Here is a 70,899-nt window from a genome sequence, read left to right as displayed (position 1 = left end):
ATAAAATCTACCTCTAAGTGGACCCAAGGGTCACTTGTATGTGTCGAGGTGAGGAGAGCGTCTCTACAGACTCGTGGATGACGACATGGGCTCTGTCCTTGCTGCCTGGCAGGTGAGAAGGGAGCGCCCCAGCCCGCTGTCAGCGAGCCAGACCTGGGTGACGGCAGGCGCAGGGCAGAGCGGTGTCCGTAAGGCGCCCACCGCGGGCCACCCGAAGAGCACGTGCCGTGGTGCTCGCGCCTGAACGCTCACCCTCTGTCTTCCAGGGAGGCTTCTTAGAGACCGTGAGCAGGAGGGCGCTGTGGGCTGGGTTGCTCTTGGTGTTCAGAACAGAAAGCTCTCAAGTAAAACTCACGTATGAATTTGAATCAGTTCCCTTCAGTTTCACTGAGCCTGAGCGAGTTAAGGGTACTTGGTAGGGAAATTAGGAGTCTGAAGTTACCATATACAGACCACTATGTAAAACAACCAGGACCTGCTGTGTAGTGCAGAGAACCACACCGAATGTCCTGTAAGAGTCCATAAGGAGAAAGACTGGAAAAGGACAGATGTAGGTGCGTGTATGACTGGATCACCGTGCTGCACAGCTCACACAACACAGACGGAACTTCAGTAAGCAATGCCATTGGTCCTTAATAAACAAAAACAGGACCTTGTAGGGTCCTTCCATCTAGGTTGGGGACAGTCCGATAAATGCCTTGTCCAGTGTGCACAGTCTTATTCAAACAGACTGCTGTGATAAGCTGCTGTTGTAGCCACGCGTTCCGGGAAACAAACTCACTCAGAAGGACAACGCAGATAGTGGAGCGCAGTTTATTACACCGCAGGCCCCAGGCAGTCTCCTCTTAGCCAAGGACCCCGACCAGTTTTTGTGAAAACCTTATATACTTGAGTGTACTTGCTCAAACCACCTCCCCAAATTCCTTGAAACTAGTCTGGACAAGGTAAAAGAGAGATATGATCAACGTTAACCCATGATTCATGTGTCACAGGACTAGATAAACAGTGCATATTTATTAATAGGCCTGTGGTCATATCCTGATAAACATAATGGAACTTACCACTTTGTTCTCTTACAGAGATCATTAGCATATTCTTTTAGGCAATGGAGGGTCCAAGTCCTGAGGCTCTTTTATCCAGGGGGTCTGGTTTTCCAGTGGTGTGCCATTTCTATAGACGCGGGCTCAAAGTTCAGAGTCCACTGGGAGCGTGACCACACGTGTAGCCTGATGTTCGCAGCCTGGCCTAAGGTGGAGTCCAGCTCTGTCTGTTTCCTCCTTCATGCCCCCCTCTTGATGCTCTTAATTCATATTATGAGCATCACTCCTAGGGATATACTGCACCCTGGCTCTCCAACCGCCAATTTGGGAGAATGGCATCAACCTTCGGGTTACAAAGTTCATAATACATTGTAAAATTCAGGGTCCACAAAGCAGAGCTATCAAGGCAACAATAACAGCGGTAAATATAGTTTTCCACCAATCACCCGTCACCCAAAATAGGACTGAATTCCAGAAAGGGGTGTTTTTGTTTTACCTGGTTTTTCCTGTCATCTAAAGCAGTCGATCCATTGCCAGATAAGTCAGGAAGGCATACACAACATTCAACCCTAATTACAGCACAGGCCCCTCCTTGAGCAGCCGTATGTCCAAAGCCATTCTATTTTGAATTCCCGCTTTTCTCATTTGGATTTGCTCTTCATTTAAGGCTTGGGTGGCTTTTGTTCTATCTAGGAGGGCCTGTTTTGTGAAATTAGTCAAGGGCTCTACTTTAATCATAATATCTGTTGTCCCGATAGAGGGCACGAATGAGGCAGCAATATACTCACACCACTGAAACACAGATCTTGTCCACCTAGCACGTAAATAAGGTAGATTTTCCGGGGCTTGTGGGTTAGGCTTTTGTTCCACTGGCATTTATATCAAATGTAACCCTATGACCCGAGTCTACTCACTGTAGGTCTGGATTACACCCAGAGAGCAGGGAGAGATTATGCTTGTGTCCCAGGAAAGAGTAGACTGGTTTAAAATCTCCTTGGCGGAGCAGTGACAGCCACCAGGGAAGCCCATCCGTCATAGACGGAGGCAGAGCCCCACACACCCAACGGCTGGAGGTACTGTGAAGTCCGCATAGGAATGGGCACGTTATGAGGCCAAGCAGCAGGAGTTAATTATGCGGCTTCATCCTCAAGGGCCTCGTCCAGGATCTTCTTTTCCTTCTTGTTAAGCATGGTCTTAGTCTCTCGAGGGTCAGCGGGGTCCCTCTGTGCAGTCGACTCAGCATCTTCTGGGTCTGCACGGTATGCTCTCTTTACCCTCGTATGACAGATCCAAGGGGCAATACCTGCAACTTTCACTGCAGTAGGGGTAGTTAGAAGAACAGTATTAGGGCCCTTCTACTGAGGGGCTAGTAAATCAAGTTTCCAATCTTTGACCCATACTCAGTCACCAAGCGTAAACTCATGAATCTGTTCCCCAAGGGGGAACGGCACCCTTTCTTGTACAAACTTAGTTACCCGATTTATTACCTTACCCAGTTCCATCTGCTGCAAAATCCTATCCCCCCCTTACCTGAGGCAAATTTGTTGACACCTGTTTTATTATGGGAGGGGGCCTGCCACACACAATTTTGTATGGAGAATAACCTTGGGACTGTGGCGTCATCCTGAGTCTGAGCAGAGCGTCGGAAGCAAGTCCACCCAGGAGCAGTCAGTCTCTATGCTCCACTTGGAGAGTCTCTTTGATGTCCGGTTGGTTCATTCCACCGTCTCAGAACTCTGGGCCTATATGCAGTGTGCAGTTTCCATTTGATGTTTAAAGTTTTGCTTACTTGTTGTACTAAATCAGCTACAAAAGCCGGGCCATTGTCTGGTCCAATGCTGGTAGGAAGTCCAAATCTGGGAACTATTTCCCTGAGCAGGCACCGGGCTACTTCTGATGCTCTTTCAGTCCAGGCAGGAAAAGCTTCTACCCGTCCCGAGAACGTACATACCATGACCAGCAGGTAACGGTGGTGTCGGTGAGGTTTCATTTCAGTGAAGTCCACTCCCAGGTGTTCAAAGGGCAGCGTGCCTTTCAGCTGATACCCGGAGGTTTTTGTCTGAATACTCGAGAGGCAGCATTAACCTGTGAGCAGGCAGCCTGGCCTAGGTGGGTCGCTTGGTGTGTTTGGCTTACCAGATTGTGTGCCAGCTCCTCTGGTACCAATAATTTGCCACTTGGCAATTCCCACCATCTCTTTTCAGTCTTGATGGCCCTTCCACTTTGGCTAACCTGACAGCCCTTGTCCTTGTTTTATCAGGCTGGTGCCATCAGTATATAGGACCCAACTAGGGTCTGGACCCTTGTGTCCTTCTTTAAAACGAACCCCAGCTACCTTTCCTCCTCCTTGCAGGTCTGTGCCTTCTTCTTCGACACCCGGGAACCTGCTTCCTTCAGCAGCTGGAGCAGTGCTTTTTCCCTTCCCAGCATTTTTCCTTGGTCTCGGCGGCCAGCAGCAGGTCATCCACGTATTGTAGGAGCCAACATCTATACTCTTCCGGATGGAATGAGTCCAGGTCAGAAGTCAAGGCTTCCCCAAAGATGGCTGGGGAGTTCTTAAACCCTTGTGGGGGATTCCAGGTGAGCTATTGTTTGGTGCCCCCGACTGGATCTTCCCATTCAAAGGCAAAGATGGGCTGTGACGCTGGGGCGAGGCATACGCAGAAGGCGGCATCCTTGGGATCTAGGCGAGTATAAACTTTAGTCCTTGGCGGGAAGAGGCTAAGTAAGGTGTAGGGGCTTGGAACAGTGGGGTGTAAAGTCACAGTAGCCTGGTTGACTAGCCTGAGATCCTGTATAGGCCTATAATCCTATCCTTCTTCCTTTTTGACTGGCAGGATCGGCGTATTCCAAGCTGAGTGGCACTCTATTAGAATGCCCACTTGTTTCAATCTGTTGATGTGGGGCAATATGCCGGCCCAGGCCTCTATCGATAGCGGGTACTGGCGCTTTCTAACCGGGATGGTGCCTGGTTTGAGTTCTATTATCACTGGGGCTTGATGTTTAGCCAGCCTGGGGGGAGGGGGGTTGTCTTCCGCCCAGACCTCAGGGAATAACTGAGTTAGCTCTCTCTCATGCTCTTCCAGCCCACCCGGTTCTTCCTTCGGAGGCTCATGCAACCTCCACTCATCTTGGGGTGGTATTGAGAGAGCAAATAAGTCACAGTGTCCATCTGGAAGGTGGGCCTCTCCTCAGGGGAGAAAGTCACTTGTGCTCCTAGTTTGGAGAGCAAGTCTCTTCCCAACAGGGGTACTGGGCACTCAGGAATGTAGAGGAATTCATGAATCACTTGGTGCCCCCCCATCTGACATTTTCTGGGCTGGCAAAACGGTTTAATCATCTCTTCTCCCGATACCCCAGTTACAGCAGTAGTCTTTCTGGACAGTGGTGCCGCAGGTTTTGTTACTACCGACAGGTCTGCTCCTGTATCCACCATGAAGTCAGTGTTCTGGTCCCCCACGTTTAAGGTTACCATGGGCTCTCGGGGACCTGGTATCTGAGCCCCAGCAGCCCTATTTAATTTCCAAGTCAGCAAGCCCCACAACTGCGGGAGCTTCCTCTTCCTTCCTTGCCTTAGGGCATTCATTCTTCCAGTGGCCAAAAGCTTGGCACCGGGCACACTGGTTTGGCTGTAACGGGGCCAGGGCCTCCATTGGGACCGGATGAAGGACTGTCCTGTCCCTGGGGCAGACGAGGTTTTCCGGAGGGTCCAAGATAGACTTTCCCAGAGTAGCAGCTAACATTGCAAATCTCGTCTGTTCTCTTTCATTCCCTCCGGCTCTCTGGCAGAGCCGCAGAGCGCAGTCTCTGCTTAATTCGAACATCTCCCTCCTCTTCTTGTCAGTACTCACCAGGAGAGGCAGGTATAGCTTGGGCAGTTCAGCTGGAGCTGGATCCTGGAAGTATTGGCTAGAGGCTTCTGTCACCGGGATCGGAGCCTGCCAAAACGGCAGCTCTACGAACTCCGGGAGAGCTGGCGGAAGAGCAGCGGCTGCTGCAGGAACTTCATCGGGCCCTGGGTTGGGCACTAAGGCGGCCTCCGGTCCTGGCGGAGCACTGGGAGGCACTGGGAGGCACTGGGAGGGGGCAGGTCATCCCCGTGCAAATTCTGCCAGATCCCAGAGGGAGAAGGGGGATCGGCGTGTCTTCACCTGCCAGTCAGCACAGCCAAACCAGAACACCATGTGGTCAAAGACTGTTTCTCCCTTAAAGTCCGTTCTGCCTTGGTGGGCTTGATCAGGTGCAGATGAAAACACAGATGGGTTAAATATCCCATGTCCCAGGCCGTCTCCGGGAAAGCCAATTCGTACTCACTTATGTATCTCCCTCCTTCTAGCCTAACAATTCCGAGGAGGTCAAGAATTTCACAGCAGACGGGACACCTCCTCGGGGAGGGCAGAATACGGGCATACAAAGACCAGTTTCCTATCCTAAAAATCCCCTGGCGATCGCTGGTAATAATTTTCCCTGAGATGGCGTGGACACACCTCCTAAATGACCTTCACAAATTTCCTTCCTAAGCCCTAGCACGCTCGTTGGCCTGTGTGCCAAGCAATCACCGCCTGCCTATTCCAGGCCCCTGTGGGTTCGTGCCCCTTCTAGTCCCTCCCAGGGGGGTGATCAGGCCCCCTCTTCCGCCCTGCTGGGTGGGTTCCTCCTCACCTGAGCGCTCAGTTCCCCTGCTGCCGTCCACTACCTGCTAACGTGAGAGGTCCGGGCATTGAGAAGCAGAATCCTTCCAGAAGGGCGAGGCGCCTTCCCCCTCTAGAAGGTTCAAGCCACAAGGCCTCGGAGTAGTCCCAAATGGGACTTGTCTCCTCAAAGTGAGGAGTTTCCTGGCCAATGCACCAAATGTTGTAGCCACGCATTCTGGAAAACAAACTCGCTCAGAAGGACAACGCAGATAGTGGAGTGCAGTTTATTACACCGGCGGCCCAAGGCAGAGTCTCCTCTCAGCCAAGGACCCCGACCAGCATTTGTGAAAACCTTACATACCCTAAGTGTATTTGCTTAAACCCACCTCCCCAAATTCCTTGAAACTAGTCTGGACAAGGTAAAAGAGAGATACGATCAAACGTGTCACAAGGCTAGATAAACAGTGGACATTTATCAATAGGCCTGTGGTCATATCCCGATAAACATAATGGAATTTACCACTTTGTTCCGTTACAGAGATAATTAGCACATTCTTTTAGGCAACGGAGAGTCTAAGTACAAGCCCTGAGGCTCTTTTGTCCAGGGGGTCTGGCTTTCCATTGGTGTGCCATTTCTACAGACACAGGCACAAAGTTCAGGGTCCACTGAGAGGGGGATCATGCGTGTAGCCTAATGTTCGCAGCCTGGCCTAAGATGGAGTCCAGCTCTGTCTGTTTCCTCCTTCACTGCAAAAACAAACTTACTTGAGTATCCTTTTCATAATTAAACTTTACAGTTATGTAACATATTTGGGATCGCTAGGAGTCGGACACGACTGAGCGACTTCACTTTCACTTTTCACTTTCCTGCACTGGAGAAGGAAATGGCAGCCCACTCCAGCGTTCTTGCCTGGAGAATCCCAGGGATGGGGGAGCCTGGTGGGCTGCCATCCATGGGGTAGCACAGAGTTGAACACGACTGAGGCGACTTAGTAGCAGCAACATAATTGGGATAGTTAAGAAATTTGGGTTGGTCATGTATACACTGCAGTATTTAAAATGGATAACCAACAAGGACCTACTGTATAGTGCAAGGAACTCTGCTCAATATTCTGTAACAGCCTAACTTGGAAAAAAATTTGAAAATGAATAGATACATATATATGTATAACTGAATCACTTTGCTGTACACCGGAAGCTAACACGACATTGTTAATTAACTGTACTTCAATTAAAAAAAAAAAAGACAATTACGTGACATAACAAGGAACTATCTGGGAGGTGAGTCTTAGTAAACACTTCAATCAAAATGTCAAAATTCTAGTTTTGTTATCAGGACCAACAGATTTTTCAGAATTCCATACAGTTTCTAGAATATAATAACGACACTTAGCCATGCATTATAACCTAAGAAAGTTTTGACAGTACTTCCCATGTAGGTAAACATACCAAACAACCCTAGTTCAATCTCTTAGACATTTTGGGTTCTGGGCTCCTTTGTTACAAACCTGTCACAACTTTCCTTTTCCCGTATTAGTTTGTCCCTTATTTTCTTTCCTATTTAGAAATAACCAACTTCGGGACCATGTTACTTTTCCCCTTAACAAAATGCATTTTCGTTTCTCATATCTTTCCTAGTATACTGAAATGTTTCGCTTATTTTAGTAGCTTGAAATATATACGTATATGTACATTACAGCTTTCACCCTTAAAACGGCTTCCTTGGTGGCTCAGCGGTAAAGAACTCACCTGCCAATGCAGAAGGCGCGTGTTGGATCCCTGGGTGGGGAAGATCCCCTGCAGAAGGAAGCGACAACCACTCCAGTATTCTTGCCTGGAGAAATCTATGGACAGAGGAGCCTGGCGGGTACAGTCCATGGGGTCACAAAAGAGTCGGACGTGACTGAGCAACTGAACAACAGCCCTTAAGAACCTTCTGCTAAGTCGCTTCAGTCGTGTCCGACTCCATGCGACCCCACAGACGGCAGCCCACCAGGCTCCCCCGTCCCTGGGATTCTCCAAGCAAGAACACTGGAGTGGGTTGCCCTTTCCTTCTCCAATGTATGAAAGTGAAAAGTGAAAGGAAAGTCGCTCAGTCGTGTCCGACTCTCCGTGACCCCATGAACCGCAGCCTACCAGGCTCCTCTGTCCATGGGATTTTCCAGGCAAGAGTACTGGAGTGGGGTGCCATCGCCTTCTCTTAATCTCCAGCAAAAACAGAAGCAAGGATTTTTGATCATACCAGTGCTTCCTGATTGGAAAACTTATGTATTCTACAGCCTTCAGAAACACACATCATCTCACAGAATAATAAATTTCTATCCTCATTGTGGTGTGTTTCCAATAAACCCAAACACATTTAGTTTTTCTCTCATAAAAAAAGTGGGTGAACTTAGACTTGTTTAGCAATTAGCAGTTCAGACAGTGACTCCCCATTATTTAGCTTAATAACAAAACTTTTAAGTTGCCAAAATCTGGAGAGACTTTTTTTAAGTAGATTTCCTAAAACAGTTATTCCCAAAGAGCTCAACTCCCAAAACTTTTATCTCATTTATATTTAACTTAAGTCATTGTATCAAGTTGCTTTCCTTGCTCATGAATTTTGTAACAGAATAAGATCTTATTAACTTTAAGTATAATAAAATTATAGTTGTTGACTCTTGAAACATGTCTGCATTAACTAAGTTTAACAAGCTTAAACTTTCAGACCAGATATTTAATACTGAGTATTTCCCAGATCACATGAACCTGAAATTCATTTAGGTAGGTTCCTTTTGTATTTTTAGTAAGCACTTAATTTCTTTAAGGGCTTCCCTGGTGGCTCAGAGGTCAAAGCGTCTGCCTCCAATGCAGGAGACCTGGGTTCGATCCCTGGGTCGGGAAGATCCCCTGGAGAAGGCAATGGCAACCCACTCCAGTATTCTTGCCTGGAGAACCCCATGGACTGAGAAGCCTGGTCGGCTACTCCATAGGGTCGCAAAGAGTCGACACGACTAAGCAACTTCACTTTCACTTTAGTTTCTTTTCAGCAAGTCACAGAGCTCGTTTGCACACTGAATAATTGCTGAATAATTCTGAATAATTCTGATACCATCTGAAGACATGCCTTTGTGACAGACACCCACACAGAGACCTGTTTCCCTGCTCTCCCTCTTTTCCCTCCAGTCTCAGGAACCGTCAGAATGTGTACAGCTCAAAGGCACTGGGGGAAAAGAGCAGGTTCCTCTTAGAAAGCCACTTCCTCTCAGTGGACAGGCTAAAACCAGTTTTTAGAACATAAGAGAGCCCCATTTGGCCATTTTCAAGATGAGATCTGCTTCAGTACCCAAATAGCCAGTTTAGCTTAAACTAGCAGACAGTTGTTCAGTTGCTCAGTCGTGTCCGACTCTTTGCGACCCCATGGACCGCAGCACACCAGGCCTCCCTGTCCATCACCAACTCCCAGAGTTTACTCAAACTCGTGTCCATTGAGTCAGTGATGCCATCCAGCCATCTCATCTGTCGTCCCCTTCTCCTTCCACCTTCGATCTTTCCCAGCATCAGGGTCTTTTCTAATTAGCTGACTCTTCACAGCAGGTGGCCAAAGTACTGGAGCTTCAGCTTCAGCACAGTCCTTCCAATAAATATTCAGGGTCCGTTTCCCTTAGGATTGACTGGTTTGATAGAGTGTGGCACACAGCACTCACCCCCTGCACTTCCAGATGAGCTTGCAGGTGGCTCTGAAACAGGCTTCAAACTAAGCGATCCGTTTCGAGGAGCGTCTTCGCCACATGCAGTTACCAGGGCCCTCTCAGGAGGTCTCTGAGAAATCCTTCCACTTCCTTTCTTTCCTAATCAGCGGGGTCTCCCCTCAAACCAGGATTCAGACTGCTAACAAGGGTCAAAACCAGGAAGAGAGAGCAGGGTGTGGACTCACATACTGAGACAGACAGAAAGACACACACCCCGAGACGATAATCAAACCCAGTCCAGAAGGCTCACTCGGATTCAGCGGCTTAAAAGCTAAGGAATTTCATGCTGTTCTGCTTCCCATTCACAGATTAGTTTGGACTGTGGTGTTGTCATTTAGACAGCCACTTGGGGCCGTTTCTCCCAGGATCCCAAGGAATCTTGGAGAAAGCAACGTTACAGTAAAATAACATTTTCTTCCTGTACGTGGGAGTATCACTGAAAACGACCCAGTTCTGTAAAACACACCCCAGGAAACTATGCAATGGAGGAGAGCTCTGATGTCGCATTCTGCACACAGCCCGTGTCACCAGCAGGGCCTCTGGGGGTGGCACTGAGGTCAGAGTGCCAGCGTGTGGTCGGGGCGGGGGCGTGGGGACACACACAGAGCACAACGTCCAGGCCTGCAAAGGCCGGCGCCTGACGCTGGAACTGCACAGCAGTAAGAACGCACACGCCAGGCGAAGTTAAGATGTGGCTCCCAGCCCACTCCTGCCGCTGTGAGGTCGGGCCCTGCTGAGGGAGGTGTGGTGTCTCCGCTCCACGTGGGGGCTTCAACTGGGGTCCCCTCCGAGCTCTCTGGGTTCCCAGTTGTCAGAGAAAAATGACAAGTTTCTGGGTTTTCACATCACTAAACATGATTTGGCAAAACCGTGTATACACTGTAGAGTTTAGTTACGGAAAAGGGGGAAACTTTCATCTAGAAAGAGAAACGTTGAATTAGCAAGGTCTCCCACTAGAGCAGAAGCTTGGTAAAGGGAGGTGAACCGAAAGCACCCACGGGGGTCTGCGCACCACTCTTCCGGGTGAGCTGCAAACGTGACTTGTACAAATAGAAACCTGTCGGACCTCCTGGGCTGCCGGCTCACTCGGACCCGCTCCCCTCCTCCTGGGGCTGCTCCCCCCAGCTCTGGGTCCTGCCCACCTCATGGGGCCTCCATCAGACAGGCAGATCAGGTGAGAGCCTGGGGCCCTGAGGAGAGGACCCCGGGGGACCCCAGAGGGGCCCCCGTCCACCCGCTCCGCACCCTGTCCTAGGGCAGCCTCTGGCCGTCGTGAGGCACAGGGACCAGCCTCCAAGGTGCACATGCAGGAGGGAGAGGAGCCAGTCTCCCCACTGCACTTCTTTAAACACAGACACATTGAAAGGAAACGTCAGCCCGTCAGCCCATCGCCGGACCAGCCCTGATGGCAGCTGAACCTACAGGGCACCCGGCCACACCCACGTGGCTTTGCCACAGGGCTGAGCTGGGGGCTGCTCTCACCCCCAAACTACTAACACTGCCCTTCCTGGTGGACCCTGCGCCTGTCCTGGACAGGCAGACACGGCCGCTCAGGGCTCTGCAAACCGGGGATGCACCTGGGCCTGATGGCCAGGGTCAGCGGGGTGCTGCTGTGCTGCACGCAGTGCACGGGCCTCAGCTGCGAGGCCACTGCCCAGCTGGCCACCACCCAAGCCTCAGGCCCCGCTGTGAAGATGGACGGTGCCAACTCCCCGGATGGGTTCGTGCCAGAGAGCGAGGCACCCTCGGCGTCCAGAGCTTTGACTGTGAAAGCCCCGGGACCCAGAGCAGCAACGCTGGCAGAGCCGAGCGAGGGGACGATTGGGGTGGAGGAGGGCGAACGCTGTCGGGCAGCGGAGACACCAGGCTGCTGGCTCATCATCTCAGGAGGCTTTTTCGGCCAGAATGCCCAGCTATGTCTTCCCAGAAGTCGGTAGGGGTGGAGCCAACACCAGCTTGGCCGGGTCGGGATGCAGAGACTGAACCCAGAAGGTCAAAGTCCCAGTGAGGGTCATGTGGGACTCAAGCTGACCGTTTCAGATCTTAACCTGAGTTTGAGCACGTGAAGACATCATCACAGCTGCATCTCCAAGACGGAAGACCTCCGAAGCAAGGTGAGCAGCACTGAGAGATACGCAGGGACGTGCCTTCAGGTTCTGTGCACGTCGGTCACTTTATTCAAGTTCTGGGTGGTGGAAACAGCCTCGGGCCCCAGGGTCTGCTCGAGGGGGAGGAGCCCTAGGAGGAACGTGGTTTGCCCGGTGTGTTTAACATTGAAACCGCCTCTCCAGCTGACGCAAGCAGGTGTTACACCTCCTGACCTGTGTGCACCCCCTGCCCCTGCGCTCCCCAGGGCACACGAGACTCACGACCAATAAACGTGTTTCCCAAAAATACTCCAGGGCACTTTCAACAGATACAAGCTTTTCATTTTAATTGCACATTGGTGGCAAGAAAAAGATGTCAGCACTGTCAATTAAACTGTGGTGCCAACACGTGAGGGTGGCGGCGGGGCCTGCAGCCCAGCACCGCCGGGGCGGATCCCCAGACGGCTCCCTGACTCGAAACCTACAGCGATTAGGAGTAACGGGCTGGCTACACGCTCGGTTAAAAGCAGCTCTCACATCTACACAAGTGACTATTCACGTCTCCCTCCAGTGTTAGCAGAGCCACACAAAGGGGAAGCAAAATTCTCGCTTGGATAAGCTTCGCCCAGGAGACGCCCCCTTGGCAGGTGTCGGGGTAAGGACCTGGGGGCCTTCTCTCCTGCCCACGCCAGCAGGGCCGTGAGCAGGTAGCAGGGACGCCTCGGGGGCTGCCCCACGGCCCTCCTGGGGAGGCCGCGCACAGGCCGGGCGGGACGCTGTCCCTGGGCACGTCAGCTCCAGGGCATCCGGCGCCACGCGGTGGGCACACACGCCTGGGGTTGGTGTTGGGGGGCGGCCGCAGGCCGCGGGCTGGGGGCCGAGGCTGCTACCTGGCCTTCTTGGGCTGCACGGGTCCATTGGGGCGGCCAGGCGCGAAGTTCCAGTCCACGGGGTTGAGCAGTTGCTGAGTCTTCTTGCGGGTCCAGTAGGGGTTGATGAGCAGCGTGAGGAGGGCCAAGCCGACCACGAAGAGTGCCAGGTGCGGCAGGAAGAGGCTGCGGGCCAGGCGGCCCCAGTGGCCCAGGCAGACCCACCACATGTGGTAGGTGAGCACCATGCGGCAGTGGAACAGGTGCACCATGGCCCACTGGTTCAGCCTCCAGAGCCGCAAGTGCGCGCAGCCAGCCTGTCGGGGGCAGAGAGCGCTCAGGGGCGGGGCCGCGGGCCTCCCGCAGCCCGCCCCGCCCACAGCCGCCCCGCCTCCCTCCCTGGGCCCGCCCCACCCCTCACCCCCCCCCCCCGCCCCGGGCCGTGCACGCACCGCACACAGCCAGTGATGAGGTGTCGCCGGGAGACGCGGCCATCCCCCGTGACCGACCTCCCCAGGCCCCGGGATGAGAGGTGTCCCCGGTTGTCTTCTGGCATTGTCACCCCAGCAGCCCATGGACACAAGCCCAAGCGAACTTGCCCTAAAATTATTCTAAATTCACAGTAAAACTAGCTATAGCCAAAACCCAACAGGGAACCTGAAGACTCTGCACAGCGGACCGGGCACACAGAGACAGGACTTTGTGGCTTGTGGTGGGGATCTCGCTGCACCTGGACGGCCCGCACACCACAGACCCACGAGCTTGTGCACCCCGGCCTCTCCTCACTGCTCTGGGCCGCACTGGGGCTGGGGCTCGTCCTGGGCCCCCTCCCAGGGGAGGGCCCGTCTGGAACGCACAGGAGGAGAGGGGCCCGGGGAGGCACTGCCGCGGGCCAGGCAGCTGCCTGCTGACCCTGGGAACAGGGTGGCTTCACTGCAGCTGCCCCTGCCGAGTCCGGAAGGGACACGGACAGCGACCTCTGGAGGGACCACACTGTAACAGGAGGCCCCTGACCTCTGGGAGCTGCAGAAGGCGTTCACACAGCTCTGACATGGAAAGACAAGAAGAAACAGGACCCGTGACCCAGGGCCAACTTAAAACAGTGGAAAAACATGAGTTTCTTCCTTGTCTGAAGTACTGTGAACTTCCAAAAATAACTTCACAGAAAATTTGAGTTGCCTGCTGTTTCTAGGCCAGACATGACCGTGTCCTCTTCTACTACCCAGGATGTTTAAATCATCTGCTGATAATACCCAGAGAAACAACCTGCTTATTCCGGCAGTTTTAAATATTGAAAACTCCATTCACATCAGCTTCTATCAAGCCTAGACGAAGCAATGGGTGTGAAGAAAAGCAGAAGGGCGGGGCAGAGTGAGACAGCGGAGGCGGGGAGCCAGGCTCCCTAACAGGCCTGCGGAAAAAGCCTTGGGTGAATTGAGGCGCATTACCTTCTCGGATGGAAAACACTCAAAAGACGTTACCTTCTTCCCTCCTAGACTCCATCCAGATTTAGTCTAAATAAGAGAATACCTCCCTCCATATTTTATCGCTTTAAAATAACTCTAAATAATCCCACCCATGCAGTAGATGCACCAGGAGGACGGAAGGTGCCTCAGCAAAGGATGAAATGTGGTGACGCTTAAGAAATTAGGCGATTGCAGTGCAAGAAATAAACAACACGAAACGCAGAAGTGAGTGAGATATATGGGGGCTTAGACTGGGCAGCATTTTGACTCCCCAGGGAAAGGATGGATGATGTAATTACATCAGGATGCTTGCTCGCTTCCTGGGAAATCCAGTGGGCTCTCACTTCCCACCTTACTTAAAAATACTTTTTTTTTTCATATGGATTAAATGTCAATATTTTAAGGAAAAAGAAAACCACAGAGTACTAGGGAAACACCACAGTTCTATAGAAACAGTTTTATACCCAGTGCGTGGGGCAGGCATTCTGCACTTTATGTCAGTCAGAATCGTGACTCACACAAGTAAAATTCCTTAAACTGTACGAGCAGACAGAAAAGAGTGCTTCTCAAACACCAAAACATGTAAGGTTTGAGGCTTTCAATGATAGCTTCCTTACATGAGAAAGATTTAGCCTTTGCCTTGGCCCGAGGACAATAAATGTACAAACTGTAGAGTGGAGATGTGAGCTAAGCGTGTCTTGGGGTGCACACACGAAGTGCACAGTGAGCTGTGAATGCTTGGGGGATGGGGACCACTGCTCATCCTCTCCCCCCAAGCGGCCAGCAAGCCACCTTCCATCCACTGAGCTGTCTCCTCCAAAGTTCACTAAAGGCACTCTTTTCCACAGTTTCCCCACGTGCTGAAAGCAGTCATCTTAAATCACTAGCATCCACACCAGAAGCATGAACTTTTACTTCTACAATAACTGCATTAAGTTCAGAAAACTTCAGGCTTGGGAACTGGGCATTTTTGCTGTTACTCGGGCACTAAAATTTTTGCATTCATCATCACCAAATGCTCTGAGAAAAGCTGGGTCAGTAACAATCTAAGACTTAACCAGGCAAGGTTCCTTTGTCTAGCTTGGGTCCCAGCAGGTAGTGTGCCTGGTATATATTTACACATAAATTCACTGGTTTTTTTTTTTTAATACCAATTCATCTTCACCTGGATTAGTGTCTCTGTGGATGAACCAGCTTAGATGTATGAGTGTGTAATTCATTTGTTATTATTTATAAACAGCATTTCAGAACCAAACTGAAGGAGGAAACAGAAGCGTGAGCCCATCTGGGGTGTAAACTACATCACACTGGTGGTGACGTCTGGTCCCGACACCCACCTGCATCTCATCAAACCAGAGTCCACGGCGAGAGTGCCTGGACCCCAAAGCCCTACCAAGCAGGAACTCGACAGCTTTGCGAAAGACTTAGAGGGGTTTCAGCATCTGAGTGGCATTTACTCCCAAGGCTCAACAGGACCCAAACTAGAAGAACTAGTCTACCTGGACACGCTGCCTGGACACACTGGCTCTGAGCTGTCCTAGCTGACAGGACAGCTTTGCTGTGGGGCCGCTGGTGAACACAGCAAGGCTGCAAGAAGGGGATCCCATCCCCGGACCGCCTTTTTCATTTCCATCCTAAGTGAATGGCATCCAAACACTTCAGAGGAAAAAGACCCCAAACAAAGTGCCTCTCCCTCTGGGATCCCCCCCACAGCTGGGGTCTGTCCACTTCCTGAGGAGGGGGGCTGCCCCACCTCGGGAGGAGCTACCAAAGATCCCCTCCCCAGTGCCTGACATGTGAGGGGTGCTGGGGGAGGCCTGTGTGAGCTGCAGGCCACTGGCAGTCTCCATCCTGAGGAAGCAGGGACCCACGGAAAGCGCCCTGCCGCCAGGACAGGCCTCCTGGAGCGACAGGATGGTCCATGTCCCAGAGCACCCTGGGGTCAGGAGGAGACCACAGCTCCCTGCTTCACGCCGAAGAGGGAGGGCCTGGGGTGTCCAGCACCCAACTTGTTCGTGGGGCTCCGAACAGGTGAGCAGACAAAAGCCATAGCCTCCGCCCTTCCCCAGGAGGATGCTGCCAAGAAGCCCCAGGGCCCCAGCTGAGCCAATTGGTTGCGAGCTGGGCAGAGGTCAGCTCCGTCTAACGCACGGACTCCAACAGAGGCCCGGAGATGAGGCACAACCTTTCGCTCCACACAGAGGGGCAGGACCCATCCCCAGCCCTGCTGAGGGGAGGCCCTGGGACTGGCACAGGATGCTCCCCAGGGGCAGGAGGACACACGGACAGAGTGGGACACTGGGCTTCCCCAGTGGCCCAGGGGCTGGGAATCCGCCTGCCAGTGCAGGGATAGGGCTTGATCCCGGTCCGGGACCCCACACGCCAGAGCAGCAGAGCCCACGTGCCACAGCGCCTGAGCCTGAGTGCCCTGGAGCCCATGGTCTGCAACAGGAGATGCCACGGCGACGAGAAGCCCGACATGGCAACCAGAGAGCGCCTGCGTGCTGCAGCAAAGACCCCGTGCGGCCAAGAGAAACACACGGTTTATAAAAATGGAAATTAGTGAACAGATGAAATGTAAAAAAGTCCCAGCAAAACCAAGGAGCTGAAGAACACAATAGCTGAACTGGAAGAGTCACCAGGGAGGCCCCCAGTCATCCACAGGTTCAGTGTAAAGCGTGTCAGTTCCTCAGTCGAGTCCGACTCTCTGCAACCCCCTGGACTGCAGCCCACCAGGCTCCTCTGTCTGTGGGATTCTCCAGGCAAGAATACTGGAGTGGGTTACCTTTTCCTTCTTTAGGGGATCTTCCCAACACAGGGATCGAACTCAGATCTCCTGCACGGCAGGCAGATTCTTTACCGTCTGAGCCACATGGGAGGTGTATGGTGTAACCCCTGCCAAAACTCCAATGGCATTTTTAACAATAAAAATCTAAAGTTCACACAAAACCACAGAAGACCCCAAATACCCAAATCAATCTTGAAAGAAAAGAACAAAGCTGGAGACACCACATCTTCTGACGAACATTACAGCAAAAGTAAAGACAGTGGAAACACAAACAGCTGGGATGACAAACTAAAACGTTTCTTCAAAGCAGAGGAAACAACAGAGTGAAAAGGCAACCTACAAAGTGCGGGAAAATATTTGCCAACCATATGTCTAATGAGAGATTAACCTTGAACATATGAACTCCAGGGATTCCCGGTGGCTCAGCAGTAAAGAATGCCGCCTGCCACTGCAGGAGACACAAGCTTGACCCCTGATCCAGGAAGACCCCGTGTGCTGCACAGCAATTATGCCTTGAGCAACATCTACGGAGCCTACACTCTGGAGCCCAGGAGTCGCAGCTACTGACCCATGAGCCCCAGGGCCCACAGCCAACAAGAGAAGCCTGCCACGGCAGCTGGAGGGCAGACCCTGATCTCTGCAACGAGAGGAAAGTCTGAGCGGCAACGAGGACCCAGCACAGCCAAAAACAGATAAATACATAAAATTGTTTTTAAAAACAGGACTACACTCAACAGTAAAAAATAACAAAGACTCTGATTGAAACATGGGCCAAGGACTTGAACAGTTTTCCAAAGATGACACATAGAGAGCCAACCGACAGATGAAATGAAAGCATGCTCCCTGTCACCAGTCATCAGGGAAAAGCAAGACCGAAGCCAGTGAGCCAACATCCAAGAAACAAAGGAAACGTACACTGGTGAGGACGTGGAGAGCCTGAACTCTGCGCTGCTGGTGGGAACACAGAATGCGCGGCCACCGGGGGAACAGCGCGGGGGGGTTGTTCCTAAAACCGGAACTGCCTTAGGGCCCAGGAAGGGAACCGAAACCAGGATCTGGAAGGGCCTCAGCGCCCCGTGCTCACCGCAGCAGTCACCGTGACTGAGGCCAAAGCACCGCCGAGCGCTCCCTGACGGACGGCGGGCGAGAACGCGCCCACACCCGCGATGGGAACCCCCAGCCCGAGAGAAGGAGGGAGCTCTGCAGGGCGACAGCACGGCTGGACCCGGAGGACGTTCACCCGGTGACATCCACCAGGACGGGAAAGATGGCACAAGTGCACGAGGACCAGGCGTCCGGCAGCCCGAAATCAGACATGGACGGTGGCTGTTGGGGGCAGCGGGGAGGTACCCAGCAACAGGCAGCAGGCTTCAATCAAACGAGACGAGTAAGCTCCCGAAGCCCGCTGCACACGCGCCCTACGGCTGACAATGCTGTGCTGGCCACCAAGATGTGTGTAAAATAACGCAACGTGAAATGAACCTTCAAGAGATGCATATAGACACACAGAAAAAGCACATTTTCAAGGGCTTACAAATACTGTCTACTGAGACCTCCCTGGCAGTCCAGTGGTTAAGAATCCACTTTCCAATGCAGGGGACACAGGTTTGATCCCACTCACCAGGGGGCAACTGCAACTGCAAGCCCCAACTACCGAGCCACAAGGCCACCATGAAGAAAACACAGGAGACAAGTGAGCATCTACCAAAATACCCTGTCCACTACGGCAGACGCGCCGCCCACCACGTCTTCTTTTGCCATGGGCTGGAAGCCTGCTTACAATTATTAAAATGGAATTCGATCAGAATGAGCTTCCTACTGCCTTTATGCTCTAACCCAGCCAGGGGACAGCACAGGCCACAAGGGGCCAGCAGCAGGGGCGTCCGGGGTGAAGGGACTGCGGCCGGGCGCAGAGGCTGTGGGGGAACAGACCGAGCAGCTGTGGGGGCCTACCTTCAGCAGCATCCAGGAGATGCAGGTGAAGGGCGTGCTCATCTCCAGGAGCAGCGTGACCATGGGCAGGTAGTGGCCGGCTTGGAGGTTGACTGTGCAGCCGAGATACCCCAGGAAGGCGAAGAGGTGGTGCACGGCCAGGAAGCCGTCGAAGGTGCGGAAGAGCGCGTTGGACACGTGAAGGGCGAGGTTCTCGAAGAAGAAGAAGCCGGTGGCCGTGGTGATGTGGAACCAGCACCAGTCCTGCTGGCCGAGCGCCTTGTCGGCCTGGAGCACGGGGTCCAGCAGCAGCGCCCACAGCCCCGCCGCGGTGCCCTGGATGCCAAAGACCGCGCGTGTGGCCGCCAGGTTCCAGAAGACCTGCTCACGGGCCGCCAGCGAGCGGTAGGTGGCGTTCAGGAGGGAGGACAGCCAGTGGCAGGCCACGAAGACGCCCAGGTAGAAGGCACAGCCCGCGGCCACCAGCGCCCCGCGGACCTGCCCGGAGGCGAAGTCCAGGTCAAGGGCACCAGCGCCCAGGAGGCTCATGCTGCCCGCGTCGTCTCAGCCAGGCCAGGGTCCACACACTGCGCCAGGGCCACGGCCCCCGGACCTTCATGCGCCCGTCCTCAGCCTGGAGAAGAACAGAGCCTGACCTTCTGCTGGCCGGACGGAGCGGCACGCAGGCCACGCCCGCGCCAGGGAGAGGGTCACGGCACGGGCAACAAGCCCCAACCTGTGCGCCTGCGTCTGGGTGACACACACACACAGCAAGAAAGCTTCCACTGGAGGGACAGACGCGCGAGAGACAGTGACGTGACAGATGGAGAGGGTGTGGATGGGGCAGGGAACGACACGGGCCCGACTCATCTGTGTGTGCACGTCTATGCATGTATCTGTGTGTGTACATCTGTGTGTGTGTGTATCTCTGTATGTACATCTGTATGTGTATCTATGTGTGTACATCTGTGTATCTCTGATCCCTGTACATACATGTGTGTGTACACATCTGTGTATCTCTGTGTGTGCATGTATCCCTCTGTATGTACATCTGTATGTGTATCTATGGGTGTGCATCTGTGTGTGTATCTCTGATCCCTGTGCATACATGTATGTGTGTGTATACACATCTGTGTATATCTGTGTGTGCATGTATCTCTCTGTATGTACATCTGTGTGTGTATCTATGTGTGTGCATCTATGTGTGTGCATCTGTGTGTGCGTGTATCTCTCTGATTTCTGTGCGTACGTATATCTGTGCGTGTACACATCTGTGTGTGTACACATCTGTGTGTATCTCTGTGTACATCTGTGTGTGCATCTGTGCGTGTACACATCTGTGTGTGTACACATCTGGGTGTGTGCGTGTGTATATCTGTGTTTCTGTCTACTGTGATGTTCTGACATCTGGACTCCCCAGACGCCACCCCACCAGCCAAGGGCCCACCAGGAGCCGCCCACGACCTGTGCCAACCCCCCTGGCCAGGCCCAGCCTCCGCCACCTGCCCTGCCCCCGGAGGGGACACTCCTCTGCCTGGATACTATGGCAGGTGCTCAGAGATCTGCGGATCAAATCATAGTTTCATGCCAATTGTTCTTGAACTAGTCCCACTACGGGTGCCCGGCAGCTCAGAACACCCCTGTCGCCCAAAACCCAGAGAGATCACTAGAACAGGCCAGTCTCGTGTTCACCCCACCCTGCCTTCCTTTGCCAGCAAACCCCAGGACAGGCTGTGGTCTCCGTCCCCCTCTGTGCTTCCCGCTGCCCCCTGACCACCGGGCCCCGCCTCCAGGCCCTGTGAGCACCGCGGGCTTTGCCGTTCTCCGAGGCCACACCTGCATGGCCCTCTCAGAGCAGAGCCCGGAGCCATCTGGCCCCGCAGCGGCCGGCTTCCAGCCCCACAGGGTGAGGGCCAGCTCCGACAGGAGTGGGCCAGGCAGACGGAAAGAAGCCTCCCCGTCCAGAGCCGAGCCCCATGCAGGGGCCGCGCAACCCTGAGCTCTGCTGAAAGGCAGCCCCTCTCAAGCCTTCACCCTGTCCCCTGGGCACTGCGCTCCAAGCCAGCACCTCACTTCATGGAGCTCTGTCTTGAAATGGGGGTTCCCTTTCCCCTGTGACCCTGAAAAGCTCTGACTAAACAACTTGAGCTCGCCAGGGGAGTGGCTCATACAGAGGCCCCTTTTCCAAGGCTGGCGGACCCTGGGGCCCCGGGACTAAAGAACCAGGAACAGGGCGGTAGGTTCTGACCCTGGCTCCACTGTTGAGGAGCGGGAACCCAAGAGCCAGAGTCAGGACAGAGGTGGGCCAAGAGGAGGGCAGGAGCCGACGCGGGGCTGCCGGCTGGGAGTCTGCCCGGCTCACGGGACCGCCGTGTCCAGGTCCTCAGAGCTGGGCCAGGGGCTCAGACCACCCGCGGGCTCACCTGCTCCTTTCAATCACGCAGGGCGCCCCGGGCACCTGTCCAGGGCCTGCCCTCACTGCCCTGAAGGGCCAGCTGCGGGAGTGTCTGACATGCCCAGATGCCCTAAGCAGGTGCGGAACCACTGAACATGCCCGGTACCCCCAGCTCTAGGGCCCTGCAACCCTGAGAACAGTGGTTTAGTGGCTTCCTTTTCCTAACCAAGGGAACATAACTGAAAGCGTGTGAACGTCTCCTGTGTGCTGCAGGTGGTTTTAACTGTGAGCCAAGTTAAAAACCAAACCAAACCCGGTCATCCTGGAGAGAAAGCCGGGAACGGACCAGCACCTCCCATGCCACGTCCCCAGCTCTGACCTCCCTGCTGCCCACCAGGCAGCACATGGAGACGTGTGGTCCTGAGGGGCCGGGCAGAGGGCCCGGGAGGGTGGGAAGTGGAGACGCGAGGCCACAGCAGAGTCGACCACCCGCCTCTGAGGACACAGGAGAAGCCAGGGTGGAGGGGAGGGCAGCTCCCAGCACCCAGGAACCAGGGAAACCACCGGCCTCCAGAGTCACTGACGGGCAACCTTAGCCTGGTTCCAGGTCCTCACGCCTTCCAGGATCTGTGCTGCGGTCAAGGCAGACACTGAAGCTCCCAGGCCAGATAGAGCCAAGGTGGGACCCATCAGAGACACGGACGCAACTCCCTGTGCAGACCTGGGACCCGACCCCAGAACTCCACCCGAGTACCCGACCCCAGGACCCACCCCCAGTACCCGACCTCAGTACTCCACCCCTGTACCCAACCCCAGGACTCCACCCCAGTACCTGACCCCAGGACCCACCCCTAGTACCCAACCTCAGTACTCCACCCCAGTACCCGACCCCAGTATCTGACCCCTAGTACTTCACCCCCAGGACCCAACCCCAGTACCTGACCCCAGGACCCACCCCCAGTACCCGACCTCAGTACTCCACCCCCAGTACCCGACCCCTAGTACTCAACCCCAGTACTTCACCCTCAGGACTCACCCCCAGTACCTGACCCCAGTACCCAACCCCAGTATCTGACCCCCAGTACTCAACTGCAGTACTTCACCCCCAGGACCCACCCCTAGTACCTGACCCCAGTACCCGAACCCAGTACTCAACCCCAGTACTCCACTCCCAGTACTCCACCCCAGTACCTGATCCCAGTATTCCACTCCCAGTACTCAACCCCAGTACTCCACCCCCAGTACCCAACCCCAGTACCTGGCCTTAGTACTCTACCCCCAGTACTCCACCACAGTACCTGACCCCTAGTACTCCACCCCCGGGACTCGACCCCAAGATTCAACCCCTGGGATCCGACCCCCAGGACTCGATCCCAATATACCCACCCCACCCTGGTCATTGCTCAAGCCCTCCCCGAACACACCCTCCTGCACAGCGGCCTGCTTAGAGCTTCTGGGCAGGTTGGGCAGGTCCAACCTGTCACCCTGGGCCTCAGGGACACACAGGTGAGGTGACTCATCTGAGCTATGAGGGGACAAGTCCAGGCCTTGGGTTGGAGGTGGTCTGCAGGAACCTAGTCAGCGGCCAGACAGCCCCCAGAACCCCGAGGTGGCACTGCTGCCATTTGGCAAGCAGCTCCCCAGGGTGCAGCCAGGCCCTGCTCAGGAAGGCAGCACAGACCAGAGGGCGGCAGGCAGAGCTCCAGTGGCTCAGCGCCTGCCCCCCACCCCACCACACCCCTCACCTTCTAGGCAAGGGGACTCGGGGCCAGCTGGTCCTGTGGCAGCAGGCTGGCCTTACCTCAGGCCCCAGCTCGAAGTCACTGTTGCTTCCCCCTGCAGAGCCACACCCAGGAGCACGGACCCCCTGCTCTTTCAATCCTGGGGGGCTCTGGAGTCACCCCACTGCAGCCCCTGCTTCTGGGCAGCCAAGGCCCCGCAGCCGAGGGGAAGGGGCTCCGGGGCTGGAAAGCCCAATTCTGTCCCACAGGCCTCCAGTTTCTTTGGGAAATCAATCTATGTACAAACTTTGTCTCACTCTTTCACAAGATTCGGTGGTTTCGGCCCCTTCCTTACACTGGACCAGGCGTTTTAGGAAACTCAAGAGGAGGGTTTCCACAGCCCTGTCCCGGGGACCGGGGTCTTGCCATCAGAGCATGTGTGAGCTCCCGCTGTTCACTGGAGGCTACACTGATCCAAAACTTGGAAATACGTCAGAAAGAGAGAGAAGTAGGCTTTCTTAAGGCACCCTGGGTCGCCTGTAGGCCCCTGAGGGTCACCTGACCTTCCAGGGCACACAGCAGGTCTGTTCGGCAGGGACTATGCTGTGAGGTCAGCCAGAGGCACCAATGAGGTGCAGCATTCCTGGACTATCCCCCGCCCCAACCTCGGACCCAGAGTTGGTTCTGTCCTCTCTGAAGGTCTTTCCTCAGTGAGTTAGTCCAACTTGATGTGTGCTCCCTGTTTGCTCAGGAATTACGCCTCTGTATTTTGAGAATTATACTTCAGCAGCTTTTAAACATTTTTTTCCCAAAATTTAAAGACACGCTCAACATGGTAAAGCTATCATACTTCACATACACACACACAAAAGAATATCACTGATTTGAGGATGCAGAGCAGAGCTTGTGTGAAGACATGCAGGAAGATCCCACTGAGTTAAAGATGGGATGTGGCAGCAACTGATGGCTTGGAGAGAACCAGCCAAGTCTTTAAAAAACTGGTCAATTTCCATTTCACCTGTGCAGCTCTCCTCTTTTACTTTTCAGTACTTTTCATCTCCTAAAAAAGCTCCTATTCCCTATTCCACCCACAAAATTGCATCCCTTTAATCTGCAGTGTGAAAGAGGTGTTCTCCAAGTTTTAAAGTGGTACAACCTATTTTATGTCAACATTTAAAGCAGAATAAACTTAATTTTTGACATACAAAAAGTAAGTAAGAAAACACTCTCAATGAACACAATTCAAAAAATACAAACAAGTCCTACAGCCAGCACGACCTGGTCTCGGTTGGCCTGCCAGTGTCCTCTCGGACCGCCCGCGGACTGCACCCCTCCCACCGCCGCCCGAGCCCCGCGCGGCTCAGCAGCTGCCTGAGCGACCTGACCACTCCCGGCCCACCTGCGGACAGGATGACCTGCCCCTCTCCATGCTCACCTGCGGAAGGAGCGACTTGATCCTTGCCGGCCCATCTGCGCAAGGGGCAATTAGACCCCCGTGCGGCTCACCCGAGGACGGAGCGACCTGACCACTGCCCGGCCCACCTGAGAACAGGACGACCTGACCCCCTGCGCGCTCACCTGAGGACGGGCGAGCCGGATCCCGCCCCCACAAGTCCAGGCCTGGCTGTCAAGCACCGCTAGCCGCACCTGGTGGGCGCGGGGATCCTCAGCGCGGCGCCGGGGCTCTCAGATCGCCGAGGAGACGCGGACCAACTGGAGAACCCGGCCCCGCCCAGCGCCCACCAGATCGCCGAGGCGTCACGACCCGCGCGCCCGGCGCCGCGCATGCGCGTCCGGGGGCGTGGCCTCCCGGCTGTGGGCGATACCAAGGGTGCAAGCCGGGCGGGGGCGCGGGCCGTACCACCGCACGCAGGGGGCGCGGGCCGTACCACCGCATGCAGGGGGCGCGGGCCGTACCACCGCACGCAGGGGGCGCGGGCCGTACCACGAGCGTGGGGGGGGGGGGCGGAGCTCTCTGGCCTCTAGGGAACCAGCCGGGGACGTGCCCTTCATGGCCCAGGCCGGTTCCCCGGACCGAGATGGACCAGGAAAGGGCCGCCGGTCCCGCACTCACCGGGAACGCGGCCCAGCCACGCCTCGGTTCCCCCGCCGCGCCCCGCGGAGACACCCGGCGGAGCCCCGGCGGCCCGCAGTGACCCCCCGGCGGAGGCCGCGGGCGCAGTTTCGCTTCCCCTCGGGCGGGCAGGTGACCCGCTCCCTACAGGCTGGCCCCGCGCGCGCCGGGGCAGCCGGGTCCGGGCGCCGGCCGGGCGCGCGTGCCCGGGGCAGGGACCGCACTGCGGCCTGGCGGCTCGCGGGGCCGTGAGGTCGGCAGGGGAGCACCGCCTCTCTCCCGCGCCTGGCCCCCGCCCAGCGTGGGGGCCTCGCCCCGGGCGCACGGGGCCGGGCTCGGGAGCGCCGGGACCGCCTCCCGGCCTGGAGCCAGGCAGCCCTGCGCCCCGGATGGAGCAGCGGGGGAGGCCGTGAGACCCCGCTGACACCCGGCCGCCCGCGTGCTCCCGTGTCCCCAGCAGCGCGCTCCCCGCGGTCTCACCCCGGAGGCCACCTCCAGGACACTTTTCGCCGCTGGGCATCCTGTGCTCTCATGCGTTTGTCCTAGTTCGCTGTTGATTTTCTGACTGCGGTGTTAGTAGCCCCTGGGCCCGTGCCCGGCACCTCCGCGGTGACCAGCGCGGGTGCGGCAGAAAGAGCCCGTGGGGCCCCGTGGGAAGCGGCCTCTGCCCTCCCGCCCCATCCTGACCCGCTGCCTGAGGCGCCCGCGGTCGCTTGACTGAGCTGCAGGAAGGCCGCCCAGCCCGCAGACTCTGCGGTCTTCCTGCCCCTGTAACCCGTGAGGAGAACCACGGCCTCAGCCGCCTCTCAGGACTTCTCTGAGGACGAAATAAGACGTGGAATTATCACCGCCCTTGAAAGTATCAGCGATCACTGTATCTCTGCAGCACACTGGAGGTTTCCGCTCACACTCGGGCTTGGCTCATTAGTTTAGGCTGAACCCCGAGGCCTACCTGTCCTGTGGAAATAGATGTGAACCGCTGGGGGAGCCACCGCCTCCGCCTCCCGACCTCGGCCCCAGAGCTGCACCGGAGCACGCGCTCGGTGCCTGCGCCAGGCGGTGACCAGGCCGCCTCGCAGAGGAGGAGCTGGGGTCGGCGGCGCCAGGTGATGGCTTGCTAGTGACACAGGCGGTAAATTCCTCAGTGCCTTCAAGGGTCTTGTCATCTGCTCTGCTATCTTTAAAGCATCCTGCTAAAAGCAGTCATGTTTTCCAAAATTTACAGGTGTAACTAGTGATAAATAACCGGGGGAATTGAGACTGAATGAAATGCCCCTGATTCCTGCCCTGGATCTGTCCAAGCTAAGCCCTTTCTGTAAATGGTCGTGTGTGTGTGTGTGTGTGTGTGTGTGTGTCCAAGCTAAGCCCTTTCTCTAAATGGTCAATTTGTATCTCAGCTGCACGCACACTCCCCATGCGTTGTAGGTAAGGAAGCCAAGCCCGGGTGAGGGTAACTGACTGACTGGTCCCATTTCCCACAGGGCTCGGGGAGGCCGAGTTTGGGGGTCCAAGCTGTGAGGGTATAGAGAGGAGGACTGAAAATACAACTTGTGGAGGAGGAGGGCAGGGCGGCATCTTTCTGACCATAAGCAGTACACACATTGTTTAATCAAGAAAAAGACAGGTTTTTAGAAGACAGTAGCAGACCTGAGGAGGGGCGGGGGTGGATTTCTCCTCTCTTCCTAAGAACCAAGGGAGGGAGGGAGGGATCTCTGCAGTTTTAAACCGGGGAGTCACTCTCGCGAGTGGAGTGACTCTGGAATGCTACACTGGAGAGTGGCACCCCCACACCCTGCTGCCAATCAACAGCTGCAAGCCCGGGACCTGTGCTGGGTCAGAAACAAGCACAGGCTGTGGGTTCTGGCTATGCTGGCGATCGGGGGGGGCCCCCCCCAGCTCAAGCCAGGCTGCCCTCCGTCCTCAAGGCCTGCCCTCAGGTCTGTCCTTGCACCTTTAGTTCAGCTTTAGCAAAAATCCCCCACACTGGATATCTTATCAGATTCCTCAGCCCCACCTCCCCATGTTATCACCTGGGCCTCCCTGTTAAGTGTCCAGTGAGAATGCCCTGACCTTGATGCTTCCTCCCGGGAACATCCGGTCCCCCAGCCCCCACAGCCATCCTGCTCCTTGGCTATGACCCCACTTGTCCCTGTTGTATTTGAAGGTGAGCCCAGTCTCCTCCCCACTGCCCCCACCACGCAGGCCTCCAGGTCCCCACACGGGTCTCGTGGTGCCTTGAACTGGAGCTGCTCACTGTGTTTCAGCAACTAGTCTTGACAGGGTCAGAGTGAAGGGTCAAAGTGGGCAATTAAATAATTCATCCCACTCGAGGGCTGTGAGTAGAGCAATACGGGAGACCCCTGTAGGTTCATGATCTCTCAAGAGAGCAGGCTTGCTGAGCAGCAGAACCGTGTGAGAGACACACGAGACATGCCCCCAACAACAAAACAGCGGTGACGTGAGACCCACATCCTGCCCGTGAGCTCAGCAAGTTAGGGATCCCCAGGATGTGTTCTCTGCACACACAAAAGCACTAATTTGTGGACCTTGCTTGACCATGTAGAGTCAAGAAGACTCCCTTGCTCAACCCGGAGGAAGAGCTGATGATGGAACCATGACCTCTGCTCAAGAAAGACAAAGAAGGTCTCCTCCCCTCCCCACTTTTCCTTCGATTGTGAAACTGTAGCCAGTGCGTTCTCAGGGCATCTCCTATTCTAATAAAGCGCCTCTTACCTCCCACCTTGCCTCCTCTCACCCCGTTCTCTCTGCTCCGAAACATAAAGGACTGTGTACGGGAGCTCTTTGAAGCCCCCGAATCGGCACCCACTTGGTTTCAGTCTCATGAATACTAGCTCCTTAACAACTGTGGCAAAACAAAAACTTCCTGGAAACAAAAGACATTTATCACAGAAAAATGTACCTTCCTAGAGTCATTCCTTGGAGAAGGCAATGGCACCCCACTCCAGTACTCTTGCCTGGAAAATCCCATGGGCGGAGGAGCCTGGTAGGCAGCAGTCCATGGGGTCGCTAAGAGTCGGACACGACTAAGCGACTTCTCTTTGACTTTTCACTTTCATGCATTGGAGAAGGAAATGGCAACCCACTCCAGTATTCTTGCCTAGAGAATCCCAGGGATGGGGGAGCCTGGTGGGCTGCCGTCTCTGGGGTCGCACAGAGTCGGACACGACTGAAGTGACTGAGCAGCAGCAGCAGCAGAGTCATTCCTGCTCCTGAGTATTCATTATGTCCATTTCTTTCTCTGCAAAGCATATTTTTGAACCACCAACCACGGTGCCTATGGCTTGGATCCAAGAGTCTGAAAACATGCTAAAGGCTCAGACTGGGGTCTCAACTCTTTCTCGCCAGTTTTACTCCTACTGCTCCGGGACCTCGGAAGGCTTGATTAACCTCTGAGCCACAGACAGGAGAAGATGAGACTGGCCTAAAGTCTTTTTCCAGGGACTTCCCTGGTGGTCCCGTGGCTAAGACGCAGTGCTCCCAATACAGGGGCCAGGGTTCCATCCATCCCTGGTCCGGGAACTAGACCCCACATGCTGCAACTACGTTTGCGTGCCGCAGCTAAAACCTGACACAGCCAAATAAGTAAAATAAAAATAAATATTAAAAAAAAGTTTCTTTGGGCATCCAGGCTTCTGCTCCTTGAATGTCAGCTAAACCGGTTTGCTCTGATGCAAATGACAAGCTGGAAGCTAATGGCTGTCATTATCTTGGCTTGCAAACAATCCTTAAGTCTCCCCTGGCCAAACACACCACTGTAACAACAAAACCGCCTCGAGAAAACTGCTGGCTGTAGCACTGCAGAGTCAGGCTGCTTCCGGGGCCAGCTGCAGTGCACCCTCAGCTGGAACACCCCCCTCCAGGGCCCAGTCTGGACAGTCTGGGTTGTCACGGCGTGGGGGAGCGTGCCCTGGATGCTGTACTCGCAGGAAGATGAAGCACAGGAAACGTCAGCCCTGCGGGGGCCGGGCGTGGAGATGCCCTAGTTACAAACAGAAACCCTGCGAGAGAGCCCCCCAACCAGTCGGTCCAGTTCCACCTCTCGGGTTGGTACCAGATGGAAATCAGGTGACCTAGGGTCAAGCGCAACTGTGAGAAATGGTTGATTCATACCACAGAGAGATTAATGACCTTGATCTCTCACCTCGGTTATTATTTTACAGACAAATTTACAGACTCAAAATTTGCCCTCCATCCCCCGCCAAACAGAGCACAAGGTGATACACAGGCACGTAAAGAAAGCAGGATTGAGCGTTCCCAGTGTCAGGTAGAATATTGTAAGCAGGCAAATCCCAGAAGTAACCCACTGAGACAGGATGTGCAAAATCGCCAAACAGCAAAAACCCACCCAAGAGTTTTCAGTTTTTTCCCCTGGGAACTGCAGTGTTGGACGCAGAGACAAGGATGTGAGACTGGGGTCAGCTGAGCAGAAACCACAGCCACAATTAGGGGACAGACTCCCTACTCGCAGGCCTTTCTCTCTTTTTACAGTCACCGAGCCAGAGGAGCCATCAGAGCTGTCCCGTTCACCAGGGCCTGAGGGCCCTGGATGACCCGACCACCGCCATCCTCTGACAAAGTCCTCTGCTCAGTGAGACCAGGGCAGAGTGACTCTGGTCTCCATAATTACTTGGTAGACATGGGGGAGTGTCACAGGCAAGGTCTGAGTCACTCTGGACAAAAGTCACCCAGCCCAAGGGCCAGGGGATGCCCAAGCGCCACTCAGGGTCGTGGTCATGCCCAGCGGGGGCGAGGTGGCCTGGCCCCACGGCCAAACTGGAGCCCAGCCGGCAATCCTGTTTAGTGTGAGTCATTCCCGGATAAAGACGAGCAGCAGAACGGAGGACGGAGCCTCCAGACGGTCCGAGAGGGGCTGCTTCCGCCTTCACCAGGGAGGACTCACCAGGTTGGGGTGAAATGACACGCACTGACCTCAGAGTCATGTTTCCCAAACAAGACTGCAGACAGGGCTTCCCTCGCGGCTCAGTGGATGAGAATCCGCCTGCCAACCTGGGGACACAGGTTCTATCCCTGATCTGGGAAGATCCCACGTGCCACGGAGCAAGAAAGCCCACGTGCCCCAAGCCCTGGGCCCGCGTGCCCCGGAGCCCGTGCCCCGCAACCAGAGAAGCCACAGCGACGAGAAGCCCGCCCCGCGCTGCTGGAGAGCAGCCCCCACTCCCCACGACCAGAGAAAAGCCCGCACAGAGACACAGAGGCAGCCAAAACAACGAATAAAACTTTAATAAACTAAAAAACCCTAAAATCTGCAGACAGGGCAGCTTTATGTCTGGACTCTGCCAACTGGTCTTCTGTTCTTTTCTACCAATAAATATTAACAATGGAAATCAACGAGCTCCCAACCTCCAAGCACCTGGGAGCAACCTTCCTGTTAGTACACAATTCACTTAAGAAAAAGGGGCTTTCCTGGTAGCTCAGCTGGTAAAGAATCCGCCTGCAATGTAGGAGACCCCAGTTCGATTCCTGGGTCGGGAAGATCCCCTGGAGAAGGGAAAGGCTACTCACTCCAGTGTTCTGTCCTGGAGAATTCCAAGGAATAGTTCATGGGATCGCAGAGTCGGACACGACTGAGTGATTTTCACTTTCACTTAAGAAAATAACAGGATGGTCTGAACTTGTGTTTACAAGCATCAAGAGAAGAGACAGGGCCTAAGCTTAGGGCAGTCACTATATCACAGAAAGCAAGAATACCCATACAGAGATGCTTTTCATCGTTTGTTTCATAAGCATTTTTAAACATATTTATTTCTTTATGGCTGTGCTGGGTCCTCACTGCCCTGTGGGCTTGCTCCAGCTGCAGCGTGCAGGCTGCTCACTGCGGTGGCTTTGCTCCTGCAGAGCGTGGGCTCTGGGCTCTGGCCGCTCAGGCTTCAGGAGTTGCGGTGCATGGGCTTAGCTGCTCTGTGGCGTGTGAAGTCTTCCTGGGCCAGAGAGCGAAGCCATGTCCCCTGCATTAGCAGGTGGATTCTGAGCCACTGGACCACCAGGGAAGTCCAAGCATTTTTTGTAGTATGTGCTCCAAGTGAACAAGTGACCACGGCCATTTCAGTTAACTGCGGTCCATTCCGAAGGGAGAAGAGATACTGCGATAAAACAGAATGTATTCTCGGTTGAGAAAGTACGTCTTGGTTTAAAGCTATGCTTGTGTGTTAAGGATGTTTTCTTTTTTCTGTATTTATAACACTCTGAAACCTTGGGGCATGTCTGACCAGGAAGGACCGCCCCTCCCTGACTGAGGAGACCACGTATAAACTACACAGCTCCCCCACCCGCTCCATCCGGCTCTCCCGTGACACTAGCTTCCCAGACAGGCGCCCTAATCAGCAGGACAGACGTGTCAGATGGTGGGGGCCCCTGCCCGGAGCCAGATCCAGCGAAGTGGTTCAGACTCAGCAACCCCCTGCCCGCCCTGCCTTTCCCAGGAGGACCACCATAAAGGTCCCCATTCCTTCTGTCTCCCCGCGTGACCCCGCGGGGGGCCCAACCTCCTGTCCGTGGGCTGTGCAAACACAGCTGTCCTCCGCCACCACAGCACCTCCCAGGCTGCCTGTCTGACCTGCGCAGAACAAACCCAGGGCACATCTGAGGCAGTTTGCCAGAGTTCACACCTACATTTTCAGGTGGACAGTCAGTCCTTTCAACCCTGTGGAAAACTAACAACAAGAAGACCCCAAGAGTGAGACAGAGCCAGTGAGAGCAAGACCGCTTTGAACTTTCTGCTGAGTTCAAGGCGTGAGGTGAGGTTTAGTATCTGCTTCTGTTTCTTTAAAACGCAGCTAGTAATTTTCCCTGCCACCCAGACCTGCAGGGGGCTGCACCAGGGTGGCTCTCCTGGGTCCGAGTCTAAGTCCTCCCCGGCTGGTTAGTAAAGAGCTGGCTCCTGAGCTGCCCCCGGAGGTCCTGTGTTTAGGGCCTGAAGCACTGACCTGCTCGCTGGACACCTGGGTGACGTTTGCTTCCCTCACAGGGCCCCGTGGGATGGTCAAGGTCATCTCCTAGCTGACCGAGGCCCTCAGACCAGCAGCGGCCAGTCCGCACTGGGAAGTGTGGCTACTCCTGCTCTTATTCTCCTTCGCAGATGCTTGGGTACCCAGTCTTGTTTGTACTATGTTAAGAGCCAAGGCTGAAGGTTACTGTTGAAGTGATTAAGTTCCTAACTGAAGTGCATAATGAAAAATTAATTGAAAAGAGGAACAAATAAGGTCTGAAGAGCTGCTGCCCTCGTGCCTTCTGCTGAAACACGACTTGTAAATTCAAGTCAAGCCACCTGGACGATTTGCTGGGAATTAGAGCCCATGAGCCGCTGAGACAAGGGGTCATCGCTGGGCGGGTGCTGCTCGGACACCGACACCACCATCTCAGACACAGGCTTCCGCTTAGCTTCCAGACGACCAGTGTGGCAACAGATGCTGACTTACCAAGGGCAAAGAGCAGGAAGCAGGGGCGGACTCGGGGGAACCCGAGGCTGGGCTGGAATTGGGGTGCAGCTGGGAAAGTGGGGCGATGTGAGGACTCGGAGAGGGGTCAGGGAGGGCAGGGGCTGCCTGGATGAACCCCAGAGAGACTTCTGTTTAGGCCAATCTGAGCTTAGCCATGGGAGGCATGGCTTAAACTGTGACCTTTGTACAGAATTTTGCACAGTCTTGTCTGTTATTTGTCAAAAACGAGGCTGAAGCATCTCGGGGCCCGTGCGGAATGTGCGGGCAGGCTCCGGGCCGGCCCCGGGCACAGGGGCGCGTTGTGGGGGTTTCCGTGTGAGCCCGGCAGCCCTGGAACCCACGTCGCAGAGCCTCACTCACTGTCCTCTGTGTGCAGCAAGGCCGTCTCTGGGGTGGGACAGGCAGTGACAATGCGGCATCTCTGCTCTGCCCCAGGAGCTCCTGGTCCAGGAGGATGTGGAGTCCTGCCCCAAGGCCACAGGTGCGCCTGGCACCAGCCACAGAAACAGAACCCAGAGCCAAGGTCACCTCCCAAGCTGACGGAGCCCCTTTGTGACTGTTGTCAAAAGCCCACTAATCATTGCTAACAAACTTCCTGACTCCCAATTACGCAAAGACGCCCACTCTAGAAAACATCCTACAGTGCCCCAGCCAATCACCTAAGGCCAGCCTTCCAGCCTTATTTTGTCTTAAGGCTATAAAACCAGTTACTAAGCTAAGAAAACTGTCAGCTCCACCTGGTCTGTCAGGAGGTCGGCCCACTGCACTCGCAGAGTCCACTTCATCTGCCCTTTGCTCTTAATAAACTCACTCCCTTCTGAAATGCTCTGTCTAGAAATTCCTTTCCAACCCACACTCTGGCTGTCTCAACAGAGAAGACGACACACCTCAGCCAGTTCGTCCTGTAAACAGCCTGCTCCAGAGGGCGGGCGCGTGCCTAGCGCACACGCGGACCCTAACCCTGGGTGAGGGCAGGTACTGGGAGGGCCTTGGGTGGAACCTCTGGATGGCATCTGGGCTCTGATGCCAGGTGAGGACATGGGGAAAAGATGCCACCGATGGAGCTGGGGAGGAACCGCCTGTCCTCAGCAGACATGGGAGCTGGATGTCCAGTCTGCAGAGTGTGAGAAATAAACATCGGGGGATTAAGCCCCCAGCCCCTGGGAGTCTGCTGCAACCACTGGAACTGGGGCAAGGGTGCAGCCACTCTGTGCCCGTGAGTTACCTCTGCAGCTGTGAGTCTACTCAGAATGTGTACATTTAGTTGTATGTGATGTGGAAGCAGCACAGAGAGACTGAGTCCACCCCACTGACAGGTGCCCACTGGGAAACCAGCACGCACTCGCCTGCCTGACTCACGACTTGGTCCCTCTCTCTTCGGGGTCGCGTCAACGTCCTGGGACCTCTGTAACCCAGCACCACATGTCGGGCGGCCTAGAGCAACAGGAGCTTGTTTTCTCACAGATCTAAGACTAAGCCCCCTGGGAAGCCTCGGGCAGGTCTGCTCCCGGCTTCCTCTGGGGGTGGCAGCGGCCCCCTGGTCCCCACCAGCGTGTCCCCGCGTCTCCCTTCCCCTGCACTGTTCCCAGAACCCCCTTTCCATAAGGGCACCTGTCATAGCCCATTAGGACCCCCCCCCAGACTTCATTTTAACCTGATGACTACTATAAAGACCCTATTTTGAAATAAGGTCACATTCTGAGGGGCTGGGGTTAGGACCCACCGTGTCTATTTGGGGAGGGGGCAATCCAACCTGAAATGGGACCCTTCTCTGAAACACATGGATCCCACCTCATCCAGGTCTCCTCTCTCAAGGCCTCGTTCCACTCACCTGTCACAGAGAAAAGGCAAAGAGGAACGGGTTTTCCTTTTCTTTCTTGGGAACATAGCAGATGGAGAGAAGAGAGCAGGCCTGATGGCTCCTGGCTTTCACTTTGTTCCTAACCTGTAGACTGTAACTAAGTTTGCTTTTTCCCCCCTAACTCTGCATACGCACCTGTGAGGCTTTGCCTCTGTGCTGATGACATCCCATATCTGGTGCTCACCTTTCAGCACTCTCTGCACAGACCACCCCTTCTAGTTTGTCCTTTTTGCATTTCAGAAAGCAGGCCTCAGGACAATAACACAAAAGACAGTGGAGCCAATTACCGGGCTAAGGGTGAGTCTCCCGGAGCTGCACCTTGACCTCTGACCATCAGCTAAGGGGACTACGGTTCAGTTTGGAGGTCTTCTTGAAAAAGGAGATCCTGACGGAAAGTACTGCTCTGGGGCAATGGTCCGGGCTGAGTGGGACTTGGAAGTCATGTTTGGGCAAGTCTCCACCATACTGAGAACTCTGGAAGCAAGTGGAAACTAGCATTCAAGGGCTCATAAAAATAAAAATAATGACATTGCTTTGCGCTTAATTTGTAACTCAGAGAAAAGGTCTTTGCTATATGCCTCACACAAACCTTTGAAGATATGATAAACTCTAAAATCATAACACATAAAACTCATAAAATAAATTTCAATCTAATTAGAAACCTTGTCGCTGATAAAATCTTTCAGGTGACAGACCAGTTCTTTGGGGAACTACAAACAACTTTCTCTTAGAAATCTTGAAGAGAAGATTTTTGGTATTTTGGTCGAAAATATAAATACAGGCCACAAGAACCTGAGACTGAGTCTGATTAACTCAATCAGACAAGACCTGAAACCAAGGGGGGAAAAAGTGGCAAGTATAAAGTTCAAACCGCTGGAACTGCTCCCTCAGCCAAACCTGTCGTGGTCCGGGTGCCGGTCGGAAAAGAATTTCCGATGAGGCAAGTATACTGGGTGGGGAAGAGTAAGGCAAATGCCTTCTCCCTGTGGGGTAGGAGGGGAGACAGGTTACACTGGTCAGGAGGACCTGAGATCGTTAACAGTTACAGCATGGGGGCGGGAGGGACACCACAGGTCTGGGCTTTCCGCTCTTGCTTCCAAGACCCTCCTTGGTTTCATCTGCTCTGTCCTCCTTGGGTCACTACAAAACCTTTAAAAAAATAATAAGCCTCAGTCATCTGAACAAGCAATTTTAATGTATTTCAACAGTTCTTTGTAAAATAGTAAACTTATAATGTAACATCTGGTTCATAACTAAGTCCTTGTTTTTAAAGTAAAGCCCTGAGATCTCTAGTTTTGCCTGCTTCTGTACACATTATACATATGAGGTATCTCTACCTTTGGAAAGGAGTATCAAAATTAAATGTATAAAAAAATCTATTAAATTTAGAAGTGATCGCTTACAAATTAAATATAAAGAAAGTGGCATAAATGACTGATTTCAGATTCACAGGAACTGGAAAATATTCCATATAAAGTTGATATCTGGTATTAAAGTTCACTGATCTAATTGACATGCTGTTAAGAGTCACAAAATTAAGTATAATATTTTACTGTACCTAGGTTTAATAAATAGTTTATTTGTTACATGGAAAATAACTTCATATAATAAAAATTTAAATGTAAATGAGATAAGAACTTTGGAATAAACTCTTTAAAATAATATTTTTAAAATGTCTACTTAAAATGATCTGGTTGCAGGGAGAAAGCCAATTCTGACTCCATGTTGCAAACTGTTTCCTTGACTTGCTTTTTTGTTGCTTTTATTACTATAATCATATACTCAATGGACCCTGCCTCTCTGCTTGACTGTAAACTAAAGCGCCTTTGTTCAGCTCTCGGAGAGTTTGTCCCTACCCACTTGTGAACAGAAGAGATTAACACCCGCCTTCTGAAGGCTGGCCATTCCCTTGGGGATGTTTCAAAAGACTGAAGACCCTTTCACTTTCCCCTCTCTATTCTGCCCTTTGACTTTAGTTCCTTATTGCTTCTTTCTCTCTGGTCTGTAAAAGAACTTGGCATTCAGACTCCAATAAGATGGTTATTTTGAGGCACCAGCCTGCCATCTTCTCAGTCGGCCAGCTCCCCAATTAAAGCCTCTTCCTTGCCTCAACACCTCATCTCTCGATTCATCGACCTGACCTGCAGCAAGCAGAGTGAGCTTGGACTCGGTAACAATCTTTCCAGGTACTTGGTAACTTAAAGTTATAAAGTTGTATTAATTTAAATTAAATGAGAAAAGTTTATTAAATAGCTAAAAAGCATTGAGACATCAATTACTAAATAAAAAAACTAAAGGTATTTGTTATTGCTGTTCAGTCGTGTCTAACTCTTTCCGACCCAGTGGACTGCAGCACCCAGCAACAACTCCCGGAGCCTGCTCAAACTCATTTCCATCGAGTCGGTGATGCCATCCAACCGTCTCTTCCTCTGTCATCTCCTTCTCCTGCCTTCAATCTTTCCCAGCACCTTTTCTAATGAGTTGGTTCTTCCCATCAGGGGGCCAAAGTATTGGAGCTTCAGCTTCAGCATCAGTCCTTCCAATGAATATTCAGGCCTGATTTCCTTTCCTTCCTGGTTTCATCTCCTTGCAGTCCAAGGGACTCTGAAGAGTCTTCTCCAACACCACAGTTCAAAAGCATCAATTCTTCAGCACTCAGCGTTCTTTATGGTTCAACTCTCGCATCCACACATGACCACTGGAAAAACCATAGATTTGACTAGACAGACCTTTCTCAGCAAAGTGATGGCTCTGCTTTTTCATACGCTGTCTAGGTTTGTCACAGGGCTTCCCTCATAGCTCAGGTGGTAAAGAATCTGCCTGCAGTGCAGGAGACCTGGGTTCGATTCCTGGGTCAGGAAGATCCCCTGGAGAAGGAAATGGCAACCCACTCCAGTATTCTTGCCTGGAGAATTCCATGGACAGAGGAGCCTGGCGGGCTACAGTCCATGGGGTCACAAGAGTCGGACACGACTTAGCAACTTAACTACTACTGCTAGGTTTGTCATAGCTTTATAAAGGTATTTTAAAATATAACAAAAATGTATTTAGAAATAGCAAAGGTAATATAAAAACTATGAACATATTTCAAAATACCAACAAAAGTGTTTGCTGTCACCCTGAAATGTTCTCTATAAAAAACTAAATATTTTTGGAAATTATCACTGGTGTTCATGCTCACCTGCCCATAAAATGACAATATAAAAGACAGCTCATAATTGCTTATTTCTTAGTTTTTACTAAAAATTAAGGTGTTCAATAATTAAGGATCCTAATTTAAACATGCAATTAAAGAAACGAAATAACAAACATTTCAGTATACAGTAAGAAAGTAAAATATATGATTTTAGTAAAAACGACATGAGGAATGGAATTGCATTTTATTGAGGAGACAAGACTGTGAGCTGGTTGGTTTTATTTAGATGGGAAATGAGAGGCTGATCTGGATACAGAAACTGATGAGAGACTGCGGGAAAAGCTTTATGTATAATCAGGATTTACTACATTTAGATTTTGTTCAGTAAGCTTCTGCAAGACTAGAATTAGTTTCTTTCTGTGTTAGAAGTGCTCCTTTTTGATAACACATCATGTGAGTTCCTGTGCCCTTAAGTGATCCGTGTTTGTTTTCTTTGTCTTGTGACTTTATAAGTGTTGTTTCAATGACCTATGATCCTGTTGTGTTCTAAAACCTTTTTGACGTTTCTAACAAACTTCCCAAATACCAAAATCTAACTAAAGCTCTTCTAGCCTCCCCCTGACTCTGGGTTGGATGCATCAAAGAAAACCTCTCTGAGACATCTCAGAGAGGAATGTTCAACTGCACATTCGGCAGAAACTATCGGACAACTTAAGGTAAACTATAAACTATAGTGCAGGATAAATGTCATTAATATAGATATTTGAGAATTTCTATGTAGTCTCTAACATCTGATATGTCCTGATAAAATGTTATCAGTCATAATCCTAGTGATTACCCTAAAATATTTTATGTTGCAAAAACATCCAAGTTTTCTGCTAATTGTACTGTACTCAAATCTTTAATCACGCTATTTCAAGCTTTGTCCTTTATAGACAGTCATGATTTTATAGTTTTTACAAAATGAAGATTTTCAAGAAGACTCATAAAAAGAATCTTTTAAACAAATGTAAGTTTCTGATGGCCTTTAGACAATGCCACTGAACTGGGTAACAAATGACAGCACTCTGATGGAAAACCTGATTACTGCATGCAGATTAATAGGAATCAGTTACGTGGGACAGAATGAATGTGATTTATATGAATATGATGAATACATTTTATAACTTTATGACTTTGGAAAATACCCTAACTTAAATCTTTGTTTTTCAAAAAAACTTTTTCTCTTATGCTATGACCTACAACAAGTTAATGAAGAATGCCTCTGTAAACAAAGATGAAACATTTATCTTTTTCTATCTGACCCTGCCAGAATTTAGCTTCTCCAGATGGCTCTCCTTTGGATTTGATGGTTTACTACAGATTACAACGAGTGACACTAATCACACTAATCATTGTTTTAATTTGTTCTGTTTCCAAATCGTTTGTGCTTTTGTTTCCCCACTACACTATGACTTTGTCAATGTTACTAGCTGTATTACTCATATCCTATTTTATAAGACTGTTTTCTCTTATCGTTCCGAGTGTGTAAACAGGCCTCCAGCAAAAATGATGATGACTAGGTGACTTGAAGCGGTTGATCAGATATGTACTTCTGTATAAGATCTTTGATTGTAACGGTGTAACTCCGGATACGGGAAGAAGCAACAAAAGGGAATATTTTCCTGGACCACAAGAGACAAGTAAGTACAAGTAATCCAGAGAATTCTGAGTACTGTTTTATGATCCAGTCCAGTAACAGCACATCGAATGGCCTGTTAAAGAAATCTTCACAAGACCTGGGAATGAGCATTCCTAGGACCGTGGGACAAAATGGTCATGTACTGCTCCCAAACCACGGTCAGCTTCATGGCCCGAAGGGGCTCTGCCAACTGGAAATTGGCACTCGCCATCTACCTCTCCAAAGGTGAAATCATGGCCACTGCAGCTGCTGACCTTCAACACCCCCTGAAAAGTGTTCAGGGTCAGGAATGAGGCACTCTCTGCGCTGAAAAAAACGGGCAAAACAGGCCTTTAGATAGTTAGACACTTTGGGGAGGAGATTTTTATGAGCCCTGAGTCTTGCATCTTCTCATACCTAGAGAAACACTAACATGCCTGATGCTGACAGATGCTTTGGCTATTAAGGAAAAATTTCAATTGAAGTCAAAATAGGATAGCTGTGGCTCTGACACCCAAGGACATGGTGTCTAGGAGACGATATTGTGTGATCGCAGACAAGTCCTTGTATTGTAAAGAACTTGAGTTTTCTGAGCTGTGTCAGACTTAGGATGCCATCAGCCATTCTCGAAACAAAGTCAGCTAGCAGCAGGTGATTAGACCTTCCTTTTTAAAGAGTCTCTTCTTGTCACCATTATATGCTTAGAAAATGAAATTGCTTAAGACCATATGTTGACAAGAAGGAAAAAGCACAAGTGTAATGGACTGGATGAACTACAAGCTGGAATCAAGATTGCCGGAAGAAGTACCAATAACCTCAGATATGCAGATAACACCACCCTTATGGCAGAACGCGAACAGGAACTAAAGAGCCTCTTGATGAGGTGAAAGAAGAGAGTGAAAAAGCTGGCTTAAAACTCAACAGTCAGAAAACTAAGATCATGGCACCCAGTCCCCATTCACAGTTCATGGCAAATAGATGGGGAAACAGGGGAAACAGTGAGAGACTTTATTTTCTTGGGCTCCAAAATCACTGCAGATGGTGACTACAGCCATAAAATTAAAAGATGCTTGCTCCTTGGAAGAAAAGTTATGACTAACCTAGATAGCATATTAAAAAGCAGAGACAGCATATTAAAAAGCAGAGACATTACTTTGCCAACAAAGGTCCATCTAGTCAAAGTTATGGTTTTTCCAGTAGTCATGTACGGATGTGAGAGTTGGACTATAAAGAAAGCTGAGTGCCGAAGAATTGATGCTTTTGAACTGTGGTGTTGGAGGAGACTCTTGAGAGTCCCTTGGACTGCAAGGCGATCCAACCAGTCCATCCAAAAGGAAATCAGTCCTGAATATTCATTGGAAGGACTGATGCTGAAGCTGAAGCCCCAGTACTTTGGCCACCTGATGCGAAGAACTAACTCATTTGAAAAGACTCTGATGCTAGGAAAGATTGAAGGCAGGAGGAGAAGGGGACGACAGAGGATGAGATGGTTGGATGGCATCACCGACTCAATGAACACGGGTTTGAGCAAGCTCTGGGAGTTGGTGATGGACAGGGAGGCCTGGTGTGCTGCAGTCCATCGGGTCACAAAGAGTCAGACACGACTGAGCGACTGAACTGAGCTGAACTGAATGACCAACAGCCACATTAAAGGTTAGGACCTACTTAAATAAACCTAGACAACTGGCTACCTGGCTGCAAGTCTTCTTGAAGTGTTAAGTCTACATTAGGATTCAAGCTTAATTTCCTAAAAAGAGATAAGATCTATTTGGTCTAATATTATTGAGGCTGTCATTCTTCCAACTACTTCTGAGTCCAGACGACTCCATCCCTTGGGCAGGATGACCCAGGCACTGACCCGAAGCACACCACAAACAAAACTGCCATCAAATGTAGCTTGGTTCTTACTCCGTCTCTGACCCCTAGTTAAAATAATCCTTTTACGGATATTTGGCCTCTGTTTTGTAAATTACTTGTTAAGTTTTATCTCCTCCAGATGACAACAGGTTTACAGCAACATAATTACAATGCAGAGACTACAGCCCTCTTCAGAACAGATCCTGCAGGAATAATCAGAAAATTCACCCTCGGGCCCCTTGATAAAGCTCCAGGACACCCACGAGGGCCTCTGAGCTGGACAACTGGTGATTGTCAAACAGAACAAAACTAAGGTTTTTTTCCTCAGCTGGACAAGAACCACCGCTATTTCCCTTCCTCCACTGATACAGAGCGAATACACTAACGGGGGGAATTTGTTGCAGTGAAAAGGAAAAAAAAAAAGAGAGAAATGACTTTTTCTTTTTTTCCTGAGAACAAAGAAGATACAGAGAATAGTCAGCAGGCCTGATCACTCCTGGATCACTTTGTTGTACGTGCTTAGTAGCTCAGTCGTGTCTGACTCTGCGACCCTGTGGACTGTAGCCGGCCAGGCTCCTCTGTCCCTGGGAGTCTCCTGACCCAGCTCTCCCGCGTTGCAGGTGGATTAAATGTTCCTGGTCTGTGGACTGTAACTCTGCTTGAGCTACATTTACACCCATCATCCTTTGGCTCCATGCTAATTACGTCCTGTACCTGGTGCTCACCTTTACCTACTCATTGGAAAAGACTCTGATGCTGGGAGGGATTGGGGGCAGGAGGAGAAGGGGAAGACCAAGGATGAGATGGCTGGATGGCATCACCGACTCGATGGATGTGAGTCTGAGTGAACTCCGGGAGCTGGTGATGGACAGGGAGGCCTGGCGTGCTGCGATTCATGGGGTCTCAAAGAGTCGGACACGACTGAGGGACTGAACTGAACTGAGCTTGCCTTTACCTCTGGAACTTGACCTTTACGTTTATCTGGCACACTCTTCTCAGCCCTCCCCGCCCAGTTTTTCTCTTTTTGCATTACAGAAGGAAGGCCATGGTACAATACAAAAGCCAGTGGATCCAGCTACTGCCAGACTGCCAGACCCACCCCCCTGCTACCTAACACCAGCCCGCGACGCTGCAAGAACAACGCCAGAGGAAGAACGCAAGATCCTTACGCCACTGATTTTCATCACTGCCCCGGCCGCGGGCTCTCATCTGTATGATCCCCCAGACTCCGCATGGCGGGGCCCAGCTCCTGAGGCCACGTGCCTCCTGAGTCTCCCCTCTGTCGGCTGGGGCTAAAGCCACCTTTCCGTCTCCTCCAAACTCTCTGCATTTTTCGTTCAGCTTCGGTGCACAGACAAGGCCAAGATGTTGGAGGCATCACACTCATCACTAGATGATGCTGAGAGCAAAGCTTTGGAGCCAGGAGACCAGCTGCACGCCAAGTGTTCACACTGCACACACGTGACCAACTTGACAAGCGTCAGGGCTGCATGGCTGTGCCTTCGGGACACTTCACTGCTGCGCCGCACCCTTGGCCTGTACAGAGCTCATACACATTTATGTCGACTCCCAGGCCCCTTGGAGTTGACGTTTTCTCTGAAAATAATTGAAAAATGAGCACATTGGTGTGGGTTGCTGCGAGCACCAGGGCCCGGCACACCCAGCTGGGCCGCCAGGCAGGCCTGCAGAGGCTGATTCCCAGCTGTCAGCAGACGCATGACTCAGGCTCAGACGCCTGGGCGGAAGCCCTGCCTGCTGCGGGCCGGCCCTCAGGTCAGGGAGGGGGCGGCTCCTGCATGTCCACCGCTGCGGACAGGGAGGGGGCAGTGATTTCTGCTGCTTCAGAAAGTGGGGCCCTTTGCAGTCTGCCCGGGAGGGGAGGCCCGATTCTGCTTGTCGTCCTGCACCCCTCCTGTGGGGACGGCAGGGAGCCCGGCCTCTGCCCCTTCCTGGCCTTGGTGGGCTTCCTTTGCAGACAGCTCCCTTTGTTTGGAGTTGGAGGCCGAAGGAGAGGAAAAGGTCAAGTGGCTGTGAGCAGAAAGGGTTGCCGTGAGAAGGAGAAAAAGAGGAAGGAGCTTTTCTCTTTCCTTTCCTGAGAGCAAAGATGGTAACAAGAGCACTGCACAGGCCTGAAGATGTCTAGTTTCTTTTTTTTTCCCTTTAACTGCTCCTGACTCTGAATATCTGAAACTAAGTTTGCTTTTCTGCCCCCTGGCTCAGCAGGAGCTACAATTCACACCTATATTTCTTTGACTCTGTGCTAAATACTATCCGGTGTTGACACTTACAGCACCCTTCCCCTTGCAGTTACATACCAGAAAGGAGGTCTCAGAGCCACCACCTAACCGCCAGACTCAGTTATTGGGTTACTGACGCCAGTTTCTGTCTGTCTTTGAAACAACGCAAGAGGAAGACATCAGGACCCCATTCCCTTTGTTCCCCCCATCTCCTGTGCAAGCCCCCATCTTACATAAGCCCTGGACTCCTCATGGGGCGGGGCGGGGGGAGGGCACAGTTCCTGAGGCAGGAGCCTGCTGTGTGCTCCTCTCCACCGGCTGAGAACTGAAGCCAGCTTTCTATTTCCTCCAGACTCGGTCTCGTATTTTTCACTTGGCTTCGGTGGGCAGAGAAAGACAAGATTTTGGCCGGCAACCATTCTGGGGTCCTGTCCATGATCTGGTCGCCGGCAGGTGGCCCCAACAGCCAGCCAGGGGCTCCGGCCTGCCTGGTGACTCACTGGGGAAGCCTGGGACTGTGGCAGAGAACAGGGCAGAGGCTGCCTTTTGCAGCTGCCAAGGCTTCTTTTGCCTTGAGAGCACTTTTTCTTCTCTTGTCCACTCCACCTTAACTTCCACTCCGAGAAAAACTAAATATTGGAGGACCAGAGAGGGCGTCTGGTACGTCGTTGTGACACCTACTAGCATTTTCTTAAGTCCCCCAAGGTACACCTCAAGGCCTCTTGACATTTTCCTTTGGAGGAAACTGATGCAGTTTCAATTTGGGTGTTTTTCCCTATGGAAGTGGGGGGCCTGTTTGTAAGGTGCTGCTTTGGACAAGGGTCACAGGCTTAGTGAGACTTGGAAGGCCTGTCTGGGGCAGTCTTGCCATTTGTTTTGAATTTCTGGGCATTTCTTCACCGTCCGCTTTGTTTTCCGTGACTTCCCACTAGCGAGGATTGGTTTGCTTTGTTTCCTTTGGCTTGTGCTGCAGAATTCTGACACAAACTGCCTGAACTACAATGGGAGGCACTTTCTCTGAGAATCCATCTCAGAGTGCCCTAGGGAAAAGCCTCAGTGACTGGTTGACCTGAGGCTGGAGATAAATGGGCTCAGCTTGGACATTCACAACCAGGCAGCCTCCTCTTTGCATTTATTGCGGCAAGAGATAGGTGGGCTACAGTTGAGGAATTTACAACCAGCCTCCTGTTTGCTATCCGAAATGGAAGTAACAGCAGAATAAGGGCAAACAGCCAGTCTTTCTCTCTTGTAAACACCTTACTGTAAGAGTCATGGAAAGGACAAAGAGGAGGCAAAATCCTGTGTGAGCAAAGGTTTAAGGGATCTCCCCTGACTCCTTTTTAGGATAAGGGAGATACCACAGATCCTACACAGTGCAGAAAGGCTCCTTGGAGTCCAAGTCAGAGGATAATTCCACGAGGTTGCAAAGAGTCGGACATGACTGAGCGACTTTCACTTCACTTTCGTGAGTCCTGCTCCTCCCAGAGGCCTTCACTTCAAGATCCACCTTGGCTAAGGTGTGCATGCTCACCCCAGGGGAAGGTCCAGAGACAACTTAACGGCAGGGGGTAGGGGGTAGGGGGGAAAAAGCAAGATGATTGACCTGAGGGAAGACAAAGACCCAGAAAGGAGTTTTTTCTGCCTCCTTCAGTTCAGTTCAATCACTCAATCATGTCATGTCCGACTCTTTGTGACCCCATGGACTGTAGCATCCAGGCCTCCCCGCCCATCACCAACTCCTGGAGCTTGCTCTAACTCATGTCCATTAAGTCAGCGATGTCATCCAACCATCTCATCCTCTGTTGTCCCCTTCTCCCACCTTCAATCTTTCCCAGCATCACAGTCTTTTCCAAGGAGTCAGTTCTTCGAATCAGGTGGCCAAAGTACTGGAGTTTCCGCTTCAGCATCAGTCCTTCCAATGAATATTCAGGACTGATTTCCTTTAGAATGGACTGGTTAGATCTCCTTGCAGTCCACGGGACTCTCAAGAGTCTTCTCCAGCACCACAGTTCAAAAGCACTGGTATTCTTCAGTGCTCAGCTTTCTTTATAGATCAACTCTCACATCCATACATGACCACTGGAAAAACCATAGGTTTGACTAGACAGCCCTTTGTTGGCAAAGTAATGTCTCTGCCCCCTTATAAAGGATTTAAACTTCCCAAAGGCAAGACTTCCTCTGATCTCACCAGTGTCCCTTTCTGCATGTACTTTTCTTCCCAATAAACTTTCCATTTTACTCTTCACCTTCTGCCTCTTGAATGGACAGGCAAGGCTAGGGACATCAGCCCTAACTGCTGGCTCCTTTGGTCCAGTGGTTAGTGACAGGGCCCACATGGGGTCACAAACAAAGAATAAATCACGGTGATCTGTGAGACTGACCAGATTGCCCAAATGGCATCTAGGTATCTCACTAGTGCCTAACTTCTCAAAGCTGTGAGACTACCAGATTCCAGACCTCTGGCCACATGACCATTCCTTCAGAGAATTTTTCATTGGTGGGGTATAAGAAGGACTCCTTATAGGGGACTGGAATGCAAAAGTAGGAAGTCAAGAAACACATGGAGTAACAGGCAAATTTGGTCTTGGAGTACAGAATGAAGCAGGGCAAAGTCTAATAGAGTTTTGCCAAGAGAACACACTGGTCATAGCAAACATCCTCTTCCAAAAACACAAGAGAAGACTCTACACATGGACATCACCAGATGGACAATACCAAAATCAGATTGATTATATTCTTTGCAGCCAAAGATGGAGAAGCTCAACAGTCAGCATAAATAAGACCGGGAGCTGACTGTGGCTCAGATCATGAACTCCTTATTTCAAAAGTCAGACTTAAATTGAAGAAAGTAGGGAAAACCACTAGACCATTCAGGTATGACCTACATTAAATCCCTTACGATTATACAGTGGAAGTGAGAAATAGATTTAAGGGACTAGATCCAACAGACAAGGGTACCTGATGAACTATGGACGGAGGTTCATGACATCATACAGGAGATGAGGATCAAGACCATCCCCAAGAAAAAGAAATGCAAAAAAGTAAAATGGCTGTTTGAGGAGGCCTTACAAATAGCTATGAAAAAAAGAGAAGTGAAAAACAAAGGAGAAAAGGAAAGATATACCCATTTGAATGCAAAGTTCCAAAGAATAGCAAGGAGAGATAAGAAAGCCTTCCTCAGTTATCAGTGCAAAGAAATAGAGGAAAACAACAGAATGGGAAAGACTAGAGATCTCTTCAATAAAATTAGAGATACCAGGGGAACATTTCATGCAAAGGTGGGCTGAATAAAGGACAGAATTGGTATGGACCTAACCGAAGCAGAAGATATTAAGAAGAGGTGGCAAGAATACACAGAAGAAGTGTACAAAAAAGATCTTCACGACCCAGATAATCACGATGGTATGATCACTCATCTAGAGCCAGACATCCTGGAATGTGAAGTCAAGTGGGCCTTAGAAAGCATCACTATGAACAAAGCTAGTGGAGGTGATGGAATTCCAGTTGAGCTACTTCAAATCCTAAAAGATGATGCTGTGAAAGTGCTGCACTCAATATGCCAGCAAATTTGGAAAACTCAGCAGTGGCCACAGGACTGGAAAAGGTCAGTTTTCATTGCAATCCCAAAGTAAGGCAATGCCAAAGAATGCTCAAACTACCGCACAATTGCACTCATCTCACACACTAGTAAAGTAATGCTCAAAATTCTCCAAGCCAGGCTTCAACAATACGTGAACTGTGAACATCCAGATGTTCAAGCTGGTTTTAGAAAAGGCAGAGGAACCACAGATCAAATTGCCAACATCCACTAGATCATCGAAAAAGCAAGAGAATTCCAGAAAAACATCTATTTTTGCTTTATTGACTATACCAAAGCCTTTGACTGTGTGGATCACAATAAACTGGAAAATTCTGAAAGAGATGGGAATACCAGACCACCTGACCTGCCTCTTGAGAAACCTGTATGCAGGTCAGGAAGCAACAGTTAGAACTGGACATGGAACAACAGACTGGTTGCAAATAGGAAAAGGAGTGCATCAAGGCTGTATACTGTCACCCTGCTTATTTAACTTTTATGCAGAGTACATCATGAGAAATGCTGGGCTGGAAGAAGCACAAGCTGGAATCAAGATTGCTGGGAGAAATATCAATAACCTCAGATATGCAAATGATACCACCCTTAAGGCAGAAAGCGAAGAAGAACTAAAGAGCTTCTTGATGAAAGTGAAAGTGGAGAGTGAAAAAGTTGGCTTAAAGCTCAACATTCAAAACCTAGGATCATGGCATCCGGTCCCATCACTTCATGGGAAATAGATGGGGAAACAGTGGAAACAGAGTCAGACTTTATTTTTTTGTGCTCCAAAATCACTGCAGATGGTGACTGCAGCCATGAAATTAAAAGACGCTTACTCCTTGGAAGAAAAGTTATGACCAACCTAGATAGCATATTGAAAAGCAGAGACTTTACTTTGCCAACAAAGGTCCATCTAGTCAAGGCTATGGTTTTTCCAGTGGTCATGTATGGATGTGAGAGTTGGACTATAAAGGAAGCTGAGCACCGAAGAATTGATGCTTTTGAACTGTGGTGCTAGAGAAGACTCTTGAGAGTCCCTTGGACTGCAAGGAGATCCAACCAGTCCACCCTAAACGAGATCAGTCCTGGGTATTCACTGGAAGGACTAATGTTGAAGCTGAAACTCCCAATACTTTGGCCACCTGAATCAAAGAACTGACTCCTTGGAAAAGACCCTGATGTTGGGATAGATTGAAGGTGGGAGGAGAAGGGGACGACCAAGGATGAGATGGTTGGATGGCATGACTGACTCAGTGCACAGGAGTCTGATAAACTCCAGGAGCTGGTGATGGACAGGGAGGCCTGGCGAGCTGCAGTCCATGGGGTTGTAAAGAGTCAGACACAACTGAGCAACTGAAGTGAACTGAAGGACTCCGTCAGAAAGGGAGAACACTGGTTCTCCTTAAGAGACAGTCACCCTCTCTTTTCCCTCAAATAAATTTCCTTTTCTTGCCTGACTGCCTGGCTCAGGGGTCTCTTTTTCTGTGCACTCGCCTGACAGTTAGGACTCCCGGTCTGGGAAACTAGGACCTTGCTTCCAGCTACTGCTCACTGCTGCTGACTGCATCATGCATCCCGAATCAGTTATGATGAGCAGTGACTTAATAGGAAATTGAAGACGATGCCACTTTAATGGTAGAAAGTGAAGAGAGACTAAAGAGCCTCTTGATGAAGGTGAAAGAGGAGAGTGAAAAAGCTGGCTTAAATCTCAACATAAAAAAAAATGAAGATCGTGGAATACTATGCCATCACATCATGGCAAGCAACTAGGGGAAAAGTAGAAACAACGGCTGATTTTATTTTCTTGGGCTCCAAAGTCACTGCAGACGGTGGTCGTAGCCACAAAATTAAAAGACGCTTGCTCCTTGGAAGAAAAGCTATGACAAACCTCTCTCTCTCTCTTTAGCTGCTAAGTCGTGTCCGACTCTTGCGACCCCATGGACCATAGCCCACCAGGCTCCTCTGTCCATGGGATTCTCCAGGCAAGAATACTGGAGTGGGTTGCCATTTCCTTCTCCAGGGGATCTTCCCGACCCAGGAATTGAACCAGAGTCTCCTGCACTGCAGGCAGATTCTTTACCAACTGAGCTGTGAGGGTAAGCCTCCATGACAAACCTGGACAGCGTATGAAAATGCAGAGCCATCACTTTACCAACAAGGTCCGTCTGGTCAAAGCTCTGGTTTTATCAGTGTCATGTATGGATGTGAGAGCTGGACCATAAAGAAGACTGAGCGCCAAAGAAGTGATGCTTTGGAACTGAGGTGTTGGAGCAGACTCTTCAGAGTCCCTTGGACAGCAAGGACATCAAACGAATAAATCCTAAAGGAAATCAACCCTGAATGTTCATTGGAAGGACTGATGCTGAAGCTGAAGCTCCAATACTTTGGCCACCTGATGTGAAGAACTGACTGATTAGAAAAGACCCTGATGCTGGGAAAGATTGAAGACGAAAGGAGAAGGGGACGACAGGGGATGAGATGGTTGGATGGCATCACTGAGTCAATGGACATGACTTTGAGCAGGCTCGGGAGCTGGTGATGGACAGGGAAGCCCATGGGGTTGTAGAGAGTCAGATACGATTTAGTTACTGAACAACAACAAAGATGATCAGAAACATTAAAAAAAAAAACCAAACTTTTTTTTTGAGGAAACTCTTTTAAGACCTCTTAGGGTGAAAATTTGGAGAAGGCAGTGGCACCCCACTCCCGTACTCTTGCCCAGAAAATCCCATGGATGGAGGAGCCTGGTAGGCTGCAGTCCATGGGGTCGCTGAGTCGGACGCGACTGAGCAACTTCACTTTCACTTTTCACTTTCTGGCATTGAGAAGGAAATGGCAACCCACTCCAGTGTTCTTGCCTAGAGAATCCCAGGGATGGGGGAGCCTGGTAGGCTGCCGACTATGGGGTCGCACAGAGTCAGACATGACTGAAGCGACTTAGCAGCAGCAGCAGCAGCAGCAGGGTGAAAATTACTTTTTTCTTTTTAAAGTTACATTTCTAGGTGTCTTTGAGATGTAAATATTCTATCTGATCTCCCTAAGTAGTTCTATTGTGTGTTTGTGCCAGGCTTATAAGAGGTGTTTTTATAATTTGCTGCTGCTGCTGCTAAGTCACTTCAGTCGTGTTCGACTCTGTGCGACCCCATAGACGGCAGCCCACCAGGCTCCCCCGTCCCTGGGATTTTCCAGGCAAGAACACTGGAGTGGGTTGCCATTTCCTTCTCCAATGCATGAAAGTGAAAAGTGAAAGTATAATTTAGTTGTGGCCAAATGACTGATTTAAAATTAGAGAAACTAACTAAATCTAGAGCACAGACCAAAAAGCTGCCAAAACTGGGGTTTCCTAGGAACTGCAGGATTTTGTCACATATGAATACCCCAACTTTGGGCTAATTGCAAAGCCATTACACCATGCTTTGAAAGGTGCAGATTCTGAAACTTTGGTTTGAATGGGAGATTGGCAAAAGGCTTATGAGACTCTGAAGCTGAATCTCATGACTGAAATGGCCCTAGGCCTGTCCAAGCTCCAGAAAGAATTCAAATTGTGTGTGCAGGAGAAGCAGGGGCTGGACCACGGTGTGGTGGGAGAGAATCCCTGACCAGTAACTTATCTTTCAAAGCAGCTGGACACCAGGGCCGCCAGCCGGCCCCACTGCTTACAAGCAGTAGCCGCCACCTGTGAACTGCTAAAAGTCAGTGGAGTTCACTTTGGGCGAGCCAGCCACAGTGTCCGTCCCACAGAAGGTCCTAGTCCTGCTGGAACGACGGGGAGGATGCTGGATGGCCTCAGGGAGGATGGGGAGAATCAGGCAATCCTCCTTGATGACGCCTGTGGAGCCCTGAACCAAAGTCACAGGGTAAAACCTCTGTAACTCACCAAGCCCCAGAGCAACTGCTGCCCCGAGCCTCCAGACCTAAACTGGCCAGCCCCCTGATCCCATATTAGGTAAAATACCCACCCTACCATCCACCCCGTGCTGTGCTGTGCTGCGCTTAGTTGCTCAGTCGTATCTGACTCTTTGCGACCCCATGGGCTGTAGCCCACCGGGCTTCTATCCATGGGGATTCACCAAGCAAGAAAACTGGAGTGGGTTGCCACACCCTTCTCCACGGGATATTCTCAACCCAGGGATCGAACCCAGGTCTCCCGCATTGCAGGCGGATTCTTTACGGTCTGAGCCACCAGGGAAGCCCGCTCTATAATATCCTAACCAATCACCTACTGCCACCCTTCCAGTAGGAACTTTCTCTGTCTTGAGGCTGTAAAACTTGGCTACTCGTCTGTGAAAGGGTTCTGCTCTCCCTCGAGCTGGCCCACTGTTCTAACAGTGTCTCCCACTCTAATAAACTTCATTCTCTTCTCATTTGGCCTTATGTCCGGAAATGACCCACCTGTGCGTGGGCCGGGACAGCCCCCAATGTCACCACAGAGCGAGCAGTTCTGACTTCCTTCTGCATGCTTCCTCACTCCCTGAGCAGGAGATCCTCCAAGACACCTGGAGGTTTGGAGACTGTCCGCCTTGATTGACTGGGTCTGTCAGATAAGCCCCTGAGCAAGGCTGGCTGGGACCTTTTTCTGACGGCAGTGATTCTGGGAGGGAGGGTTAGTGGCGAGCAGTAGCTATGGAGCAACCGACGACTGTGGCCAAAGCCCCCTCCCGACCCCACTCTGCACAGAAAGCTGAGCTCTTTGCTCTAATCCCAGCTCTGATCTTCCCAGAAGGAAAAAGGGCCTGACTTCCTTTTCTTTACCCAACTCTGGGGATCACAGAGCCTTTCATATAAAAGTAGGTAAAACAGGGAACAAAAAGAAAAATCCTTCTAAACTCCCCCCCTAAAGACCAAAGCTCGTATAGTTAAAGAAACTGACCAAATGACTGTCAGGTTCATGTGGGCTGGGAAATATTCAATATTAAGTTGATACTAGTATTGTTTAAGCTTGCTGATCTAATCAATATAGGCATGCCATTAAGAGTCAAAGTTCAATTACATGGGACTGAATTTACTGATGAAACATGATTTATAACTTTATGACCTTAGAAAGAGGTGGCAAGAATACACAGAAGAACTATACAAAAAAGATCTTCATGACCCAGATAACCACGATGCTACGATCACTCACCTAGAGCCAGACATCCTGAAATGCGAGTTTTGGGAGGAGATTTTTATGACCCCTGATTCTTATATCTTCTCATACCTAGAGAAACACTAACATCATTGATGGTGACAGCCACTTTGACTGTTAAAAAATTTACAGTTAAAGTAAAAATAGAATAGATGTGGAAATAATTAGGTGACACTGAGGCAGAAATTGCTAGACAGTATAAGACTATGAGACCTCAGTTCCTTTTTAATTTCAATACTTTTTCTCTTCTTAAGTAAGCATCGCACTCACTGTTCTAATTTCTAGGCATTCAGAGAAATGCCTCCCTGGTCTGGAGGGTCATAAAACATTCAGACCCCGTGTTGGGGGAAGCACACTGACTGAAACTGCCCACCCTGGCCAGGCTCCCTGGTAACCATCTGCATGAGCTGTTGTACGACAGGAGGTCCTGGTAAGGAACAGGGAACTAATAAGCCACCACCAACCGGAAGAGTTCGGGAAAGGTCGAAAGGAGACACCACATGTCCGACCACCTCCCAGAATCCTTCTCTCTGACATCCATCTTGGTTGAGTGGTGTGTGCTCCACCAAGAAGGACTCTGAGTCAGAATGACTGGCCAAAGACAACCCGGAAACTAATCCAGCGCCATAAAACCTGAGACTGGGAGCCACGAAGCAGAGCGGGTCTCCTGTGTTCCCTCTCCCTGCTGCTCTCCGCCCGGGAGCCCTCTTCCAATAAAGTCTCTTGCTTTGTCTACACGTGTCTCCTCGGACAATTCTTTTCCCCTTGTCAGACAAGAGCCCGCTCTCTTGGGGCCCTGGAGGGGGCCCCCTCCTGCAACACCAGGACAAGGCAATCATAAACTGCTGTCCAGTTTCTCAAGGGGAAAAAACTCCAAGAAGACCGTTAGCTCTTAAACATATATTTGGTCCCTAAATAATGGTCTGGGGTCTTGAGAAAAGGTCAAGTGATGGTGTTGCAATGTCTGCAGAAACTGAGAAACAGGGTCCAAAAAAGCCATAAAAATGACAAGCTGGACACTGCGACGTTCAAACTGATTGGTCAAAAATGGCACACATTAAAGTCGCAAGCAATCAAAATTATACAGATCAATTCCAGTAGAGACATAAACCTGCTGTGATGCCCGCCTTTTGGGGCTCTTCACCCCCTTCAGAGTCTATGTTGAGAGCTCTGTATCTCCAGCCTTTAAAAATAAACTTTTCCTGTGTGAGAGTTTGCGAGTTTGCAGAATTCATTCTTTGGCTCTGTGAATAGAATCGGTTTTCACATTTCAGTACCATGGTGTGATTGCAGACAAGTCCTTGCATTGTTAAGAACTTGAGTTTTCTGAGCTGTGTCAGACTTAGGATGCCATCAGCCGTTCTAAAAACAAAGTCTGCTAGGAGCAGGTGATTAAACCTTACTTTTTAAAGGTCTCTTCCTGTAACTGTTATATGTTTGTGCTTAGTCCCTCAGTGTGTCTGACTCTTTCTGATCCCATGGACTGTGGCCTGCCATCTTCGCTGTCCATGGGGATTCTCCAGGCAAGAAAACTGGAGCAGGTTGCCATTTCCTTCTCCAGGGGATCTTCCCGACCCAGGGACTGAACCCAGGTCTCCTGTATTGCAGGCAGATTCTCTACCATTTGAGCCACCAGGGAAGCCCAATCCCAAACAAAAGCAATGCCAAAGAAAGTTCAAACTGCTGCACAATTGCACTCATTTCACATACAATAGAAAGGTAATGCTCAAAATCCTGGGAGCTAGGCTTTACCAGTACATGAACTGAGAACTTCCAGATGTTCAGCTGGATCTAGAAAAGGCAGAGGAACCAGAGATCAAACTGCCAACATCCGCTGGATCTTAGATAAAGCAAGGCAAGTCCAGAAAGACATCTACTTCTGCTTCATTGACTACACTAAAGCCTTTGACTGTATGGATCACAACAAAGTGTGGAAAATTCTTAAAGAGATGGGAATACCAGATCACCTGACCTGCCTCCTGAGAAACCTGTATGCAGGTCAAGAAGCCACAGTTAGAACTGGACATGGAACAACAGACTGGTTCCAAATAGGAAAAGGGGTATGTCAAGGCTGTATATTGTCACCTTGCGTATTCAACTTATATGCAGAGTACATCATGTGAAATACCAGGCTAGATGAAGCTCAAGCTAGAATCAAGATTTCCAGGAGAAATATCAATAATCTCAGATATGCACCCTAATGGCAGAAATCGAAGAGAAATTAAAGAGCCTCTTGAAGAAGGTGAAAGAGGAGAGTGAAAAAGCTGGCTTAAATCTCAAAATTCAGAAAACTAAGATCATGGCATCTGGTCCCATCACTTCATGGCAAATAGATGGGGAAACATCAGAAACAGTGACAGACTTTATTTTCTTGAGCTCCAAAATCACTGCGGATTGTGAGCGCAGTCGTGAAATTAAAAGACGCTTGCTCCTTGGAAGAAAAACTATGACATTAGAAAGCAGAGACATCACTGCCAACAAAAGTCTGTCTTGTCAAAGTTACGGTTTTCCACTAGTCAGGTATGGATGTGAGAGTTGGACTATAAAGAAAGATGAGCACCGAAAAATTGATGCTTTTGAACCTCGTTGTTGGAGAAGCCTCTCAAGGGTCCCCTGGACTGCAAGGAGATCAAACCAGTCAATCCTAAGGAAATCAACCCTGAATACTCATTGGAAGGACTGATGCAGAAGCTGAAGCTCCAGTACTTTGGCCACCTGATCCCAGGAGCTGACTTGGTAGATAGTGGCTCTAGGTTGGACATTTGCAATCAGCCAACCTCCTTTTTGCACTTCCTGAGGCAAGAGATAGGTGGGGTCCAGTTGAGGAATTTACAGCTTCCTGCTTGTTCTCCAAAATGGAAGAAACAGTAGAATCAGGGTAAATAGCCAGTCTTGCAAACATCTCAAGGAAATAATCATGGCAAGGACAAACAGAGGCAAAACCCTGTCTGAGTAAAAGATGAAGGGAACACCGTTTCCCTCTTTTTAGGATAAGGGAGACACTATACTAGCACAGAAAGGTTTGCTGGAGGCAAAAGTCAGAGGATGATGCCAGGCCATAGTGAGTCTGGCTCCTTCCAGAAGCCTTGCTTGGGGATCCACCCTGGGGAAGGTCCTGAGACAAACTGACGGGGTTGGGGGCTGGAGAGGCACAGACAAAGCATGCTTATTGGCCTGAGGGAAGACAAAGACCTGGAAACCGCCCCTTCATAAAGGACTTAAACTTCCCAAAGGTGAGACTCTCTCTGAGCTCACAGTGTTCATTTCTGAATGTGGTTTTGTTTTCAGTAAACTTTTTACTTTTTGCCTCTCGACTGGGCAGGCAAGACTAGGGACCTTAACCCTAACTGCTGGCTCCTGTGGCCCAGTGGTTAGGACTCTGGGGCTGGGAAACTACAACCTTGCTTCCAGCCACTGCATCCCGAATCAGACTCCCTGGAAAAGCCCCTGATGCTCGGAAAGACTGAGGGCAGGAGGAGAAGGGGGTGAGGGGCAGAGGATGAGAGGGTGGGATGGCATCACCCACTCAAAGGACACGAGTTTGAGCAAACTCTGGAGATGGTGAAGGACAGGGCAGCCTGGCGTGCTGCCGTCCGTGAGGTCGCAGAATCCGTGTGGACTGAGGGATTCAACAACAACAACAAAGTTAATGGACCGTGAGGAACCCTCTACTGGTCTCTAACATCAAAAGCTAAACAAGCCTGTTCTATTTATCCCAGTTTTAAGTTATCTATTTAAGGGGCCAGAAAAATTTACATTGAGATATCTGACCAATTATTTTGGGGCAGTTAGGCCAAAGGGCCTGACTTCCTGGGCTTTACCTGATTGGGGGTAGAAGAGCCTTATACACAGAAGTAGATAAAACAGACAAAAAACAACAACAAAAGCTTCTAAACGCTGTCCGAAGATCAAAGCTTGTTGACTGGATCCTTGTGAAAACTAAAGTCAAAGGTACAGAAGACGGTGGAATTTAGATAAATGTATATAAATTGGTATATTTAAATGGGCTTTATATAAGGTAGTTACAGCTCTTATTTAATTATATTGTGGGAAAGACAAGGCATATTGTTTGCCACTAAGGAAATATTAACTAAATGTGCTGAGGACACCAACAGTTACCTGAGTCATATAAAATAAGTAAACTGGGGGGTTAATTTAAAAAAAGTGTTTTTGCTTTGGTTTAATTTATAAACTCAGAAAAGTCTTTGCTAAATGCCTTATGCAAACCTTTGAAGACATGATAAATTAAAACTCGAAAGTTATAAAACAGAACTTTGTAAATTAAATTTCAGTTTTATTAAAAATCTTGCCACTGATTTTAGTAACTTCAGGTGACAGAACTGTTCTTTGAAAAAACTAAATAACTGTCTTCGTCTTGCAAGTATGTAAACGAGAATATGAATACAGGCCTCCAGGCACTGAGACTAAGCCCAGTTAAACAGACAAGTCCTGGGAAACCAAGAAAAAAAATGGCAGTTTTAAATCAAAACTGCTGAGAATGTTCCCTCAGCCAAACCTTATAGAAAGTAAGCCTTGATCATCTGAACAAGCAACTTTAAGGTCTTCCAGCTGTTAACTAGTAAGTTTATATTAATATCGTAATACCTGGTTCATAGCTAAAGCCATGAGATCTCATTTGCTTTTGTCTGTGTACACATTATACATATATGATATCTCTACTTCTAAAAGATATTATTAGAATTGGGTTTATAAAGAGCTCTATTTAATTTTAATAAAAAATGCTTACATTTGAACAAAACTGGCCAAGATGACTTTCAGGTTCACGTGGACTGGGAAATATTCAATATTAAGTTGAAACCCGATATTAATTTTTAAGTCTGTGGATCTAAATTAATATAGATGTTATTAAGAGTCATCAAATTTAAGTATAGTACTTTAGTGTTCCTAGGTTTAATAAATAAGACCTTACTAATCTCTTGCAAGAAAATAACTGGACATGAAGAAACTTCAAGGTAAATATAAATAAGATAAAAACTTTGGGATAAAAACTTTAAAGTATGCATATTTTAGAAATGTCTAAGTAAAATGATCTTTCCAGATGTTCAGTAACCTAAGATTCTAATGCTGTGCCAATTTAAGCTAAGTGATGAAAGTTTATATATTTAAAAGATGTATCAGTTACTAAAAAATAAAAAAAATTAAAAGTATTTGAGAATATTAAAGAAAATGTTTGGTATCACCTGAGATGTTCTCTATAAGAAAGCAAATCTTTTTAGAAATTATCACTGGCATTTATGCTCCCCAATGTATAGAATGCTAATATAAAGGTCAGTTATTGGTTGCTTAAGGAAACTAGGATGTGTGTTCTCAGTAAAGAAGGTATGAAGAATGGAATTGCATTTTATGAAGGGAAAAGGAAGTAGGTCTGACTGACAGGTGGCTATTTCAGGATGGGAGAACAAAGCAATGGGTAAAAAAGTGATAAGAAGGTGTGTGGAACGTGGACCTTGAGAAGAGTTTTGAGCATGGTTAGGACGAAGTTTAAAATAAATTTAATTAGGCTTACCTTTAAATGAATTTAAAAGTAAGCTGGTGCAAAAACTTTTCAGAGAGAATTTGACTTTTCTCTGTTAAGGGACACAGATTCTTCAGATGTTGAACTGCCTTTTATAATAGATTTAAGTTTATCTACCTCTTAAATGATGCATGATGCATTTACCTCTAAAATTCTTTATTGTTACTTTGGCTAAGTGAACAGCTATTGTTTCACAATGACCTAGACTGAGTGTTCCAAAGCTCTTTGGTATTTGTTGACAAAACTTCCTAAATCATTCTAATGAAGCCCTTTTGACTTCCAGCTAACTTTGGGAAGCTTCAGAGGGTTCCTAAAACATCCCAAAGAGAGATATAACACTAATTAGGTTCATTTTGCGGAAAAGGCAATGGCACCCCACTCCAGTACTATTGCCTGGAAAATCCCATGGACAGAGGAGCCTGGTAGGCTGCAGTCCGTGGGGTCGCTACTAGTTGGACACGACTTCACTTTCACTTTCACTTTTCACTTTCATGCATTGGAGAAGGAAATGGCAACCCACTCCAGTGTTCTTGCCTGGAGAATCCCAGGGATGGGGGAGCCTGGTGGGCCACCGTCTATGGGGTCGCACAGAGTCGGACACGACTGAAGCGACTTAGCAGCAGCAGCAGCAGGTTCATTTTGTATGCAGAATACATGGGAAGTATTGTCAAGTAACAAACCTTGGGTTACACTGTATGGTAAATGTTACTAATATAGATATCCTAGAAAGAGAGTGAAAGTGAAGTCGCTCAGTCGTGTCCGACTCTTCGCGACCCCCCGTGGACTATAACCTACCAGGCTCCTCCGTCCATGGGATTCTCCAAGCAAGAATACTGGAGTGGGTTGCCATTTCCTTCTCCAGGGGATCTTCCCAACCCAGGGATTGAACCCAGGTCTCCCGCCTTGCAGGCAGACGCTTTAACCTCTGAGCCACCAGGGAAGCCGGAATTCCTACAATTCTGGTATGTCTGGGTAAATGTTATCAGTAACAATTCGAGTTACTATCTTAAAGAGTTGTCACAGCACTAACCAAGTTTTTTGCAAAAATGCTTCCTTTTCAAGAAAATTTATAGAAAGGACTTTTGGATAAATAAAAATTTCTGAACTAAGAAATTAAAGGACTCTGATGGAAAATCTGACTTCACAAAGGTTAACAAAAGGACTGAATGAACTGAGCTTCTGTGCCTTTAATGACGCGTATTTATTTTCTCTGTGAACTTGGTTAAATGGAGAGGTATTGTTTCGGTGACCTCTGAGCCTGTGTTTTAAAATCCTTTTGATATTTCTAACAAACTTCCCAAATATCAAAATAGAACTAGACTTTTTAGCCTCCAGCTGACTGTGATGGATGCTTCAAGGAAGTACCTCTGAGGAAACTCAGAGATAAATGTTAAGCTACATTTATTTGATATTTTTAATTCAAAAACATTGTCAAGTGATTGAAATTAAATTTTAGGTTGTGACAGATAAATACTAGTAGTTCAGATATTTCATAATTTACAGGGAATCCCTAACATCTGACAACCCACTCCAGTACTCTCGCCTGGAAAATCCCATTGATGGAGGAGCCTGGTGGGCTGCAGTCCATGGGGTCGCTGAGAGTCGGACACAACTGAGCGACTTCACTTTTCACTTTCATGCACTGGAGAAGGAAATAGCAACCCACTCCAGTGTTCTTGCCTGGAGAATCCCAGGGACGGGGGAGCCTGGTGGGCTGCCGTCTAAGGGGTCGCACAGAGTCGGACACGACTAAAGCGACTTAGCAGCATTAGCAGCAGCAGCATCTGACAAGTCCTGACAGAATGTTATCAGGCATAATTCTAGAGATTATACTAAAATGTTATATATTCCAAGTTTCCTAACTACGTTGTACTCAAACCTTCAACCATGCAGAAGGGCCAAGGCACAATCAGTAGGGAAGCTGCTTTTAGAAAGAGTGATTCCCATCTGGGGAATCCCCTCTGAATTACACAGTGACAGAGGGACCCATTTTTCTGGACAAACTTAAGGAAATGTGTAAAATTTGGTCAATTACGCAACATTTCCATTGTTCCATTCCATTCCATCACCCCCAGGCTTCTGGGTTAGTGGAAAGGGTAAATCGAACAATGAAAACTCAGTTGGCTAAAATGATGGCTGCTTATTCCTTCCCTTGGCCTAAGGCTATTTCATGGGTTCTCTTCAACCTCAGAGCTATTCCTTTTGGCAAACATCATTTGTTTCCCTTTGAGACAATTACAGGGAGACCAATGAGACTGGATGAATATGATTCTATATTACTTAAGGGAGATATATTATTGAAAGGGCTTAGCCAAAGTATTGACAAATCATTCTAAATTTGTTTCTGAAACTTACTGTAGTAATCTATCCTCAAATGAAGACCAGATGTCCCATGACCTACAACCAGGAGATTATGTATATTAAAAAAAGATATCATTCAAATGACCCCCTCCAGCCTAGATTAAGGGCCCTTATTAGGTTCTTTTCACTATCTCACGTGCAGCAAAACTAAAGGGAATTGACCCTTGGATTGATATCTCCCACCTCAAAAGGGCTCCTGCACCAGACTGGTTTATAGAGAGAACTGCTAACCTCAAACCCACCTTAAAACAACACTCTGATAACAAGGACACGCCATCACCAGGATGAGAAGAAGATGACATCAGAAGTAGCCAGCTGACCCAAGTGACCCTGCACCTGACCCTTATGATTGTTTATAAGTTTTCTCCTTAGTTTTCTGGACTCTTGCACATGAATCACATGTTTTTCTATCATGGGCATGATCTTGTGCAAATTTTAGAGATCAGTCAAATTGTTGGGTCAATTACCTGCATCCAATACTTCTGGTTTACCTTGATGGGTTTCTCTCCTCCAAGGCTCTGATTGGATGGCTCTTGTAAAGTTTATTTTGGAAGAAAGAAATTATAGTTCTGTCTGGGCTGGTACTGACATCACTAGATGGGACCCACTCATTTGGCCAATCAAACATACTTATTCTGACCCTGGCCATAAATATGAATTTTCCCTTAAGGTTACTCTAGCTCAGTCAGAACAAAGGCTAAATTCCAGTCGAAAAAAGTAAACTCTAGACTATTAGGGGGGACACTTCCTCAGTTTTGGAATGTATTTATCTGGCTAACACCAGGCTATGGTAGTCTAAGCCTAAAGGCCCTACATGCTGGGAACAATTAAACCATACCAGGGATGATCAACCTAATAACACTAGAAAATTAGGCTAGGTACCTTATGAAAACAACCAATTTACCATTTCTCTTAAAGACGGTGATTGGTATGGAACAGATTGGGTCAGATGTCCAGAAGTATACTGGCTGGCACCTATCAGGACTCAATGGCTTTGTGGGTCCAATCTATGACCCTGGCTTCCACCAACCAGGCTGGCTAGGAAGGTGTACCTGAGGATTCCCTTGGGCTCAAGGCCACTTATGTACAAACTCAGATGTGACTCTGAGTTTTTACCATCAATATTTTACCATCAGATATTTACCATCAGTATGAGCCTGATGTACCCAGAGATCTGTATTTCACTGGTATGATCACTTAGCAGCTATTTTTGTGCCTTCAGTAGGATTGGAAAATGTTATTTCTTACACTGAAGACTTAAAAATTCACTCAAAAGACATTGCTGCTGCTACTGCTAAGTCACTTCAGTCGTGTCCGACTCTGTGCAACCCAGTAGATAGCAGCCCACCAGGCTCCTCCGTCCCTGGGATTCTCCAGTCAAGAACACTGGAGTGGGTTGCCATTTCCTTCTCCAATGCATGACAGTGAAAACTGAAAGTGAAGTCGCTCAGTCATGTCCGACTCTTAGCGACCCCATGGACTGCAGCCCACCAGGCTCCTCTGCCCATGGGATTTCGCAGGCAGGAGTACTGGAGTGGGGTGCCATTGCCTTCTCCGCAAAAGACATTAAATGATAGCAACTAGGCTACTAGCCTACTAAATTCTGAGGTCTTTATGATGAGAAAAGCTGTATTACAAAATCGTATGGCCCTTGATATTCTTACAGCATCTCAGGGAGGCAACTGTGCTATAATTCAAATTGAATGTTGTGTTTACATACCAGATGAATCCTCTGATGTAACACACTTAATGACTCACGTGAAAAAGCAGGTTGCTGCCTGATGACTCACTTCCTAGCCTTGGTGATCTCTTAGGAAGATGGTTTGGTCATGGACGCGCATGGCTTAAAATCCTACTTGTAATTTTAACATTATTAGCTGTTGTAATCTGTTTATTTTATAAGGCTAAACATCTTGGAAAACCAGATCGTGTTTATAATAGCGGAATAATTGCAATAGTGTGATTCTAGGTATGGGAAGAGGCAACAAGGGAAACACTCTTGGATCCTACTAGGTTAGAGGAAAGAGGATCCAGAGAATCTTTCATTCTCTACCAATGGGCCTAACCTGGGAACTAACACCTAGAGTGGCAGACCAGTGCCGACCTTTCGCCTGATCCGGGAGCAGCCTCCCAGCGCCCTGGGATAAAAACAAACCGTGGTCATGAAATGTCTCCCAATGTGGTCGAACTTCCGACCATGGGGAGGGAATGTGAAATGAAATATTTTCTGGTCTATGCTCTACCAGTAAACATGCCTCTTCCAAATGCAAATTTCTGAGCCCAGATGAAAGCAAGCCAGCTCCTTGGGAGCCATCAGCTACTTTCTGCCCAGTAAGCACCGAGAAGCTGGGGGGAAGTGAGAGACAGCCATTCCCCCATCTGCCTTCTCTTCTGGTAAGCAGGGGATTAGCATGTGAACAATAAAGAAAGCAGGAGCGGCCCCAGATAGCTCCATACATATGAAAGAAACGCCACCCTGAAGCAGGAATTTTCTTTGTCTTGAGGCTACAGAAATAGGCTACGAATCCAGGAACCTGGGCCTCCCCCTGGCCCTTCAGTGGGTCAGCCCCCTGTGCCTGCGGCCCCCACACTGTCTCTGCTCTCTGTTCCGAGTAAACTCACTCCCATCTGCAAGGCCCTGCGTCTGGACATCCTTTCCCATCCGCCCTTGGACCACCTCGAGAACCAGCGCTTCATCCAGGATACTGGGCACCTCCTGTGCCAGGCTCCGGCCGTGCAGACGTTTGGTTTTCCCGGAGATGTTTTCTCCTGAGGCATTAGAGAGAGCCTTTGCGCTCACAGGTCACCCTGCATTTCTCTCCCTGGGCGGGCTGTCAGAACGGGCATCTGATTGCTCACCGACCCGCCTTCCTGCGGCCTGGGCTCCTCACAAAGTCCCGCACACCCTATCCCATCTCTGCGCCTTCTCCCATGGCGCGCCCCTCCCACGTGCCATCCATCACCAGCCTCATCCCCAGAACTTTCCATCTTCCCAAACGGACCCTCCCCCCCGTTGAAACACTCACTTCCCCCCAACCCCAGCCCCTGGCAAACACGGAACCTTAAAGTAGTTTTGCTTTGTGATCAAACTGCTGGGTGCAGGAGCTCCGCACCCCAGAGGGAAGCGCCAGCAAGACGGCGGGGCGGGAGCGGGAGCGGGAGCGGGAGCGGGAGCGGGAGCGGGAGCGGGAGCGGGAGCGGGAGCGGGAGCGGGAGCGGGAGCGGGAGCGGGAGCGGGAGCGGGAGCGGGAGCGGGAGCGGGAGGCAGCAAGGAAAGGCCAGTGCTTGGAAAGCCTCCCCCACCCGCCCCCGCCCAGGGGCGTGCAGGCCTGCTGGGGGCCGGTGGCTCACCTCCAGCAGGGACACCCCCAGCTCCCGCTGAAGAGCCGGCCGTGGGGTGGGGGGACAGGAAGCACGTTAGCGGGCCCCTCCTGGGCCCCCCAGCACCTTCTGCTCCCGCCTTCTCTTTTGGCACCGACCCCAGCAGCGGCAGCTCTGCGCCCTGGGGTCCTGCAGGGAGCCTGCTGCTGCTCCGCATTCACAGGCTCCGCGCCCCAGGCGCTTCCTGAAGCTTCACATCTCCGATTGGCTTCTGCGGAGTCGTTTTGGCCTCTTCTCGAGGGACCCCAGTTCTGGGAGGGTTCAATCTCTCCTCTCTGCCCCACATCCTCTTTTCTCGGTGTCTCCCTTTCTATAAATTCCTCTCCTCTGTGACGTGTGATCTGCTTCGAGTTCTCAGTTTGGGTCATTACATGTTTTCTTTCTAGAATTTCTAGTTCCATATATATGATTTTCACTTCTCTAGTGAGGCTCCATCTGCTCTGAACACAGAATCACGTGTATTTTTAGGGAACATGTCTCCTAACTCTGACTTCTGGAATTCCCATGGAACTGTTTCTAGTCTGTTCTTATCTCCTGGGTTTTGGTACTTTTTCCTGTTATTATCTCTGCCAACAGGTTTTTAACCGGATGCTGATTATCGCACCGAAAGATACTGCAGAGACGATTTGAGGAGCTGGGTGTATTTTCTTTAACTCTTGGCTGGCGTGTGGGTTGGGCAAATCCTTTGAATCCAGTCAGGGGCTGGGTTTCGGGGTTTTTTTGTTTTTGGTAAGCCGCCTCTAAATCAGACAGTGAATAGAGCATAGGTTTTGTGTTTAGAATGGTGAATCGGACATTACTTTGTACACTTGACTAGAGAAATGCGAGTGGCAAGTCAGTCGTAACAATTCAGTCCTGGTGGCGCTGTCAGGGCCCTGGGGGAGGGGGTGTGGGGGGTGTGTGTGTGCGCACACGTGTGTGCAGGCTCTCAGATGGTGGAGGAGGTGGTTTTGGGGGGAGAGGCTTCAGGACCAGCTGTGGGGGTGTGCTGAGCACCTGCGGGGGCCTCCCTCAGCTCTGTCACCTTACTTGAAGGCCGAGCACAATCCCTCAAGAGCTTTGATCTTTCCGCATCTACAGGAACAAAGCAACTGCATTAGGAGAAAAGGTCCCTGTTACCCTCCTGCCCCGAGGCCAGCGTGGGCTATGGTGCGGCAGGACTGGGGTTCTCATTACTTTTCCCATTTTGTGCCTAAATCACCCCCTCTTTCTCTATTTCCTTTTCTTCCCTGATGTGTAGAATGGCTGAGACATTTGAAACATAAATGTGAACTTGAAAGAATAAAATAGTTTGAGTTAAAACAAGAATTAAATCTTAAATATGTAACCCAAAGCTACAGATGTCCTTGCTAATCCAACATGGGATTCAGTTTTCCCGTTAGATCAGACAACTGCTGGTTACAGAATATAAACCTCATTTCCTGCTTCCAAGGTGACAGTAACTTTGTGACAGCTTGTCTCAAACTGTTTACATGTTGAAGTATAACACTGTTTTACCAATCCCTGTTTATTCAACATCCTTGAACAAAGATCAATATAAAAATGACCCTGGCTTTCTGTGTTTAACTTAAAGATCAGATTAACCTGTGTTTACAGCTGAGCCCTGGGTAGGGGGCTACTGCCCTCTGGCGGACTATCCTCGAATTGCAATGCTCTTCACCTTTTTTGCTCAGTCATTCATTGCTCAGTTGAGTCTGACTCTTTGCAGCCCCAAGGACTGCAGCATGCCAGGCCTCCTTGTCCTTCACCAACTCCCAGAGTCTGCTCAAACTCATGTTTATTGAGTCAGGGATGCCATCCAACCATCTCACCCTCTGTTGTCCCCCTCTCCTGCCTTCAGTCTTCCCCAGCATCAGGGTCTTTTCCAATCAGTCAGTTCTTTGCATCATTGTGATCTGGTGAACCCAGTTCCATCTGTCTGCAGCCAAAAATACCCCTGTAGCCCTCTCTACTGTGACGAGTTGTCGCTCAAGTTGCTGGCCCCGGGCAGCTCCTTATTATGCATGAATATGCAAAGCAGACTTGCTGGGCCTCGGCTACTTAATTCAAATGAAGGTGCCTGTCCTGTCTCTTCGTGGTTATCATGGAGGGCACAGCCTTGGATGTGGGCACAGCCGTGCAGGCAACGGCTAAGCTTGAACACCAGGCCCCTGTCTCAGCCCTGGACGCCTCATCGTCCTGTTTCAAGTGAAGACGACCTGACACTATTTCCTGGGGAAACTGCTATGGGGTGAGGGCTGCGGGAGGTTCTACAACTTTCTGTGGTTTAATATCTTATAAAACTGCTTTCTTCTTTGAGTACAGTTAAAACAAGCTTTTACTGAAGTGAAGTGAAAGTCGCTCAAGTCATATCCAACTCTTTGCGACGCCATGGACTGTATAGTCCATGGAATTCTCCAGGCCAGAATACTGGAGTGGGTAGCCTTTCCCTTCTCCAGGGGATCTTCCCAACCTAGGGATCGAACCCAGGTTTCCCGCATTGCAGGCTGATTCTTTATCAGCTGAGCCACCAGGAAAGCCCAAGAATACTGGAGTGGTAGTCGACCTTCTCCAGTGGATCTTTCTGACCCAGGAATCGAGCTGGGGTCTCCTGCATTGCAGGCAGATTCCTTACCAGTTGAGCTAAACATTTGAATTTCCCCCTAAGATTTTACAGAGTTACAATATCCAATAGCCGTAGTGAGCGAAGGATCACCTAGAAAGGCTGGAGGTGGAGAATTTGGGGAAGGGGACCACAGAAGGTCAGAGACCCCTGACAATGAGACTCTAATGCTGGTGCAGGAGAGTCGCCTGCAAACACAGGGGATCCATCCCGGGTGCTCTCTCAGCTGCGCGGTGCGGGGGGTGGGGGGCCTTGCTGTCTTGGCCAGCGGACCAGGCAGGGTCCAGACTCCCCTGTGGCTCAGATCACGTGGCCCAGGAGACTTGATCTTGTCCGTGACCACAGGAAGGAACTCACGGGGAAAAGTGTGGTTTGACACAGAAAAAAGGAAATGGAATAACCAGAGCAAAAAAAGGAAAAAAAAACCCTGTTGCCAAATGACCTCAGCATGTACCCTGAGTGTCTTGTTTCAGAACAATACTGAAAGCTGTGAAGGCGCCCTGGGGACCAGCCACGCCCCTGCCCTCCCCGTGTCGGGTGTGCCAAGACAATGATGCCCACTGCCGCTTCCGGGGCCATCACTCAGGGCCCGGCCCGCTCTCCACGGTCTCCAGGGCGAGGCAGGTGCTCCTACTGGCCCAGGGCTTCCCTCCTGAGCTGTTGATGAGCCCAGGCCCCTCATTCACTGTCCCCAGCTATGCAGCCAGCAGAGCACACACAGCCTCCACCGTCAGCCCTGCACAGCCCCGCAGAAGGTGGTGACGGAGCCGCACCCCAGTGCCCACGCATCTCCTGTGTGGGAGTAATGGGCTTTTCTAACCTAGAAGCCTCGCATTTGACCAGCACCACCGAACCAGCAACAGGCTAGCTGCCAGCCTATAGGCAAAGTAAAGGAAAATCCATGGCCTGCAGTTGAGCACAAGGGCCAGGTCCATGACTTTCTCTCTTTTAATCGGATCTCCAGCTCGGTGCCCAGGGCAGAAATGTGGTGCTGACATGGGCGGGAAGGACTCCAGCTCCCGAGCAGGCTGGGGGCTTCCTGCGGGGGCTGCGTGCGGAGAGCCTGGCGGGGTGGAGGGGGAAGGGGCCGGAGGACCTGGGATGGAGAGGGAGGCCCCTGGGGGTTTCTCAGCACAGGGGTGTCTGTCACCAGGCTGGACCTTGGGGACGAAGTCCCTGTGTTTTGAACGTGCTCTGCATTGTCACTGAATCACAGCTTTGCACAGCTTGCTGTGGGTATAAAATTGAATTTTTCACACTCAATCGTAGAAGACCATAGCAATGTAATGAGACGGTTTGGAAATGGATTTTCATGGGCCCTGGACTCTAATTGTTCGGGGGAAATCCATCAGTGGATTCTAAAGCACCACAAGTCTAGGGAGCACTCCTAGGAACTCGAGGGGTGTTACTTGTCTGGGGCCACAGCTTGAAGCTTCAAAAACCTTCGCTTCTTTCCTGACACAGCATCTTTGTCTGCCTTTCACTTTAATTACAAAGCAAGTTACAATTATCTGAACATATTAAGGGATGATAACTTAAGAGCTCACTAAACAAAAATAAGGGTGCAGAAAATTTTCCAACGTCCTACTTTTCACAAGGCAACTCATTTAAAACTTCAAACAAGCTGAAAACATCCAAACTGACTTCATTGGAGAAGGCAATGGCAATCCACTCCAGTGCTCTTGCCTGGAGAATCCCAGGGACGGGGGAGCCTGGTGGGCTGCCGTCTCAGGGGTCGCAGAGAGTCAGACACGACTGAAGCGACTTAGCAGCAGCAGCAGCAGCAGCCTGCCTTCATGTTTTAGTTCATGGGTTATTTTTGGAAACATTTTGGTTTACAGAAAAATAAGAGTGGAGTTTAAAGTAAGGAGCTCACGTGTAGCTTTTCGCTGCTCCTCCCAGCTCCCCAGCTGCTCACAACCTCATGGACATGGTACATCTGTCACAACTGATGAACCAGTAATCAACACATAGAAAATGAATGCCGTACAACTTTCCATACAACTTTTCAACTTTTATTGAGCCCTGGGAAAACTGCTAAACCATATGTGGCTAAAGGCTAAAGTTTTCAATGACATGCCAAGTGAATGAAAGCTTTCATGGAAGGATTATAGGATTAAAAAAGAAAAATGTATAAAGCTTTCTTTTTGCTTAGGTGTGTTAGAAAGAAAGGGTGATGATATAATCTATGACAAAGGAGGTGAAAAGATACAATGGAGCAGAGACCATCTCTTCAGTAAGTGGTGTAGGGAAAACTGCACAGCTACATGTTAAAGAATGAAATTATTAATAGAACATTACCGAATGCCACATACAAAAACGAACTCAAAATGCGTTAAACACCTAAATGCCAGACACTATAAATCTCTTAGAGGAAAGTATAGGCAGAACATCTGTGACATAAATAGCAGCAGTACCTTTTTTGACCCACTTCCTACAGTAATGAAAATGAACAAAATGAACACATGGGACCTAAGTAAACTTAAAAACTTTTGAACAGCCAAGGAAGTCATAAAACAAAAAGACAGCCCACAGAATGGGGTTGGGAGAAAATATTTGCAAACAAAGTGACCGACAGGAGACTAATCTCCAGCATATACCGACAGCTCATGCAGCTCAAAAAAACAAAACGAAACCAAAAAAAACCATTCAAAAAAATGGGCAGAAGATGGAAATAGAGATTTCTCCAAAGAAGACACAGGAGGACTAAAAAGCACATGAAAAGATGCTAAGCATCGCTAATTTATCAGAGAAATACAAATCAAAACCACAATGAGGTATAACCTCACACCCGACAGAATAGCCAGCATCAAAAATTCAATAAACAACTTTGGAGAGGGTGTGTAATAAAGCGAACCCTCCTGCACTATTGAAAGGAATGTAAATTGGTACAGCTACTATGGAGAACAGTATGGAGGCGCCTTTAAAAACTAAAAATTGAACTACCATATGACCTAGCAATCCCACTCCTGGACCAGAGAAAACCATAATTTGAAAATATACATGTAACCCAGTGTTCACTGCAGCACTATTAAAATAGCCAAGCCAAGACATAGTCTAAATGTCTATCGACAGACAAATGGGTAAGTAAGATATGGCACAATGCGACATCACTCAGTCACTAAAAGAACAACGTAATGCCACCTGCAGCAACGTGGATGCTCCTAGAGATTGCCATACTGAGTGAGGTCAGACAGGCAACTGTCCTGGGACACTGCTTGTATGTGGAATCTAAGAAAATGGTAGAAAAGAACTTATTTACAAAACAGAAACAGAGTCACAGATGGAGAAAACAAACATGGTTACCAGGGACATAAGCGGGGAGGGGCAAACTGGGAGACTGGAATTGATATATGCACACTACTATTAAAAAAGGTAGGTAAGAAGGACCTACCGTCTGGCACAGGGAACTCCACCGTGCTCTGCAATGACCTACAACAGAACGGAATCTGAAGAGGAGGAGACGTGTGCATATGCGTAGCTGACTCACTTTGCTGTACAGCAGAAACGAACACACACTGCAAATCAACTATACTCCAAATAAAAATTAATTTTGGAAGAAGAGAAAGCAGTCGGGAGAGTGAAGGCTGAAGCAGCAGGTCTGGGTACTCATTTAGAAACAGCGTCTCACAACTGAAGACGTGTGCCCCCTGCTCGTTCTCAGGTGAGCTGACTGCAGGGATCCGTAACGGGTCAGCTTGTCCGTCATCCCCTCGCCCAGAACCCCCGAACCTCAGGGTTCTCACCACACCCCCTCCCGGCACAACCTGCCATCTGCGCATCCGGCCGGAGGCGCTCCACCCGCCGCGCGGACTCACCTGGGGACGCGGGGAGGACGGCGGGAGGCCAGGGAGGCTCGGGCAGCGCTGTCGGGCTCCCGGGGGCCCGCGGGCCGGGGGCGCCGGGCGGGGCTCGGGGGGCCGGCAGGTGAACGTCCGGTCGCAGCGCCGACGGCCGCCCTCCGGGCCTCGGCCCCGCGCGCTGAGCCGCCGACCCTCCCGCGCCCTGGCCGCCGCTGCTCCTGCCCCTCCAGGGAACCTAAGACGAGCACCGACCAAGTACCGCCAGATTGATTCGTTTGAAACTCGTTTTAATCTGTGCCATTTTCGCGTACATTTGAAACGTGTCGCCTTAATAAACGTCCGATTTTTTTTTAGCAGATAGAGGAGATGACGCTGTTCCAACAAGGAAATATATATCCTGAGGGGAAGGGTGCAGTTTTCTGGATAAAACTCTTTGGTCTATATAAAGATTCTGAGTTTAAAAATCACACGAGGATTCACTCCAATGAAAAGTAAACATTCCTTTTCTCGAAAAATTTAATTGCAGAACTATTTACAGGTGAACATCAGCAGTACAGAAATCAGGTGAGAGAGGCATTCTCCTGGAAGAAGCTAGGAAAGAGTGAAAAGAGAGTCAGGAGAGAAAGGAACCCAAGGAACAGCATCCTTCAATGCCCGGAAGTGATGACCAACATCTGATCAGAACTTATCCACAAGAAGGAAGAGAGTGTGGTGTGGACAGCTCCCTGGACATTGAGAGTACGCGTCCTGCATGCTCCTGAAGAGGACTTATCAAAAGAACCAGAAAAGCACGGAGAAGGAGAATTCCTAAAATAGTTTAATTCCAGGGAAGAATGATTCTGTACAGATGTAGAATATTTGGTGCTCTGCAGTTGATATGATTCCATATGTATATATATCATCTATATATATATATATATATATACTTTTTTTTTAAAACGTTAACTAAAACAGCTAGTTTCCTGGTTCTAACATCCCTTGAATTTCTGTAGGAGGCATTTCCTTTAGTCCTTAGGCCACAGCTGGGTATTTTGGCATGTGACGTGGGGGGTGGGCGTGTAGACTGCTCTCCAGGCAGGGAGGACCCGTACGGAGGGGACAGCATTTGGAAATCAGAGTTCGAAAGTAGCCTGGGGTTCACTACTGGCGAGGGGAACGTTTTGAATTTGGTAAACCAGGTGTGAACTGAAGGGAGAGAGACGGACGGACGTGCTGAGCCCTTTAAAGTGATGTGGTCATGGCAAAGCAATGGGCTGGGCCGTGGGGGGCGGGGAGGGGGTAACCGAAGAGCCGGTGCGTGGCCTCCAGAAGGTGGCATCACAGACAGCCTCGGGGGTCCCTGCTTCCCGGTTGCCAGCACAGACCGACCTCTCATCTCGTCTGCTGGAGAGACGGAACCGTGTACACACGCTGCAGAGACCGGTCCTTTATCACCGAGGACGCGAAAGCTCGTGTTTCCAAGGCTTTCAGGTTCAGAATAAGCACCCATAATGAAGAGTCACATAAAACTTAAGAAAGTAGGGAGGTAAACCCCTGTTATTTCTCTGTGTG

The 70,899-nt window shown here is 50.1% G+C and overlaps 1 protein-coding gene and 2 long non-coding RNA genes across 9 annotated transcripts in view; 1 reads left to right on the top strand and 2 right to left on the bottom strand.

Annotated features, from left to right (window-relative positions):
• The window catches only part of LOC138431033 (uncharacterized), a 7,558-nt gene extending 5,924 nt beyond the window's left edge, over window positions 1-1,634 (bottom strand). The window contains exon 1 of one of the 2 annotated variants that reach the window (XR_011253505.1): window positions 1,062-1,634. This is a non-coding gene — a long non-coding RNA (uncharacterized lncRNA). The remainder of the gene's footprint in view (window positions 1-1,061) is intronic. The other variant, XR_011253506.1, reaches the window with a different exon arrangement.
• A 10,178-nt stretch (window positions 1,635-11,812) lies between these two features.
• CLN8 (CLN8 transmembrane ER and ERGIC protein) lies at window positions 11,813-63,297 on the bottom strand. 6 transcript variants are annotated; one of them, XM_069573165.1, is made up of 3 exons: window positions 62,914-63,297; window positions 18,569-19,181; window positions 11,813-12,678 (listed from the first exon to the last, which is right to left on the bottom strand). In XM_069573165.1, the coding sequence occupies exons 2-3, from the start codon at window positions 19,094-19,096 to the stop codon at window positions 12,379-12,381; spliced, it is 828 nt and encodes a 275-aa protein (XP_069429266.1). In that variant the 5' UTR covers window positions 19,097-19,181; window positions 62,914-63,297; the 3' UTR covers window positions 11,813-12,378. The 6 variants fall into 6 exon arrangements, with proteins under 6 accessions (XP_069429266.1, XP_069429264.1, XP_069429265.1 ...); XM_069573163.1 differs by lacking the exon at window positions 62,914-63,297 and adding an exon at window positions 25,690-25,862; XM_069573164.1 differs by lacking the exon at window positions 62,914-63,297 and adding an exon at window positions 25,218-25,673.
• On the top strand, window positions 24,632-27,476 carry LOC138431034 (uncharacterized). The gene is made up of 2 exons (XR_011253507.1): window positions 24,632-25,843; window positions 27,301-27,476. It is a non-coding gene; the product is annotated as an uncharacterized lncRNA (long non-coding RNA).
• Window positions 63,298-70,899: the final 7,602 nt, after the last annotated feature.

The sequence above is a fragment of the Ovis canadensis genome, chromosome 26 (genome assembly GCF_042477335.2).
Source record: "Ovis canadensis isolate MfBH-ARS-UI-01 breed Bighorn chromosome 26, ARS-UI_OviCan_v2, whole genome shotgun sequence".
Lineage (NCBI taxonomy): Eukaryota > Metazoa > Chordata > Mammalia > Artiodactyla > Bovidae > Ovis > Ovis canadensis.
Note: the sequence above shows the minus strand (reverse complement) of the source record. Positions and strands in the feature narration are given on the sequence as shown.

Excerpts from the sequence above, each read along its gene's own strand:
- CLN8 (XM_069573165.1), bottom strand. The coding sequence starts at position 19,096 with ATGAGCCTCCTGGGCGCTGGTGCCCTTGACCTGGACTTCGCCTCCGGG. Across the intron at positions 12,679-18,568 it reads TCTCCTGGATGCTGCTGAAG|GCTGGCTGCGCGCACTTGCG; the intron begins GTAGGCCCCCAC and ends TGCCCCCGACAG.